The sequence below is a fragment of the Notamacropus eugenii genome, chromosome 7 (assembly GCF_028372415.1).
Source record: "Notamacropus eugenii isolate mMacEug1 chromosome 7, mMacEug1.pri_v2, whole genome shotgun sequence".
Lineage (NCBI taxonomy): Eukaryota > Metazoa > Chordata > Mammalia > Diprotodontia > Macropodidae > Notamacropus > Notamacropus eugenii.
Genome location: NC_092878.1, coordinates 63,085,034 through 63,157,122, shown reverse-complemented (window position 1 = coordinate 63,157,122; position 72,089 = coordinate 63,085,034). Strand labels below are relative to the sequence as shown.

Here is a 72,089-nt window from a genome sequence, read left to right as displayed (position 1 = left end):
GTCAGTTATTCTTGGAGTATCTTTTTCCCAGGATTTAATTACTCCCATTAAAATCTGATTTTCCTAATATATCTATATCTACACACACGCACACACATGTGCGTGTGTGTGTGTATGGAGGGATGGTATATGAGGATGTGAATGTGGTATGCATATTACCACATCTCCTATTACAGTTCAGGTTATAGAAACTCAAACGAAAGAAAAGCCTGAGTATTTCTGAGTAAATAATAATCAATTTTATTAATTAGTTTAGCAAATAATCAATAAATTGATGGTCAGTAGTCTCTTTAGTAATCAAAGACAAAGAGGATGGAGATCATCAAATGTACCTTTGGAAAAGTGGGTGCTCTTGATGGGTAGAGATCAACTCTAACTGGTGAACAATCAGTGACGGGGTGGACGTGTTAATGAGGAGGTGGGTTAAAAGTTTTTAGCTCCTCAGGCTGGAAACATGACTTGATCACGAAACAGCCACCTCCAGCCATCTGGACAAAGGATTCCATCTTTACCCAGAACACTCTGGTTGGTTTTCTCCCTCATAAGTTAGGTTACCTTAAATGCTAATGGAGGGTCTGCAGGGGCATTGACTTACTTCCTAAGGGCAAGAATTCACCTAGATTAGATTCTGTTTGTAAGGTCTTCTAGTAGGGTGAGGTGCTACCTATGACTGCAGAGTATGTACCCAGGGGATTTGGGCAATCTTATCTATCAGCAGTGAGTGTCCTTCTGAGACTGATTGCCTGCAAGGTCTGGTCCCTGAATGAGGAAATAAAGGGAAAAGGCTTAAATTCTAATTTCATAATTGGTTATTAATGTAAGAGAAAATAATAATTTTCTCAATACCCAGGTAAGAATCACTGCCAATCTCACTACCATACATCTATTATACAGTTCCAGATGTTAATTAGCAAAGAAATCTTTCCCCAAAAATTTACTACTAAGAAACCAGAATTTGATACATATTTAGTAGTAAGGACAAAAATAAGTTTAGTTACATGCTGACTCATAAAAGGTTTTTTTGTTTTTATTTCTTAATTTTTTAGCATCAAAGGTATGAATATGAATTTCATGTCAAAGACCAAGATAAAGAAAAAAAAGTATGAATGAAAAGGATGAAAAGTATGAATCCCCAGAGTAACCTATCTAGATCGTTTACCAAAGATTATGGTAGTCTGAAACTGGGTGTTGAGGGATGATTCTTTGAACAATCTCTACCATATCTAATTAATTGAGGTTTACATGAGAAATTGCCAGGACTCATTGTGGTCATCTGAACCAAAGATAGCTCTGGAGTTTATTTTTCCCCTTATCAATTATGTTCTAAGGGAGTGGAGGGGAAACAAGGGAGAGATGCACTTACTGACAAACTCAGAAGAATTTGAAGGTTTGTGTTTTAAATAGAATATGTTTAAAAAAATATCAAATGGTTTACTCTAACTGTATATGAATAAATTTTCTATGCCCAGAGCTAGAAGAAGAGTAGATTAATGCAGCCATTCTCAACCCATAATATACTTATTTAATGGAATGAAATAAGAAATCAATCTCCAAACATCAGAGATGAGACACAGGGTTTTACAGAATAAGAAGCAATAGATGTGTTATGATATGCCTCACTGAAAAGAATATTCCCACCAAAGAAATTACAGATTTGAATATCTGAGTATCAGATTCAGTATTCCCAGTATTCATGGGAGAACACAAACAAGACTTGGATAGCAAGACAAAGCATAGATGCATTTCAATCTTGATCCATAGCTGGAACACCCTCGAGTTGTAAGCAGCGCAAAACGTCCCTGAGAGAAGCGGCATAAAAATGTAACCTTAAACCAGTTTTACAATTTGTAATGTCACCGTAATACAAAAAATAAATGAGACAGGTTCAACTGAAGAGGAAAGAAACTCCTGAGACCCAAGGTCTCATAGGAAAATACTCTAAGAAACTGTCTATATTGTGGACAATGTAAAGCCACTATTGGAGAGGTTATCGCCAGAGGTAAAGAAGGTTAATAAAGATTTAGAAAATTATGAAGGATAAAATTGACTAAAATCAACATGTAAGAACTTGTTACTTAGCTTTCTGTGATAACTCTGTCAATTGGCAGCTCCTTGTATAATAGCTATTGGAGTGGTTGGTGTATGTAGGGGAACATAATTATTCACTCTTCTCCAGATGCCACCAGAGTAATACACAACTGGGATAAGAAAAAGTGATACAGACCATAAGACTAAATGGAGGAGCCTACTTTTTGTTGTTATATGGAAAAAGTTCTCTCAAATTGAAACTGGCCATTCTTTTTAAAATGTTATAGAAGGTCCCAAGTGAAACTGATGGCCGTTATACCTAGAACAGAGCTTGGAATTCAAGTGTGATTTTACTCCCAGTCCTCAGAAAGAACTGAGGAGCAAGATATTTAGAAGCTAGTAAGACAAAAGTAATTTCTTATTTTTGGCCAGACATTCTTATGTGTGACTTGATTAGTATGGAAGAGACAGATACAGATTACTAGAAAGTAAATAGAAGGATATAGGCAGGAGGATGTAAATTCTTTGAGGGCTCACATTGTTCATTTACAGTACCATCCACATAGTAGATATTTGATAATAGCTAGAATTGAAATAGCAATTTAAGGTTTGCAAAGTACTTTACAAATACTATCTTATTTAATCCTCACAACCCTGGGAGGTAACTGCTATTATTATTATTATTATTATTATTATTATTATTATTATTATTATTATTATTATTATTATTATCCTCATTTCATAGATGAGAAAACTGAGACCAAGAGATCTTAAATATCTTGCCCAGAGAGAAACAGCAATAAATGCTTGAGGCTAAAATTGGATTCAGGAATTCTAAACTCCAGACCCAGTGATCTATGCCCTGTGGCACCAAGCTGCCTCTTATCTTAAGACATAGCCCCTTGATTTATGTTGAATGAAATGATGTACATAGGACTTGTGTTATTTCTTTCTTGTTCCCAGCCAGGCCTGCACCTGCAATCTTCTCCCTGCTCAGTCTCACCTCAAGGTTTCCCTTAGCATCTCTGCCAGGCTGTTGACCAGAATGAGCCATGACTTTTTCCTTCCTCTGTCTCACTATTGAACTAGTGATCTGTCCACATCTATCTCTTTCCCTGACATCTTGATCCTGACCTCTCTTTTCTTTTTCTTTCATTCTTGTTTAGGGGCTTTGGAACTAGTACATTACATGTCACACACATACATACATATATATGTGTGTGTGTATTTATATGTATATATATACATATATCCTTAATTTTGTTAACAATTTGTTTGAACATATAAAAAACATTTTAATAGATTTACATGTTCATACTGAGTTGGAAATTTTCCCCAAAGTCCATGTGCTTGCTAGGCCTCATTAAATACTATCCTCCTTGAGTAAAGCTGTACCAGTTTTACTGGGATTCAGCCGTATCTCTATTCTGCTGGCCACTCTCTTCTATAGTATATGGCTCTACTTCAGTGGCTAGTTGTGATAGGGAATTGAATTGGACCCCAGAACCCTTCCTGGGGGCAGTGTTCTTAACACTTAGTACTTGATCAAATTTTGGAAATCTAAAACTAGGGGATACACTATAGAACTTAAAAAATGTAATTTTAAGGGACATAAAAGGTACTGCTGTTTTCTCATAATATTGAATTTATGATTACTTATTATTATGATTACATGATCATCATATATATGCAAATAATTTATAGAGTGGGCATTAAACTTCTAAAATTTGCTATCCTCAGGAGATAAAAAGTTTAAAAATACAAATAGGTTCAAAAAGCATAGACCTCCCACCCTCCCAGAGGGCTATTTTATTAAGAGAATATAAGAATATTTGGGGATATTATCATCTCTAATGTTCTGAAGATAAAATAATGGAAAACAGACTGTGCAAAGTCAGAAGCCTGGGATGGATATGCTTGTCTTGCCTAGTAGGCAGGGCATTTCTTTTGCCTTTATGAAAGGAAAAGTAGGTTAGCATAAGAACTGAAAGACAAGGAAGAGGACATGGAAGTTGTTGCTGAGTGGGATTATTTTGAAACTCAATCAAGAGAAAAGATAAAAGGATTTATGGTATCATCTGAATGTAGATTATTATTCTCTTAGAGAGAACAGATTAATGAAATTCCATTCCATAATAATAAAAAAATCTTTTGAGACACAGTGTTTGAGATTTGTTCAGTGTAGCTCTCACCCATTCATATACATACACACACACAAATACACACACTCCAATCATTTTTCCTACTCATTTCAACTGATGGATGCTGCCTTCACTTTCTACTCTCCCTGTCTCCCAGTCCCAAACACAAATCATCAAAAGAAAATGAGAAAATCCAGGACATCATAATATTGTAAATTATAACATTGTTCTCCAGGTTCTCCCTACTCTTCAGACTTCTCACCCTAGAATTTCCTCTATGTTTGTGGTCTTTTCTACCTGAAGCAACATTTTTCCAAGCTCCTCACCCTGCAACATCATTTGTAGTCCCCTTCTCCCATTTTTGAGGTCCTCTAATCTAGAACCTCCTCTTGGTGTGCTCCTCCCAGCTCTGCTTTTTTTTGAGTTAATAAACTAAATAAAAGGGAGTGAAATAAATAATTCTCAAGTGAGACCTTTTATATATTATGGTAGAAGGAATATTGACCATAGTCCCTTGTCATGTGAACTGTGCTAGGTCTTTTCCATTAAAGGTTCTAAAACTACCTTTGGAACTTAATTGGCAAAGCATCTCCCCTGATGCTTGACCTTTGGACCATGATGAACAACTCAGAGGCAGGGGAACTATGTTGAACTGAATCAAGGTAGCATTCTCTCTGAATGTCCTTGTAGAATATCCTTCCCCTCTTTTGGTGAAGTTAATCTCTCATAGAGGGACTATGAGAATCTCCTTTCTGTCCAATGTCAAACCTAAACAGGGAACTGACCTGCAACACATATAAACTTACCTTGCCTAAAATATCTGATCTTTTCATTTTAAGCAAAATACTATTCTATATAACACCTCTCTATAATCATGAGGAGCTACTCCAGGTACAAAGTATTCTCAGAATGCTCAGCTTGCAAGAAAATGAAAATTTCTTTCAAGAGACTCCCACCTTTTCTGAAACATGTCCAATAGTCAGATATCATCCATCCATCTATATGATCTGCTTCACAGGTACCAAACAGCTCCCTGTGACTTGCCCCTTGGGGCTGATTATCTAAATAACTGTGGTTAAGATTTTTGTCTAATCCCCCAGTGTTCAACAACTGGACCTATTATATAAGACTCCTGGGCATGTGATGTTACAGAGTCTCAGATCCACATTCAGCTAAACTCCACTGGAGATCCATATGCAGTCATCTTCTAAATGACAGGCAATAATTAGCATATTAGATAACTCTGGTAATGAATGAGAAGAATCTTCCCCATGGTGCCCTGTTTCTCTCTGCCTATGTTTTCCCTCTGTTGACTGTGACATTTCCAAAATGGTCAAAAGGCTGACTGTGTGCTTCCTTCCATCTGGCTCCATGCTAAACAAACAAACAACAAAAGACCAGGACAAGAGGTTGTCTGGTTCAGTCCTTGCATTCTCATACTCTTAATGATTCTGGGACTGATTATGAAATGAAACTCTGTAAGCAGCCTTCTGTGATAGTTAAATAAGATTATTTTACTATCTTGCAGCTGCTCTGAAAGTAAAATGAAAAATTTCATTAATTTAACACCAGTTAGCCAAGTTTTTAGATGGCAGTGGCAAGTTGGAATTTTAAGGAGATTACAAAGTTGTTTGTGTGGGCTTTCAGCTTTATACATGACAAATGAAGGAAATTCCCCAGTCGTTAAGTCTGCTATATTCAAACCACATCCATTGTATGCCATTTAAGCATTAGTATAGTTCATTCATCTTTGGACATTCAGAACATTAGGGAGCAATGAGAACTACCCTGTAAACAACTAGAAATACCAGATTGGAGAACAGCTCAAGAGAAATAGGGAAATTCCATGGACCCCGTATTTCCCCTTCCATAGCATTTCTAAGGTACCTTTTCAATCCATCATAATTTTCATTTTTTAAAATTCTGAATCTAATCAATAACTCTAAAAACAAAGAAAGAAATAAAAGGGAAAAAAAGAAAATTTCCATATGCAAATTAGAACAGAAATATGAATTTCAAAGCTGTCCTGCTTATCTGTGCTTTCTTCTGAATTTTCTTCTGTTCTCTTATAAGAAATTTAAAAATATTTTAATGACCCTCTTTTCTTTCTTTTTTTCTTGTTTTCATAAACCTAATGCTAGTTTTCCTTTTTCTTCCAAATTATCTCCACAAGGAAAAAAAAAAGAAAAAATCCTTATAACAAGTAAGTGTAGTCAAGCAAAATGAATTCACACATTTGTCACATTTCTGCATTTCCTTCAATATATGGAGAAAAGAACCAAGCTATCAGACTTTGGGAGACTAGAGTTTTACACTACTACGAGATCACGTGGTTCATTGGTGGATATGAGATGAAGGATGTGGGTTCATATTCTAGTTCTGCCAGTTGCTGCCTGTGTGATCTTGGACAAATCACATACCTTCTCTGGACTTCAGTTTCCTCATGTGTCAAATGAGAGAATGAGACCAAATGATCCCTGAGGTTCTTTCTAGCACTAAATCCTAAATTTCTTAATATTATGTTAACCAAAAAGGAATGCCATCCATGTTTCTATTTTCATTTCCTCTCTAGTACTTTACCTTCAACAATACGAATGAAAAATCAGTGGCCAAAATACTCCACAAACAGGATTATAACTACATCCAGGTATTACTAAGGAAAAGAAATAAACCAAAAACAAATTGTCACCCCACACTGGAAAATAGCTATAAGATTTGGCAACAGCTGGATTTACTGTTTATTACTTTTATACGAATGGAAAATATACCGAATTAATTCAAAGAGAAGTTAAATAAGTTAAATGTATACAGTGCAAACATGTTCATTGTACGTATTGAAATACAGAAGCTACTAACATGAAAAACAAATATTCCTTGGGAAAACTCGTGCTTTTCTCCATCCTCAGTGAATTTGTATTTCTGCTAGAGTAGGACTTTTTATTCTTAGCCCTGTGACAAAAGACAGGTGTATATGAATACATGTGACTGATGGCTGGTCCCATTTTGAATGTCCTTTTCTCTGTGCCAGGCCATGGATATAAGTTGCAATTATTTTTTTCTCTTCAGTGCCAGTGTGAGGTAACCATATGGGAACTGGTGGCAGGAGAAAAATGAGAGATTATATTCTTTTAAAAGACACAAAAAAATGGCTCTTCCCTGCCAATACTCATCTTCAGAGAAGAAAGATCAGCCAGACTTAGGACCCAGATGGACAGAGGATACCTCCTGCCAACTGACTTCCAATGCAGCTAAATGTTTGATTTGTGACCCAAGCAGGCAGGTCAGCTTTATGATTACAGGGACATACCTGTTTCCAATTGATTAGCTGAGATGAAACCAAACCTCCAAAACTCTATGAAAAGCTAGAAAAAATGCACTGGGAAGCAAAATTATTTTTAAGGCAACTTGAAAAGTGGCTGTCCAAATGGATAAAGAATATAATAGATAGGATGCTGGACATAAAGTCGAAAAGACCTGAGTTCAAATTCTACCTTAGACACTTACTAGTTCTTTGACCCTAGTAAATCACTTACGCTCTCTGAGCCTCAATTTCTTTCTCTTTATAGAGAGAATAGAAGAATAATGATAATAATCACTTCATAATTGTAAAGATCAAATGAGATACTCTATTTAGAACACTTTATAAAACTTCAGGCACTATATAAATGTTGGCTATTATTTTTTAAATTTTATTTTAGACTCAATGTTATTTTTAATAATAATAATGATAAAAGAAACCAAAATACATACTATTCTCTTTACCTGGAATGCACTTTGATCTCAGTTATATGTGTTTCATTTTATCTGTCCATCAGTATATAATTCAAACGCCACATCCTCTATGAAACTCACTCTAATCCCACCATCTTTCCCTCCTCTCCATTCCCATAGCTATGTGTAGCTTTCCTATGGGACTTATCACATTCTTCCCATTATAGTTACTTCATATCATAACATCATAGAACTTGAGCTGCAAGGGACATCAGAGGCTATCTGATGATTCAACACTCACACTTGTGTATATCTGTCTTAAGTGCAAGTCACGTCACCATTTCTCTGATGGCATGGTCTTCCTCGGCAACGAAGGACTAACACAACAACATCTTTACTAGACCATAAGATTTTTGAGAACAGCAACCCTTCTCTATACATCTTTGTATTCTCCCTCAGTACCCCCAAACAACGATTTGCACAGTGTAGGTGTTCAATAAACGTTTGTTGAATAAGTAAAAAAAAATAAATTTTACCATAATGGTTATAAAAATGTCTTGGTAAACTCTGGTTCTAGATTTAATTTGATTCCCGTGAGTATGTAGTAGGCTTTTTTCTTCTTTTGAAGTAGGAGACAAGGCAATTGCCCGAAGTCATACAGCTAGTAAGAGTCAAGTGTCTTGAGTCCAGATTTGAACTCACGTCCTCCTGCCTTTAGGGTCAGTGCCCTATTCACTGCACCACCTAACTTCCCCATTTGTAGTACTCTTGATAGGAAACAAGGACAAAACTAGATGCTATGAATTCCCACTCAGCCTCCTGAGAATAATTTTGGAGAGAAACTCAGTTTAGTTGAATAGCCCTTTAAAGTCAAACAAAAGGAAAATCTGGCCCAAGGTATATGAGTTTCATGGCATTTGCATATTTTGTATTTTTCAGAATCTACAGCATCAAAGATTTTCCATTTCTGCAACAAAACCCATAGAAATTCTTTTCATTTCTACTTCATTACGCTTATTAGTTTGAGCAGAATCTCATCATCTGAAGTAAACCTTCATATCTTCTTGTATGAGTATGACACAGAGAAAAAAGACTAGAGAGTTTGGTAAAGTGGTTATTTTCCATCATAACTTAAGCAAGCTGACAACCAAAACAGCCCACTTAAAAATCATTAGGTATGTGGATGCAGCCTTATATACAGATGATTCCTGTCAAGAATGTGCGAGAGAAAAAGACAACAATAAATTCCCAAATTCACTTAGAGAAGAAAGCATTCCTTGGACACATGTCTCTTCAACATAAGTGCCACATGGAAAAATGCCTACCTCCTTGTCAAGAAGATGACTAGCTTAGGGGGAAATTCCATGGCTCTCAAAAATGGAATCCTGGGAGCTGGTGATAGTGCTCACATGCCACAGGTGCAAGGCTTACTTCAGAAGCTGTGTTAACTTGGGACTCTGATACAGAACCTCCAAATTTTTTTGTGTGAAAGGCACTGAATTTTTCTTGAGATCCAGACCATCCCTTATAAGTATACTCCCCAGCCATTTCCAAGGAACATGTGGCCCAGGCTAGCTAACACTTGGCACATACATCTATGCCCAGAAGGATAAATTAACATAAATTCAATCTTGAAGGGGAAAACAAGTCAAGAAAGGTCACTTGAAGCTCAAATATTTGCCACACAGAAGGGATAATTCTATTTCATTTTACATTGTTGATAGTTATGGTTTCACAAGCTAAATTGTATGCATATGCAGAAGGCATTTTTTAAAATTGCCAGCTGGAGAAGACACTTCCTTCTTTCCTAAAGACTGCTTTACCAAGCTAATACATAGCTTCTGGGGCCCACAACAAGTCAACCCCCTCTTAACCTCACAATATATAAGGAAACTGAACAATAACACTTATTCATTCTATTCAAACATTAGCTCTGCTTGCTGCATTGTCAGATTTCTTAATTCTCTTGGAAACTAAAGAATTAGCCATTGAACTACAGTCCCTCGATATATCCTAAATTCACCCAATCCCAAGCCAGTGAGAAGTCTGGCTTGCTGGATGATTTAGGCTTCCAAATTCAACCTAACCCTGCCTCTTATTCTGCCAAGGAATAAATTGGCTTCAGACTCATATTCCAAGGGTACAAGTAGGAAATTAAAGATAATGTTAAAGATTATAAAATGAAAACTGTAATAAAAAAGCAATAGGAATAAAATATTGCCCAAGGGTTCAGTGAGTTTTAATGGCTATGGGATGATGACTCATTTTGATGGAAGCATTTCACAATTGGCAGCAATATTTTAAACCATAAGCCACATGAACATGGCATATTGCCCTTACTCCAAAACAGTCAATATGTTTGAAGTTCTAATATACTCAGAGATCCATGAGAGATCCTTGCACTAAGATTGCCCAAACTCTATAGCCACGTTATGCAATCCATACGATGTTCATGTGAGGGAAATATTACAAAAAAATAAAAAGACACATGAGGAGAAGAAATGGGCTACCCAACATCGAATAGGGAGACCTTGTCAGAATCAAAATTCAAAAGTTTTTGACATCAAGACCTTAAAGTATAAGTTAAAAATGAACCTAACGCTACCAATAAACATGGCATCTAATATATTTGGTCATCTTTCCTCCTCCCTCTTAATTTGCACTTTAAGGGTTCAGAAATTATACAATAAGGGGATACAGGTTAAAGGAACATGAAGAAATATAGGGGAGCGTAGCCACACTGTTGTGGTAAAGTGAGTGGAAAGTAGTGCGCATGAAATCAGGAAGACCTGGACTTGAATACCAGTTTTGATATTTACTAGTTGGATGAATGGGGGCAAGTCACATGATATCTCCGAGTCTCAATTTCCTCATCTATAAAGTAGAAAGAATGAAGCCTGTGGTATCTACCTTAGGAGGGTATTGTGAAGAACAAATGGGACAATGTATGCAAAGCCTTCTGTAATCCCTAAGAAGTGCTCTATAAATGTCAGCTACTATGATTATTAATAACACTATTTTCCAGGCCAAGATAAACCAGTTCATGCATTTTTTGCCTTTGGGTATGAAAGTCTTTATAGGAAATGATCAAGGCTACATTGAAGAAAGCAAAGAAACATATGACTAACACATGACTAGAAAAGCATATGCAAAAATTATTTCTTGCACTCCAATAATCTCAGTAGGTTATTAACATCACTATCAATAAGTAATCAGCCAGGCACATTAGAAACAAATGGTCATAATTAAACATGAGCAATAAAGATCTTCAAGTAAATCAAGCTAGAGATGGCTAAAAATGAAACTCAGGAGGTCACAAGTTCCAGCATCCTGTAATAAACCTAGACAAGCATAAGGTCCACAGTTGTAAGTGTTACCATATGCTTCTAGTCACTCATCCCTCCCTCTCTTGTGGGAGTTAACCCTTTGGAAAACAGATTATGAAAAAAGACCTTCAATCTTATTGGATGCTTTCTTGACAGGGTGAAAAAAATAATTGAATTTGATGATAACGATGGCTTAAAGTTGCTGCCTGTGTGGCTTTGTGTAGGATACCTCCTTGCTCTGGACCTTAGTTTCCTAATTTTCGAAATGTAAGGAGTACAGTACAAGAAAGGGACTTGAATTACATGCCACCTAAGAACTCTTGCAATTATAAATCCCATCATTTCATAGAGTGTCTTAAAAAGCACTTTAAATATATTTTCTCATTTGGTGAAATCATGAAACTCTGGTAACCAACTTAAGTAGAATTAACAAAACAGTGAGTCAATTAGAAAGTGTTTACTCAAACCGAGTATTTATTTTGATGACTCTGAGAACTAACGCAGCGTTCCATTATGAGCAAGAGAGTTAGACATAAGTGCTATAACAATTTAAATATTGTTGATATTACATTATATATTTATGTTGTGCTGCATGCACATACATGGGAGAAGGGTTTAAGCAGTTCATATATTTGGGGAAATTGAGTGCTAAATTTGAAAAGTTGTTGAATGAAGTCCAAAGGAAGGAAAAGCAGAAGTGATTTTATGAGTGGAGAGTTCTCTAAACCACATGGACAGAAAAAGGAAATAGATGAGGTGTTTGGGAAACAAATATATGGCATGGGGCTGTGATATAGAGGTAATGGGAGGCTTTAATTATCCAGACATCTAATGGAGCTCTTTCCACCCTGCCCACACCCCCAAATACAGAGCAGCTAAAAACTTCTAAACTTGCTTAAGTAATAATTTCATCCTTCAAAATGAAGAGCAACCAGATTCTAGAGGGAGGAATTGGCTGCTAGGGTTTAATGATGGAAGGCATGGGGCAAGTGGACATTGTATCATGGAGTGTGTGACAATAGAGAGGAAACTCGAGCATATCCTGACATACTCCTTAGATTTTAAGAGAGCAGAATTCAAAGGGTTCAAAGGAAGAATGTCAGGATGACTGATAGGCAGGATGTGTGTGTGTCAGGGGACATCTACCCTGCAGGGATGGTAGATACTCATTTCCACAAAGGAGAATAACTACAATGAAGAGGAAAATTGGGATTTGTTTGGAGATTATTGGGGATATACAGGTAATTTACCATCCAATTTAGATTAGGAAAAAGAAATGTACAGAGTATGGAAACCAGGCTAGGCAATGAAAGATAAGTATGAACATGTCACAGTTCTGTAAAAATATTATTAGCAAATGTAAAAGCTAAGTGAGCCTAGATTCAGAAGGAAAGTTTAGAACAACAGAAAGGCTTTGTGTGTTTGTTTGAGCTACATTTGGGAAAAATCAGACCTTTGCTTGGTGTATGGGATAACAACTGACAAAGAAAATAAGGCAGAGCTGCTCGAAGTAAAATGATCTTTATACTGGAAGTGACAGAACAAAAATGACTAACAGGGAGTTGATCATTAAGATAATTAAGGAGATAGTATGAGAACTAGGTGCCCTTGATGAATTCAAGTCACCTGGCTCAGATGAACTATATCGTTGGGTCCTGAAAGAATTGGCAAACATGACTACTAGCTCACTTTAAGTGATATTTGAAAGAACGTGGGAGAACTGTCACAGTATTGGAAAAGAGTAAATGTCCAAATTTTCTAAAAAAAAAAAAAAAAAAAGAACAGTCTGAAAACTATAGGACAGGGAAGTTGATTTCAATTCCTTAGAAAATTCTAGAATATATCTTTAAAGAGATGGCCAGCAAACATTTAGCAGGGGAATCACTGACTATAAAGAGCTGGTAGACAAAAACATATATGGTATGCGCATCAGATTTGCAGATGAGATAAAAATGGGAAGGATGGCTAATACAGCAGATGACATAATCAGAATCCAAAAGGATAGTGATAAGCTAGAATATTGACCTAAATCTAACAAGATGAAATTTAATAGTGGTAAATACTTCTTTTTTTGCATTGTCACCCCTCACAAGATTCCTCCAGGGTAAGGGCTGTCTTTTGTCTTTCTTTGTATCCTCAGCACTTAGCACTGTGCCTGGCATGTAGATGCTTAGTAAGTAGATGCTTACTAAGTAGCTATTGACTAAATGTTGTCTTACACTTGCCTATAAAAAATCAACTTCCTAAGTGTAAAATAAGTGAGGCATAGATAAACATTAGTTTGTCTGGAAAAAAGATCCCAGAGTTTCAGGGAAATACAAGTTTAAGATAAGTTAGCCGTGCAATTTTATATCTAAAAAGTCAACAAAGGCAGTGATACTTGAAGCATATGAGCTCTACTCTCAAGGAGCTAACATTTAAAAAAAAATCAAATTATCTATCTATCTATCTATCTATCTATCTATCTATCTATCTATCTATATATATATATATATATAGATAAAGATATAGATAACCCCTGTCCCAAAGCCTACTGTTAAGGGACTCTCTCTTTATTGGTGGAGTTGAAGACTGTGTCCTGTGTGAGGGATAGGGCAGAGTTGATAGACCATCCAAGACAGAGTCTTCTTGGAGTACAGCATGTCTAGTCAGCTTCCAGATTGGATAAAGAGAAGATGGAGGAAGCAACCTCACTTCAGATTGCTGAAGGATAAGATTCTGGGAAGACATGAGAGGAGCTGATATTCTTCATCATGTCCTTCTTCCCAGATTGCTAGTTTAGAGATTTGGGGAGTTTCCCTTTGGGTGAGATCAAGGATGCTGTTTCTTGGTTGAACTGAATTATCCTGTTACCAATGGGAGAGTTCCTTCATTCTGTATTATCTGGGATATATTTTCTTAGGTATAGTTCTTCTGATTTCTATTTTGCTCTGTTTTGGATAAATGACTTCTTTGCTATCCACTCTTCATTGTAGAACTGGTATTAGGTGGGAAAAGAATCAAGCCTAAGATATAGAGCTCAGGATACTCCTTCCCCCTAAAATGCCCCTTTTTTATTGTTCAGTCATTTTTCAGTGGTGTCTGACTCTTCACAATCCCATCTGTGGTATTCTTGGCAAAGATACTAGAGTGGTTTACCATGTCCTTCTCCAGCTTTTTTTAAAGATAAGGAACTAAGGTAAACAAGGTTAAGGGTCACACAACAAGTAAGTGTCTGAAGCCAGATTTGAACTCAAGAAGATGAATCTTCCTGACTTCAGGCCTGGCACGCTATCTACTGTGTCATTTAGCTGCACCCATATCCCCTTAGATTAACAATATTTAAGAGAGCAGATAGATATAATTCTAGTCTACCCCCTTTCCCTTTTTCTGAAAACAGAGTGATGGCCTCTGACCCCAACCTCTTGTTTCCCTTCCTGGCTAAAATGAAAGCCTCCCTTGAATAAAGATGAAGGGAGAAGAGATTTGAGATGTCATTTCCACCTCTCTTCAAGTCACTCACAAGGAGAGCATCCTTCCCAACAAAAGTGACTTTTCACCATCCATGTGGGGCCAACTTCCATTCCTATCACTAAATATATTGACATATGCAAAATGAAGATAAATCGTATAAATACAAGGGAGTTTAGAGGCAAAAGACCTAGAAGTTGTTGAGGCAAAGGCACAGAAAGACAGAACAATGTTCTTTCTTGGGAGGAAAAGAGAGGTCAGTTTGGCTAAATCACAGAATAGGCGTGGGGGCATTGGTATTATCCAACAATGCTGGGAAAATATGTTGGGATGAGGTTGTTTAGGGGTTTCATTCGAAACAGAAGAGTGTATATTTTTGCCCTAGAAGCCAGAGAGAGCCACTAGAGTTTATTGAGGAGGAGAATGACGTGGTCAGATACGTGGTTTCAAAAAAGCAATTGAGCCACTCTGTAGAGAATGAACAAAAAGGAAGAGATGTATACATTTGTGTAGCTCCATGTGTACAAGAAGTGATATTCATGTGTAGACATGCTTTACGTAGCGCTTTTACACATGCTAATGTACTTTTACTTTACTTTTCCTGAAGCCTGAATGGGGAGTGTGGTTTTAACAGTTAGGATCAATACTACACCCAACATTTAAAAAAATAAATAAACCCATACAATAAATAAAAAGGCAAAAAGCCGATCAATAACCAACAGAGTGGCTTAAGAGCCACTCCAGCAAAAGTGTTTGAAAAGGTTCTTCACACTCCACGGTCTGCTCTAACCACAGCTGTTCATTATTGATCTGTTGCAAGCAAAGAACATCTATTATTACCACCCCAGTGTCAGCCTGGCAATTTCTCAAACAAGTAGCCTGACCTGAATTGCCGGCCAGAAAAGTACCACAAGAGGGCAGTTTGCAGGAGGTCTGAGGACTTGGATAACCTTGTTTCTTCCTAACCAACAAAAACAAGGTGACACAAACTTGATCTGCATTGTGGGTCTAATAAGCCGCAAGCCAATCCACATGGTTGAAATTCTTAAGAGGACAGAGACCGCAAGTAAGACCATGATAAAGCACTCTGAATCATGAGGCAAACATTGCCAAAGGGGACTAAAAAGGTGACAGCATTGTAGAGTACTGATTAAAGCTACCACCATTTAAAATATGATGTTAAAGTACTCTGGGTGTGCAGAGCATAGCAGAGGCCTAAAAGCACAGAGAGGGAGAAAATATAATTTTTCCATATAATATAATTATATTATTATAATAATATAATAAGCAAAGGACATGGCATGGCGATACAAACCTTGAATCAGGTTTCCCGCTTTCCTGACAACATAGTGGTTTCCCATAATTTTGTCACAGGAGGACAAGGGAGAGAGTTCTTTTAATAGGCTTAAAATGAAAAAGGAAAAGGGGGGAGGGTCAAGGTTTTTCAAAGAAGAGATCTGATTGAGGAAAACTCTAAATACAAGATCTAACGGATATTGAGTCATTGGACAACTGTAGGAAAATGGATGTGTGCAAATAGGTTAATTACTAGTATAAATTCCAGCCCTACTAGTGACATATTAGAAATGTTCTAGGTAGATGAAGGCAAATGATTTGAGCAGGTTCACACTTAGTAAGTGGCAGATGTGGGATATGAAGAGGAAGAGAATGGAAATAAGCATTTATATAGGGCCAACTAAGACCCTGAAATAAGAATTTATATAATGCCAACCAGGTCCTGGGCTAAACATTTTTACAAATATTATCTCATTGAGCCTCATAACAACCCTGAGAGGTAGGTGCTGTTATTATTTTACAGTTTTACATTTTATAGTTTACAGTTGAGAAAACTGGGGTTATATGACTTGCCTGGAGTCACACAGTTAGGAAGCATCTGAGGCAGGATTTGAACTCAGATGTTCCTGACACCAATGCCAGTGCTCTATCCACTGTATTATCAATTGCCTCTGCATATGTAAATATTTCATATCTGTCTTTTTATTTAAGTGGTATTTTTCCATCCAGTCTTTTTAGCAGTATCTTTGAAAGCACAGTGATCACTCACTGAGACTATGTAAGTAAAACACTAGATAGGAACTTAGCATTCCTAGGTATAAGAATTCATAAAACATTTTCCTGTGTCCTACCTTGCCTCAAATACCCAGCTAATGCGTCATTCATTTTGTGTATCTTTCTTTACTTTGTCCAGAAACTGAGTCATTTTCCTCTCTTAAAATTACTCATAGTTACAGTGAATTATATTGTTATATCAATTCAAAAAAATTCTAAAATGAAAAGAAATCTTTTTTCAAACTTGACAAGAAGAGATTCCTGGATATATTCTGGTAAGTTACAGCACCTGACCATCTCAGGAACCTTCAAGACAAACACAATTCAGTTCAGCAGTAAGAAAAAGAAGACCGAAAACAGTATTGCAATTATTTCATCCAACACTATAAGAAAGAATTGCTACTTTTTAAGATTATGATCATTTGATAAAATAATCCAGAAGGAACAAGGTTATTTCCTCCTCCCACAGATTATTTGATTTTTTTAAAAATACTAAAGTAAGAAAGTATTTATGGAAATTCAGAAATGTTTCTCTTGGATCTTATTCACCATTATTGAGGATAAAGTCGTTGCCCTGAAGTCGTCAGTGTTGGAGAAATTGCTCTAGTTCACTGTTTAGAAGGCTTCCAGGTTGAAAATTTTACAGGACATACCTATGCAACTCCTTTCTAAGCCTCAAAAAGTTTCTATCATACCCATATTGAGGAAAAACCATTAACTCCCATTGGATCATTACTATCATTCTAGTTAACAGAGAAAACTATTATCAACAATTGATTATTCTGCAACATCCCTAACATTTCTTTTCCTTTTTCCCTATCTTCCTCTTCTTTTTCTTCATGCACTCATTTTCCCTCTCTTTCTAATGCTCTTGGTGATACTGAAGCTACAAGAGTTTGGCAAATCCTAATTCAGGCTAAGCTACCAAAGGTCTATTGAGAATGAACATGTAAATGTCACAGCAGGCAGAAGATTCAATATCCTGTTACATATTCTGCACATTTGTATGTGTGGCACCAGCAAATTACAGCTCTTAATGAGTCAAATAGCTATAGAAAATAATGTTCTGTGAGCTGTGCCCATAAGGAAATGGAATTGATTTTCTAGTGAGGCTTAAAAACTGGATGAAAGGCAATTCCAAAAGAGGAGTTAAAAATACGTTTTTAGCAATAGCAACATTAGTGGAATAAGTAGAAAACCTGCCAAGACAAACACTGAAGGAGAACACTTATCAGGATATAGAAGTTCCAATGTATCTGATGAAAAAGCAACTCCCTTACTTTCCAGTCATGACTTACATGTCTAAATTCTATGTATGTATTACACCATACCATTAAAGCACATCTGTTTGAGATTCTACTCTTAGGTTGTCTGTTTAAAAATACAAAAACAAAAACAAAAAACACCCCATACCACTCTTCCTCCAAAGTTAGGTCAACAAGCAAGCAAGTTCTAACACTAATGACAACAGGCTGTGGGAGCTCCAGGAAAATCAACATGGTGGTGCTTAATCATTTCCATAAAGGAAGCAAACCTCAATGTCCTTGAACCTGGATATCATAAGGAAATTTATGTGTAATAAGAAGTAAATACCATTCACACAATCCAGATTTCTCCCTAATATCAGCTTCATTTTTTCATTCTCTGTTGGTAAGTTCGTCGAGGTCAGGTCATGCTGTAGCTAGCCATAAGGCTCATGGTTACTAACACAACCTGCTCTTAGAAGCAGTGGGAATAAATCCAAGGAAACGGAAAATAACTAAAGAACATTCTTAGGCAAGCAATGAACACCTGGCAGTAGGAAAAGTTATGATTGTCACAGAGAGGCATTTTTAGATGAATAAAAGTTCACTTACCTTTTTAAGATCAGTTTTTACAGAACTCTGTCCTTGCCATGGCTGGAATAACTTACCTTTCTGTTTCTTCTATATTCCATACATACATATGCATGTGCATATATATATATATATATATACATACATGTACACATACATATTTATGTATATACACCAATACTTAACTATTAAGAAAAGCACACCTGTGTGAAAATATATGCTTCTAGTCTTTGGGAAAATACATTTAGCTGTAAGTCTAACAAAAGCACAGAGAAGTGTAAAGGAGAAAAGGGTAAGCAGAGTGTTCCCCTCAAACTCCAGGGGTCTTCTTAAACCTCCTGGATCAAAGTTCAAAGCAACCTTCAACTCACGTAAGAGAAAATGAAGACTTCTGATACCTGTAAGCCCTAGTAAAATGGTTACCAGAATCAGTAGGGGATCTTATAAATGTGGTAGACAGCAAATCCTTTGCATTATGGCTATAGAATAGAAAGTTTCTATTGTGACTAACACATTTCAAGGTCTTTTTCTCTGTACTTTCCACTTCATGAATTATTTCTCCCTAGTATAGCAGAAGAGAGTGAGAGGAAGAACAGAAAGGCAGCAGAGAAAAATTGGGCAAAGAAGATAAATATAGAAGAACTGAAAATATCACGTGATAAAATAATGGAGTAAGAAGACACCAGGGAGAGATAAACAGGTATATAATTAATGCCTGGGTGTTTTCTGAATAAAGCACTGGATTACTTTGGATGCTCCACTTTGTTATTATAGCACATGCATTTATAAATAAACCTAAGAAGTGATATAATTTGTTGGATATAAAGAGAATCCATGGACTTTGAAATCAGCTGGTAACTAATGCCTAGCAGGTACAGTTCAGTCTTTTTTCCCAAATCCTCCATAGTAGATGTTCAGAAATGTTAAGTATTTTTCCTTAACAAGAGTGGTGCAGGCAAGGAAGATGACCTATGGACCTTAACTGTATTCATGGGACTATACTATACATATACATATATATATATATATATATATATATATATATATATACATATATATATATATATATATATATATATATATACACACACACATATATATGTGTGTACATGTATTCCAAAAAAGTATGAAGTATTCCAAAAGTCTTATCAGATTTAAGTTTTAATACCTTTCTTTTTTCTTCCTTTCTTTTCTTTTTTCTATTATCTGTCAATCTATAACTTACATAGATGATAGATATCAGCATAGATAAAAATATGTGATGTAACGCTATATCTTCATATATCTTTCTATCTACTTTATTGTTTTTGTTTATAACCATTTCTACCATAATGATGCCTCTCTTGGTTAACTGATGTTGGTTTAAGGTTCTAAATTTAACAACAGAAGAAAAATAATTTAAATAGGAATCTCCGGTATAAAATAAGATTACTGAGTCCAACCTTGGTACAAACTATGTAGATAATGAGCATTTTCACTTCTTATACACATGTAGCTACAAATTTATATATGGAAATAATATACTCTTCTCTGTCTGCACAAAACAATAGGACATCATTTGGTGAAGCCACAGGATTTCTGGATCCCTTGTCCTTCTAGAAAATGGGGACATTCCTTAGTTATCCTCCTTACGGAGTCAGTGAAACATTCTAAAAAGAAATTCTCTAGATAGTTCAGTTTCATGGAAAGCCAAACACCATTTCAAAAATGTCCTGTAAGATACAAGATTCTGCCTTTTGAAGGCAAAAATAGTTATTCTATGATAATAAAAATCCCATTAAAAAACAACATTGATGCAAACAAGAAAGAAAGTAGGGAGGAAAAAATACAATTTAATTACACTAATTTCTTTAACAGAAAAACCTACCCAAGCATTTTCAGTAGAGTGACCTCTTTATTTTCCAAGTTGTATCAAATGAAGAATTTAAAGAAAAACTATTGCTTTAACTGAAGAGAATGTAATCACCTCCATGATAGTTTTTTCCCTTAAGCCTTCTCCTACAGTCTTACCCCTCCCCAAACCCTTAAGCAAGAAAGATTTTACTCACGGTCATTGCATTGATTCCCAGAGTAGGAAGTCATGGAACAGTCACAGGTGAAGCCTTCCCATTGCTGCATGCAGACACCTTGGTTGGCACATGAATCTTCTTGGCAGGTGGTGCTTGGTCCTGGTAATGGAGATCAGAAAAGGAGAGGGAGAGAAAGACAAGGGAGAAAAAGAAGGAAGATAAGGAACTATACTGTTCCAAGAACAAGAGTATGCAAATTCACTATTTTCATGCCAAAAGACAACCCAATCAATGTACAGCACAACCACCCAAAATTTCCATTCTTGGTCATGCAACAAGAATTCAGGGTCAACAAGAGACAACAAAGACACACGCAGCTACAAAATGTTAACTGTGACACACAAAATGAAAAAGAGGTAACTGGTACATTGTCACTGAGGCAGGCTTCGCAAAAAAGCTTCATCTCTACCATTCAACTAGACAGGCAGATAATCTTATACTGTCTCATGCTCTTTCTAGGCCTTTCAGATAAGGATTTCTATTTTAATAATACAGAGGTAGAAGAAGTACACTTCATAAGTCCTTTTGCATCTTGAGGGTGGGAAGTTCGTGAAAACTGAAGTATAAAATTCAGAGGATGATGCCATTTTCTCCATTAAGCCCTCCCTGATTCTTATGTACTTCCCTCTACTCCTCAGGTGAAACCCTTCTTTTTCTCCTCAAGTTTTCCTAGATCACTTTGTCTGGAAGTGTTCCCCGACCCACTTACAACCTTGTATATGGCATTCATCTTTACATAAGTTGTACCTCACCAAAGAATTGTAAATGACTAGAAGGCAACTTGATAAGTAGTGTAGAGACCAGAGCACTGGACCTGGTGTTAAGAAGATCCAAGTTCCTTCTCCACTTATTTGCCTTGTAACCCTGGGCAAATCATTTTAACCTCATTTTAACTCAGTTTCCTCATCTGTAAAATGGGGATAGTAACAGTATTTACCTACCAGGGTTTTTGTGAGGATGAAATATTTTTAAAGTGCTTTGGAAATCTTAAAATGTTATATAATTACTAGCTATTTTAATGTATTAACTTTTCTTTTCATCATCATATCCCCAGAAGAATCTTACATATGTGAAGCTAATAAATGTATATTAAATTGACTTGAATAATGACTTCTTGGAGCCTGGTAGAGAAAAATATGGGAGAAACCCATATTTTCTCCTATGTTAAAACAACCTGTATTTAGGCCAAATTTTAGATTCCTTTTAACCATTGTGACTTTTCTCATCCCCATTCCTCTCCAGTCTGATGTGGAAAAAAATAATGTCCTTTGAGGGGATACTTTTGTAAAAAAAAAAAAAAAAAAAGGAAGGAAGGAAGGAAGAAAGGAAGGAAGGAAGGAAGAAGGAAGGAAGGAAGGAAGGAAGGAAGGAAGGAAGGAAGGAAGGAAGGAAGGAAGGAAGGAAGAAAGGAAGGAAGGAAGAAAGAAAGAAAGAAAAAGAAAAACCTCCTTAAGACTCAGGTGGATGAAGAAAGGAAAACCCCTCAGGCCAAATTTAATTTCCTAAAGAGGCTTGGGGGGATGGTAGAGGTGTTTTCTCATTCCACTAATTAAAGTCTATAGGAAATCTTCATTCATTTAGGATTATTTGATTAGGGTTAAGAAATTTGTCCATTGGCTGGTGTAAATACTAGTCTGCGTTGCTAAAAGTATTCGTATGGCAGAAACAAATTTCAAAATTTCTGCACTTACATAAACACTGAGCTCTAAGTATGTGGGGTCACGATACCTTTCCAAAGAAAGCATCATACCCATAAACATTACTATCTTCTGTATTACTTCACTTTTTTTTTTTTTTTTTTTGCCAAATGGGGAGATCAGTGTTGCAGACTATCCCTCTTCAGTCAAAGCTATTAAGACAGGAAGTGAGAAAGCTCCAGACAGTTGAAAACAATGGGAGAATAGATCAGCCTCTGGACTGCTCTGGTTCTCATTGGCAATTACATGCATCCTTGTAGGGATGAGAAAAGGAAAATGGTTATGTCCCAATGAGTCCTAAACTTGAATATTGTGTGATATAAATTTTGTTAACAATGACAAATCAGGACAGCTTCTTTCAAAGGATAAAATCTTCTGAGAAGTACCCAGGGCTCCCTGGCCAAACAGCTCTCTTCAAACAATGGATTGGTAATTTGATTGCATAAAAGAAGCACAAGCACATGGCCTACTTTTCCTTGATACCTGAAGGAAAACAAAATAATTTTTCATGTTTTGGTTGATGCTAAATTACAGATCCTTTTCTCCCTCTCCTCTTTACTCTGCCTACTTACATCTTAACCAAAGTAGCATTAGCAAACACATAGGGCCCTTTTTAATACCAAGTGCTTTACAATATGTGATTTCCTCCAGTCCACACAACAGCTCTTCAAAAGTAGGGGCTCCAGGCATTATTATTTCCATTTTATAGATGGGAATCCTGAGGCTCAAATGGTTAAGTATAGTGACTTGCTTATGCAGCAGTGCATCCTTTCAGGTCCATCTTTAGTGCCATCTTTTCCAGGATAACTATAGATAATATCTCTCTCTTCCCAATTGTCCATTGAACTTATTTTCAGCAGCATAAATTATTGGTACCTAAATATATGCGAATAAACAATTTATAAAATATATTACGTACTGAATTCTTTCTTCTTCTCTATCTAGTTGTTTTGTATGCACATATCTTATCTCTCACCATAAGTTGTAAGAATCTTGATGACAAGTACCATGTTATATATCCTCATCTATGGCTATATCTATAATAACTTTACAGCGCTTAGTGCCGTACTACAAACATCGTAAAATATTTTAAATTGAATTGAATGGGAACCAACCCTGAATTTTCTGAAGATGTTATTTCTAAAGTCTAGGGTTGGAGATCAGGGTGAGAGAGGAGAAAGGGGTCAAGGGGGAGTAAGGGGCCTGCAGATAAATGAATAGTTTAACTCTGTCAAGGGTACATAAATCGAACGATAGGCTATTAAAAACCCTACAATGTGCCTCTAATACAACAAATGAGGGTCTGGTTACATGAGTCTCAAAGCTTTCAAAGGCTGCATGCTGTTATAAGCAGAAGGCAATTATTTAGAGGAAGAAAGAGCAACCACTCTATACATGGTTTAAACAAAGGGTCAATTCCCAGTCAGAGATAGCATGGCATGTTCGCCTTGAATTCAGGAAGTCTTGGGTTCAAAGCCTGCCCCTGTTGCTTACAAGGTCAATCACAGTGCAGGTTGCTCATGTATTAACATTATTTCCAGAATAAAACAGCTCCCAAATTCATCTATTTCTACCTCACTTTCTTATTCTAACACCAAAACTTCTTTTCTGAATGTTCAGAGGTATGATGCTGCACGTCATCTTTATCAGTCCTCATTTCACCAGATTTCTTCAACTGATTCGGCAATGATTTGATTCATATAAATACATGATCAATTGACAATACTTGTTAGCTGTTTACGTAGATGTGTGAGCATAAAGAGACCAAAAAGCATGCCAGAGAATAATGATGTTTTAATATCTTTGCAATAGTCCCAGGGGAAAAATAGGTATCAGGGATGTACCTACCTATATCTTACAACATACAATAAGTATGTAGAAGTCAGTGAAGGCATAGGGATGAATCTTTATTAAGGGATGATGTCATAAGTAAAACAGGACATCTGGGTTCTGATCCCAGCTCTGTCACTGACTAGTTTTTTTATCTTGGGCAAATACCTTAACTTCTCAGGCTTTAGCTTCTTCATCTATAAAAGAAAGGTCCTGCCTAGAATCAAGGGTTCTTAACCTGGGGTCCCTCAACTTGTTTTTTTAAATATTTTGATAATTGTTCAATATAATCACTTTTTTCATAATTTTAGGTATTTATGAACATTATTCTGAGAAAAGGTCCATAGGCTTCACCAGACGGCCAAAGGATTTCACTACACACAAAAAAGTTAAATCTTGACCTGAATGATGATCCATAAGCTTGTATATAATATACATTTAAATACAATAAGAACATATATCCTGAACTAGATACAATGTTAAAGTAAATACTTCCACTATATCCATGATTTCACTGTTATGGATATTCTTCCTTCTGGTGCAGGTCACTCCTCCACATCTTCTTACATTGTACCTATATCTTCTTATAATCTTCTATAGAGACGCTATCCAGCATGTTGGTGGCCATTCTCCAATTCTTTTAATATTTTATGGACCCACAAATAATCGCACTTGCCATCCATTTTCCTTCCCTCTCGTTACTGATTGCCTCATCTCTTTTTCCAAGCATTATGGATAATGTCTATTATACTACTTCTCAGATATATTGCTGTTGGTATGATGCTGTAGCCTCTTTAAACTCCTATGTGTCTCCTCACCACTGCTCTTTTGATTATCTGTGATGGTGATTATTCTCTGTCTCTGTCTGTCTCTGTCTCTCTGTCTTCCTCCTCCTCCTCCTCCCTCCCTCCTTCCCTTCTTGCCTTCTCTTTACTAATACAACTCGTGGCCAATTCTGTAATTTATAATCCTCCAGAGTTGCCTAGGGGCACTGAGAGCTTCAGTGAATGGCTGGGGATTACATGACCATTATGTGGAAGAGGCAGGGCCTGAACCCAGATCTTGACTTTGAGGTCAGACTTCTACCTCCTGTGCCTTGCTTCCTTTCATATAGCTCAGGCTCTGTCTTTATTCATATCTATATAATAATAATAATGGTTAACAATTTCTATAGCACCTATTGTGTGCTAGGCATTTTACAGATATTATCTCATTTGATGCTTAAAACAATTCTGTGAAGTCGGTGTTATCTCATTTTACAGTTGAGGCAACTGAGGCAAACAGAAGTTAATTGACTTGCCCATGGCCACAGTTAGGAAGCATCTGAGGCTAAATTTGAACTCAGGTCTACCTGACTAGCACTGCACCACCTAGCTGACAGAAAGAATGACACTGCTCTCTATCTCCATCTGTGTCTCATAATGATGGGGCTAATTAAACAGTCTGCTTACCTAACTGCATTTTACAGTCTGGGCAGTATGTATCTTCCATTTGATATGTTTTGGAAGGCTAGGCATGACCATGATCATGACCATGATTCTCATTGAAGAAATCATATAATTTAGTGGAATTTGACGTAACCAGCACATTGTCAAAAGGAGTATGTGAAAAACTTTATTGTGTACAGTTTGGACTTGGAAAGGCATATCCACTCTGACACATAGAGCCACCTTCAAGTGAGCATGTGTCTTTGTGTTTAATGACTCATTTGATATTGTATTTAGCAGATTGTTCAACAAATTTATCTCTGATTATATCCATCAAAAACTCTTGTATGATTTCAGTATAGATGTAGAACAACACATTGGTTTTAGGAGAAGTTTTAAGGCTCTATTTTATCCTGCTGAGTTACTTTAGTTTTGTAAATTAACAAATACAATTAGATATTATATTCTTCATACCTCTCAGTCAGTATTCTGCTATAGTAAATTACATATTAAAACCCGTCTGCAGCTTACTCTTATTTTCATTAAGGATACCCCAACTTGATAGCTACACTATTTTCACAAAGATTATATAGACACTAGAAGGAAGTCATATAGACAATATTTCTGGTGTCTCCTCAGTGTTTTTCTTTTTAATTTGTTATTTTTTTGAAATCTCCACTCACCTGAGATATATTGAAAATTGATCCTCAAATGCCTTTGAAATCGAATCAATTCCAAGTTAAAAGGCAACATTTATTAAATGTGTAGGATGTACACTTCACTAACTTCCCACATGCATATCTTTTGTACATATTTTTCAGGGCCACTGCATGAGAAAGAAAATGTCTTAACTCAAACTGTATATCTATTTATATTGTTGGGGAATAATTTTCACTTTAGATGCTCTGTGTATATATTTGAGTCTGATTACTCCAATTTGGAAGTTTCCCAGAGACTCATAAATTCAGAGCTGCAATTATACTCACAAATCTGTGGAAAAGAACACATTGTCTTCAGAAATTCCAAGTATTTTACATCATTGTTAGCATTTTTTAGGTCTCAGTGGCTTTTAATCTTAATTTATATTACACCTTGTTCCCTATGGTTCTGATACATTAAGGAATATGGTTTATATAACACAAGTAAATGAGAGTAGTTGGCGATAATTTGTTTAATTTCTTTCAAAGACTTTTGGCCAAGTACTAAGATTTTTAAATTGACCTTTGTAATTCACTTCATCTCAACTTATTTCTCTATAAATAAACAGATAGAATTGGATGATTCCTAAAGTCTAGAAATAATCTTAAAATGATACAAATTTCCTTGAATAATAAGTATATGTGATAACCAAGTTGTAACATCCAAATGTCATGGTTCAGATATTGTTAAGATGAAGCAAGATAGCCGTAGAAAATTTAGTACATTCTATTTCACATATATTTGTTGTTCTTCTTACAATTTAATCTATAAATGTTCTCAGCATGATCTGGCTTATGTAGTTTCATGCCAAGTTCTCAGTGGGCTAATTTTCATTTTAACTGATTTTTATTGCTTTGTGAGACTATATTGTTAATAATCTTCCACCATTCTGTGATCATTCTGCATAATGTTTTGCCAATGAATTTGTGCTCTAAACTGTCACTCCTTTGGATTCCTCTCTCTCTCTCCCCCCCCTCCCTCCTTCCTTTTTTCTCTCTCTCTCTCCCCCTCTCTCTCTCTCCCTCCCCCTCCCCCTCTCCCTCTCCCTCTCCTTCTCCTTCTCCTTCTCCCTCTCCCTCTCTTTCTCTCACAAGGAGATCCAGTCTTCCTGGCCAACACAGTACCTGGGTTCGTTTAGCCTCCTAGCTGTGGCAGCTGTTTTGCACACGTTAAACTTTGCAAAGACATGATGAAAATATGAATTATAGTCTTGACTTTTGTCCATTTTCAGTCAGGGTAAAAAGCTAATTTATTCCATTATAACATGATTTCAACAAGTTATAATTAGATTTCTATAACTGTGGTTATAGAAATAGAAACTATGGTTTTGTGGATGATGTTGCTGTTGTTTGTTAAGTTGTTTTCCAGCTGTGCCTGACTCTCCATGACTTCACCTAGGGCTTTCATGGCAGAGATATTGGAGTGGTTTGCAATTTCCTTCTCCAGCCCATTCCACAAATGAGAAACTGAGGCAAAGAGAGTTAAGTGACTTTCCCAGGGTCACACAGCTAGTAAATATCTGGGGACACATTTGAATTCACAAAGTTGAGTCTTCCTGATTCCAGAACCAGTACTCTTACCATGGTGCCACCTGGTCATTTTGCTTTCATCTTAATCTCCTTTAAAATCTAATTTGGTTATGATTTTAACCTTTGCACTAACCAGTCAATAGCCTTATTACACTGACGTAGAAAATTTAACTTTTAATGTTTTGTTTTGTTTTTTTTCTACTTACCGCATCTATCACTGAATCACAAAATTTAAATGTTGGAAGGGACCTCTGAGATCATATAATCCAGCCATTTTTCATTCTAGCAACTTTCATTCTTATCTCAGATAGTTTTCATTATGTGCATTCATGAAGATTCTGAACAGATTTTGATTCTTGTATTTCTTGATTTAGAACTTAATTTCCCAATATAATTTTCTCTGCTTCTCTATGCCCACCTTTCTATTGAAGACATCAAGTGTAAGCATATGTGCACATGTACACATTTGCATGTATATATGTGTATATGTATGTACATAATACACATAGGCTTAGTTTTGAGGACTTTGTCAAGTACTCCCTAAAATTTCTTTACTCTTTCATCCTTTCCAGTAGGTACTGGTGCATAAATTACAATTATGCTCGTGCTAGTATCTTTACTTATGGTGTTGACAACTACAACAAGGTAATACAGATAGATGATCCCTAAAATGATGTTGCTCATTGCCTTTTGATATACAATAGTACAGTTTCAATTTCTTTGTTTTCCTCTTTGGGGAGAACTTGGCAGCAATACTGCTACGTCTTTATATTCTCCTATTTATAGAAGGAATGTTGCTTATTCTCTTCCGTAGAGCATCTGCCCATTGATTCTTAGACAAAAAGGTCATATGGCCCTCTTCTGATTTATTGTTATGATATGAAGATGACCCCTAGCTCTCACTGTACCGGTGCAAAACAAGCCCTCATAATCAGTTAATCAGTCAACAAGTTTTCATCAAGTGTTCACGACATGAACTATGCTGGGTTGACACTGACAAATTCCACCAAAATCGACACAAGTCTGGTAGCAGCTTTACTCTGCTGAGTAAGAACCAAACTAATACAAAAAACTCATCACATAAGAAGTTTGGTCACTAACCAATGTTTTTTTGGTCATGTGAAAGCATGAAAATGATAAAAAATAAAAAAAAAACCATTTTGCCATTCTTTCCTCTGTACCTCCTTCTGTTTCTCTAGCAATGAGGATGGAGTGGCAAGATGGAGAAGGGTGGGACACAAATTAAGAATTCAATGGTACTTAGAAGATTAACAAATATAGTGAAAACAACCCACAAGCTCTGAGGTAGAAATGGAGAAATGAACCTAAGTCAGGTGATATTTTAGGTTGCATAAACTTTTTGTAGGAATTTTCTTAACCTTTGATTTTTCTTGAACAGAAGAACAAAACGGTGTTATCTTTGGCTTAGGATACTCCCCATGAGTAAACTCCCTCTGCCAATGCAGACTGGCAACTACTCTGCAGTTTCTAGTTTTAGAGAGTTTCCTGGGCACATGGAGAGGTTATGTGACTTGTCCAAGGTATATGAGATGGCCCCTGAACCTAGGTCTTTCTAACTCTGAAGCCAGTTCTCTACCAGCTACATCATGACTTCTTACCTTTGAAATTGTATTTTTAATTGTCTATATTCTTTAAAATATGATTTCCCTTAATGTATTTCTACAGGAGCAGATTCACTTCTAATTTGTAAATGACATTTTTTTAAGTTCTCATATGACCATACAAACATTTTTAATTCAGAAGAGCCAATGGGAAAATGATTATAGACATAGTCCCATTCCCTGATATTCTAGAGGAAAAAAATAAATCCTAGGAAAAGAAACTGGAACTTCTAAGACATCAGCATGAAGAGTCACTCTTTTAGATCTTATTTAAGATCACTGAATTTACTTTTTGGCCACTTCTCTACCTCTCTGAAGTGCAAAAGTGACCACAGCCTGACATAAAAATTACATTTAGATAGTCTTTCACTTTGTCCTGGTTTAACTTGGATATATTACTTAAATGTTTCTTGGTTTTACTGAATCCCTAAACTACTCTAAAAATAAATAATTAAGGATAGAGAGACAGGGTGGCATAGGAAACAGAGAGGTAACTCTGAAATAAGGAAGACTTGAGTTCACATGCACTGTCTGACACATCCTGGCTTTCTGACCCTGGGCAAGTTTCTTAACCTCTAACTATTCTAGGCAGTTCTCAAAGATTTTAAGTGGCAGAGTGGGGGTCTCCTCATCCTAGAGTTTCCGAAAACAATGAAATCAGAGGTCTAGTTCCTACTATCCTTATTTAAGGGTATCCTAACTCAAAAAAAAAAAGTAAAAATATTATTTTAAAAAATAACAAAGGCTTGTTCCTTTCCAGAACATTTATAGGGGCATGAAGGAGGGGGTTAAAATTGATAGAAATAAATTGGGTAGGATATATATATGAGGTAAAATGTAAAGGTCCTAGTTCACTTGTGGACATGGCAGCCTTGTCCAAATGCACATTAATAATAGGTACAGCCTACCTGAACAACCAAGATGAGTATAACTGCACAGGTAGCACTCTTACATTTAATTTAGGAAGCATGTGCAGTACAGCACAAGAACGAGAACAGATTTTATTATGTTTACACATGTTCTTTTGTCCTTCCTAATATCAGGATATTAGGATCTGTCAGAAAAGTGCCTATACTCCTACCACTGAGAATGGACTGAAACTCCCTGGGGTAGTAAATCCTTTCTGAGTAGTCATTCCTCATCCCCTCTGCCAAAAAGCAGTCCTTTTTTTCTGCATTTGGACAAACTGCAAAGTACAGTTAATTAACAGAAATGCCTTATTCAGATTTAGAGAAGTTAACTTATGCTCTGAAATTTCCCCATTTTTAGGTGGTTGCTGCTCACTAAGGGGCAACATTCTCCGACTGACCTCCCCTTGATCATTTGAACAGTAAGTCGTCTTAGGACATGAGCAGACAATGATGACCTTGATGAAGAGCAGGAAGTCTAAGCAGCTTATTCCCAATAACACATGCTCCATTTGAGCAGAAATGTTTTCATCTCTCATACTCAGGCCAAAAAGGAAGAGAGAGACATCTATGACTGAAATTCATGTTATGAATGATTCCATGTTATCATTATATGAGTAGCTGAGAGATCAGATCTTAAATAGTGCGCAATGAAGTCAAGTTTGGCCTCCCATCCCTCTGGAGGTCAGGTAGCTCTGAATATCTACAGGGAAAAAGAACCTGCTTCACAGCCAGGAGACTGTCAGTCCTGACCTGCCTTCTTGATTAGGCACCTCTTTGATTATAAAGAGGGCTAAAGGTAGACAATAAACCTGGATGGCCTGGATGACCAGAGAGGAAAATCAACTCAAGGTCAGTCAGTACAATAGTCTGTGTAATGGTATTACCTGAAATTTCTATTAGTGGTTTACTGTTTGCAAACCACTTTACATACCTTAATAATAGCTAGCATTTACAGGGTGCTCTAAGATTTTCAAAGCTTTTCATGGACGTTATCTCAATTTGATACAACTCTGTGAAGTAGCTTCTATTATCCATTTTATGGATATTGGAAACTGAGGCTGAGAAGTTAAATGACTTGATGACTGTTACATATCTCTAAGCATCAGAGGAAGGATCTGAACTGAAGTTTTCCATATCTAGCATTCATTTTCACTGTAGGATCTAGCTGTCATTTGAACCTCATAATAACCCTTTGAAGAATAAGTAATTAAAAGTTTATTATATCCCATTTTAATAAGAGCTAGCATGTACATAGGGCTTTAACATCTGCAGAATGCTTTGCAAATATTATCTCATTTAAACTTCACAACAACCCCATGATGGAGGTCGTGTTGTTATTTTCATTTTATACATAAGGAAACTGAGGCATAGATAAGGTGATCTGCCCAAGATCACTCAAAGCTACATTTGAATTCAGATCACCGTAGCTTCAGATCTAGCATTCTATACCACCAGACACTTCTGCATAAGAAGAATTCTTTAGAGTTAAGTGATTTGCTGAGCATCCCACAACTAGTATCAGTGGAAAGATTCTAAATTAAGTCTCTCCAAACTCAAAATCCAGCAAGCCTTCAAACCTGAAAGAAAAAGAAACAGTGGCTTTTACTCTTGTACTGGGAAAGGAGAGACAGCAAGTGCTGGAAAGGCTGGTCAATGAAGGCAGGGCCTCATCTTCTGACTCCCATTACTGTTTCTATCCCATTGGACAGCATCATTTCATGTAATTTTTAATAATCTGGACATGATAAATCTTATGACTACTACAAAATTCCTATAACCTTGGTGGGAGAACATATTTTTTCATGGCTTGTCCCATTAAATTACTCTGCAGCTGTAAACTGTTACCATACATCCTTGAGGTCCATGAAAGTTTATTGAGTCAGCTCCCTTTCACTGATACAGAGAAACATGACATTGATAGTGAGACTTTGTTATGAATTTTAGAGTCTTTGAGGTGGGAAAGGGCTGACAAAACTAGTCTGGCATACTGGGAATTCAGTTTCAGAGATTACTTTCATTTTTGATGATGTCCACAGGATTCTTGGGGTAGATAATATCGCCAAGCCAAGAAAGCCTTAAATGTCCCCATTTGTAAGGTGGCACTAATTAGTATTCACCACTTTCCTTCATAGGACATTATTAAGAATTAGATCTTTCTAAAATGGTTTGATATTTTTCCAAGGTGGCAGTCTGAATACAAGTGGTTGCTTGCTTTGTCTTGTCATCACATTTTGACCATTCAAGAAAATAACCCAGCTGTCACACTAAGAAGGCACATTCTTTAAATGCCTTTAAATTTGAAATAAAGAGCTCTTATTTTGTGCTCTACAATTTTCTCCCTATAAGAGTAGAAGTTTAGAGCTGAAAAGGACCCTGGAGATCACAAAATCTAATTTGCTTTTCTCACAGATGAGGAAACTGAGGCCAGAGGATCAAGTAATTTATCTAAGGACATGAGAGTAGTAAGTGGCATGGCAAAAACTGAACCCAGATCCTCTAACTTCAAAGCTAGCCCTCGATGCTACATCATTGTGCTTTTCACTCTTGGTTAGAGCCCAAACCTTTCTGACTATAAATTTTGAAATAACTTTTGGAGAAGTTGTAAGTGCATACACTTAAACCTGTGCCTTTATGTATAAATGCAACATTAATTAAAAAGAAAAGGAGAATCCTTTGGTATCAGAACAATCTGTTCCATTTGCACTGCTAAAAGGTAAGAATTAAGGATTTGAAGTTTGAAAGTTAAAAACAGTTCTTTTTAATACTACTATTTCAGATATTTAAGATAGTCTGTGGCTGCTGAGACTTCCCGGTGCATTCAGCAAGGAAAACATTTCCCATTTGTTGTTCTCCATCCACACATTCCACATTTGTTGGAGAAATCTATATTTGCAAATATAAGCAAAGATCTCCTTGTAGCCTGCAGAAATTCCATTCATTTACATTTTTAAGTTGCTTGTTGACTAATTTACCTTCCCAGGCACTTCCCTGATTTGTCTCAAATCTTCTCAGTTTAGGAGGGAAAGTTACTTAAAGCCTTATGAGTAAACTGGGGCTAACCACTGGACAACTAGGTGGTGCAGTGGATAGAGCACCAATGCAGGAGTCAAGAAGACCTGTGTTCAAATCTCAACTCAGACACTTGACACTCACTAGCTGTGTGACCTTGGGCAAGTCACTTAACCCCAATTGCCTCATCCTGGGTCATCTCCAGTCATCCTGATGAATATCTGGTCACTGGATTCAGATGACTGTGGAGGAGAGGTGAGGCTAGTGACCTGCACAGCCCTCCCTCACTCAAAAAGAACAAAGTCAAGTGCAAGTCATGTCATTATTTCTATGATGGCATAGTCTTCTTCGGCAATGAAGAACGAACACACAACTTTAAATTGCTCTTTACATCTGCCTCTCACTGAAACTTAGTTCCTTCTTGATGATACAGCTTCCCTGGCCTCCTTTTCCAGACATAACTGCACTTTAACTCATTCCTGTAATTCACTGGTTAAAGCAGGGGAGTTGGAATACTCCTTGTTCTCCATTGCCAGTTCCAGGTTCTGCCACTACAACCATCACCTACACTCCTTTGTAGATCATTCAATCCATATCAATCGCAGAATCAAAATCCTGGGAGCTGTTGATTAGCAACTTCCAGGACCCCCCTCTTCTTTTGTGAAAGAGTTCAGTGTCTGTTCAAAGTTTGTTTTTTTTTTCCTCTTCAATTCTCTCCCTCTTACTGGAAGACTTCAACATACATATTGAGATGACTTCAAATAGCCTAACTTTCTAGTTCCTTAACTTTCTCATATCCCATGACTTGTTCCACCCTACCTCAGCCACATATAGGGATGGTAATATCTTTGGATCTTTCCATCACCCACAAATGTGACACTTCTGTGTTCATGAACTCTGAAGTTCATTAAGTGAATTCTCCCTCTCCCTTGCAACCTCAAACCCTGTTCTTTATCCACATTGTGAATATCCTGACCTCTAAGTCCTGGATCTTTCAGTTCTTTTCCAAGACATCATCTCTGCTCTAACTACACTCTCCTGATCCTTTGGTAAACCAGTTCAACTCTACACTGTTTTATTCTCTTGAATACTATGCCCTCATTAATATATTGTGGCTCTTGCCCTGTTAAACCTTTACCTTGGATCACTCCCACCATTTGCTGCCTTTGCTCTTATACACGTGCTATTAAATGAACCTGTATAAAATCATGAAACCAAGCTGAATGGGTCTGCTACAAATATATATTATATAACCTCAACTGGAGTCTCACTGCTTCAAGGAAATCCTTTTTAACTCCCCATATAGCATACCCCATCTCCTGACTCTAGGCCATCTCCACTGGGTATTCCTTTATGCCTGGAATACTCATCTGCTCCTGGTCTCCATGGATTCCTTCAAGTCCAAGCTAAAATCTCATCTTTTACAGGAAATTTTTTCCCAACCCCACAATTCTAGTGTCTTACCTCTGTTGATTATTTTCAACTTATCTTGTATGTAAGCTTGTTTGTACATAATAATTTCCTTGTTGTCTCCCTCCTCCCATTAGACTATGAACTCCCAGAGAAAAGGGACCATTTTCACTTTTCTTCATCTTTCCAGCACTTGACACAAATTCTGGCACATAGTAGGTACTTAACATATTTACTGACGGAATGACATTATGGAATCAATTTTTAAAATGTCTGTTTTTTCTGACTCCTTTGATCAAACTTCCCCTCTCCTCCTATCATGCACTGGGAAGAAGAAAATATATATATGGGAGAGGAGAGGAGGAAAAATTAAAGTGGGATTTAAGAAACCTGCTGCCTCTACCCCTACTGAATTGGATGGCGAATGATCAAGAAACATAATTTTAATCCTGTGAGGCAAAATAGGCAGCCTACATGTACTATCACAGAATTACAGTTCAAGGAGTCAATCCCTTCTGTGTTAATATAAATTAGAGAGGTAAAAGAAAGGCAACAGGTATCCATCTACTGATACTTAACCCCTTCTTTCTTCATATGCTCAGTGATTGGCTCTTAAGAGTTAATATTACTGAGGAAGCATTAAATTGAGTTTTCATTCTCCTTTTGCCCAGAACACACATAATTGTGAGTCAGGATGGCAGAGGCCCCAAATACACAGAAATTGTCCCAGATGCCAAGATGAATCATCAGTAGAGGCAATTAAACAGAATCACCACTTTTTAGAGTTGGAAAAGACTGTAAAGGACATCAGGACATATACGTGAACAAAAATCACTTCTAGAACCTATTTAAAAACTGGACAACTGACATCAACCTTAAGGCCTCCAGTGATGGAGAAACCCACTGTCTCCCAAGGCAACCAGTTTCATTTTGGAAGAGCTCTAATTGTTAGGAAGTTTTTGTTTATTTAAACCTAAATTTGCTTCTTTTCAACTCTTCCATTCCCCCAGTTCTACCTGTAAGTCCAGTCTCTTTCCTAATTGACTCTTCAAGTATAGGAAAACAATTGTGTACCTCCCTCCTCCCAAGTCTTCTCTTTTTCAGGATAAACAAGCCCACAGGCTCAACCTTCTCAAAATATCTTGCCTTAGATGAAAATCTGATACATGTTATCTAGAGTACAATGAAAATAAAAAGTTACTTAAAAATTCCCAGTCTGTAGGACAGCTCATTGACTCTCTGGTCTTCTTTCTTTTCACTGAATCTATTGATACAAGCTGAGAAATATGTGTCTGAATCTATATTCAAATACATTGCTAATGAGAGAGAAACACAGACTTCTTTAGATCCTTAAAACTGGATTTGCAACTAACCAGGAGGCTAGACCTTTTGACCTGACTATCTATATTTTTGCAACTCATCTAAGAGGGAAACAAAAACAAAAAAAAAAAAATGGCATTGTTTCTCTCAGTTTTAGAGAAGCAGCAGCAAGGATTATAATAGGTATCTCAATTCAAATCTAGCCTATCTTATTGCCTCCAATAATGCCAAACATTTAAGGAAACAGCTTTCATCATTTACATGGCATCAAGCCAGAGGTTGAGGCATAGCCCAACTGACAAATATGGCTACAGTTTATAGAGTTTAAGAAAACATATTGGGAAGAAGTGTGGGGAAAACACCAAATTTCTCACAGTCCGGATAACAATATAGGATTAAAGGGGGGATAGGACAAGTGGAGGAGGAACAAAAATTATGCATGTAATTTAGGTACCCCTGGGTACCTAAATTCAACCCATCAGTTGGTTTTCTGGAAATAAGCAACATCTAGATTCCAGGTGTCCCCAATGTTTCATCAAGGCTTTTTAAAATTTCACTGTAGGACATTTCTGAAAATTAATCCAAACACATTGCAAAGGAAAACTAGGAACTGGAAATTGTAAAAGAACAGAGAAACAAATTTAAGTGAATATATCTTGATTCAATACCCAGAATAAAAGAGAAAATATTATTCATATCTTGGACCTTATGGCCCTCCAGTGGAATTCACTGACCTAGCTCTAGAATGAATCCCATGAAATATAACCTCATTTTAAAGATCCTCTTTTTCTTGTGTTTAGACTCCTGGGGAAACTCTCTCTATTGCTCTCTGTCTCTCTCTGTCTCTCTGTGTCTCTGTGTCTCTGTCTTTCTCTCTCTCCCCTCTCTTCTCTGTGTCTCTGTGTCTATCTTTCTGCCTCTGTGTATCTTTCTCTCTCTGAGTATCTCTCTCTGTCTCAGTGTGTCTCTCACACACATTTACTTGTCACTGATTATGTGAAGGGTTCAGTGCTGGATATATAAATACAAGCAAAAAAAATAATCTCTGACTTAAGGAACATAACTTCCTTCCAGAAATATAACTGCCAATTCTGATCCAGGTCAGAACCCACAAACTGTGCTGAGGACAAAAGGCACACAAAAAAAATTGCAAGTCTTTTCTTTAACAGATAAATTTAGTTGGGGGGGGGTGAATTTGGGGTGGATGAATAAATTAATGAGCATTTAATAAACAGTGCTTGCTATGCACCAAGCACTGGACTAACTATCTGGGAAACTGGAGGTAATTCCTGCTGTCAAGGAGCTAACACACTAGTTGGTGGAAATAATACAAAAGAAGGTCCAAAAGAATGGCAAGGCTCAGAAGTCTTCAACCTGAGGCAGAGCAGTGGATGGCAAGGAAAGCAAGGCCTCATGCCCTGGCACACAAGAGCCCACGACTGAGAGAGACCCTGTGATCCATCCAGTGAGTGCAAGATAAAGAGCCCAGGACAGAATTGCTTGGAAGACAATATGCTTGGGGAGGGAATAGGATGAGGATGGGCTCAGAAGGAACTCTTTTGGTTGGGTGGACAACATAGATACCTGATAGCTTCCTCTTCTAACGAACTGTCCTCACCAACTTGGGGCTGACCAAAGTTACTCCAGTCCGCTGAAGCAATACAGATACTATCAGTGCTTTGTAAGGCTCAGTGTCCCGGGATAAAACCCCAGTTTCCTGGCTATTTAGGGCATTGTTCTTTTCATACGGAAAGCATGAGACCTTTTGACATGTTAAAATTCACAGGAAAAAGAGGGGAAATTACTTGTGAGTGGACCTGTAGGAGTTGCTTTTCTTGCTAAGTCAATAGAATTGAAGATGTGAGATGAGAAATATATCTCTTTCCTAATTAGATCACCAATGGACAACCCTCTACTACACTTCAGTTGACTGCAGTAGAGATCTCTCACTTACTTGAGCAACTGTCATGATTGGATAAACACTCCGTGCTTCAACTAGCTCATAATAAAGCTGACAAAATTATCTTGCTTAACACTTTTAACTGTCATGTTTCAAAAATCAAAGTCCAAATTGGTATTAAATAAATACAATGAGATTATCTTTTGCCTTCCTCCAGAAAAATCTCTATCTCTAGAAGAATATTCTACCCCTCAAGATAAAGCAGCAATTCAGAAAAAAACAAGGACAGTCATTCTTGAGTGCATTATTTTATTCAGCTATTGAGGATGACCTTCCCTTATCTTTCAAGATGAGAGACACATGACACTATGATAAATTAGAATGATTTGTGTGCATGTGTATGTAAAAGAGGGAGATAAAGGAAGAGTAGGAGAGAGAAACAGGAGGAAGTAAAGAGAAAGAGAAAGACAGGGAAAGAAAGAAGAAAAGAGAAATACATGGAAAGGAAGAGAAAGGGAAAAAGGAGAGAGGCAGAGAAAATATCCAAATATGCATGCTTCATTTGATAATCAGTTGCTATAACTGTGTCACAGGTGTGGATAAAGACATTGATGTATGACTAATGATCCTTTCCACAGTGTCAGGAATACAAGAACTAAAGGAATTTGAGTCTCCAATTCTTTTCCCTGAACCAGGAAAAGAGAAAGATAACAAAGAAAGAATATAGTCAGTTCTTGCTGTAACCACAGTCAGCTGAGTAGCTTGTAAATGTGAAACAGGGTTCATCTAAATGTGACAGCAAATTAAAAGACTCACCGATGACTGCAATTCTTTAATGGAGGACCATATTAAAAAAGATAATATGCTGAAAAAAAGTTCAACTGAAGGGATGATGTTTTGATAAATTTATATTTCATGCTAAGAAAAATAAATCCCACCATGGCCACCTCTCTGCATGAATCCTGTATCTTACTTTTCTAAGTATGAAAGAGAACAAGGAATTTGGGGGCATCTAAGTTGATTTCCCACTACAAATGATGTATTTATTTTGCTGCATATAGTAAACACCATCATAAGCTACACTGAGAAGCTGAGGATTCTATTCTATTTACTTTGTACATATTGATGTTTATATGTGAACATGTTTAGTTTCCTTTGGTAGAAAATAAGTTCCTTAGGCTAGGCATTGATAGCCATAGAGATAAATTGCAACAGTTAAATAGTAAAAAGGAAAAAAACTTCAACAAAGGCATGAATGTTCTAGGTCAGAGACCGAAGTACCAATGTGTAAGTAACCATTTCTGGAAGGTGTCATTTTGAATGGTATGGTGAAGCAGTTTCTGCCACGGATGTTTTCTGACATCTAACATGCAGACATGATATTCAGGATAAATTTAATAATTTTCTTTCCCAATAACACCATTACTTTACACCTCAAAACAGGGAATAAAAATGCTCAATTAAAATAGCAATACCTTTAATGAGGGATAGAAATCACTAAATACATCTTTATAACATTCATATCCTCTGAGTACTTTTTTAAAAAAATCTCTCAAATGAATTAAGAGAAAATTCTATTCTCTTTGAAAAGTCCATATATTCAAAGGTTCTGCCTGAATAAATGACCTCTGTGAGGCCATGGATAATAAATTAAAAGCCCAAAGCACCTTCTTTTCCAGTAAGGGTTGGTTTTCTTCTATAGTGTGGCAGTCAGATATTCAATAGCTGCTATTTGAAGAACCGTTAAACATTTCAAGAAGTTGACCCATTTACTTGTAGATAGTGACTATAATGGATGCTGTCAAACCTCTTTGGTCACCAAAATACCACCTCTCTCCATTCCCCTGATGCCACTTTTGAAGGCTTTTTTTTTTTTTTTTAATCTTCTGCTCCTTGCCTTCCTTTCTGGAAAGCAAACTACTTACACACCTCCACCCACCCACAGTTCCTGTTGACCAAGAGGTGTGACTGCATGGAAGCCTACGAAGAAAAGATACTAAGGAATTATACAGGGTATCTTTCAGTCCAAAGTGGTAATGGGAACAAGAACCTTCTCTACCTTGCAGGTCAGCTTTGGTCAACGCAACTTTGTTAGCAAAAGAACAGAAAAAAAAGCGAAAACAATAACCAGAGGTTAGTAAGAGGCAGATTAAACCAGGGTAACATTACAGAAAAAGAAAAGCAACCTGCATAACAAACACAGCTAGATCATACAATTAATAAGCACACAGATGGAGTGAAGGCAGCATGGACCAATGAACTCAAAGACAATAAAGACGGATGGAGGGTTTGGTAAGAGCCAAGATGGTGCCCAAGGTAGCCAAGCGAGAGCAATGCAAAACCAAACCCAGCAAAGCAGAAGCAATAAGCAACAACTTCACATTCACAAAATCAACTCCAAAACAGAAAATCAAGAGCAAATGGTTTTCAAGGAATCTGGCTAAGCAAAGAGAAAAGAAAAGAAGAATTTCATGGAAGGCAGGGTGTGAGATGTGTAGGGGACTCAAAGGGCACAAAAATTCTGAACATTAAAAAGTTTAACATGAAGCATTCATTTAAGGAACCCTCCTTGGTCCCTTCCACAAGTGATACCAGAAAAGGATGAACTCAAATCACAAGCTTATTTGACCATTGACACAAAGGGATTTGGGAACACTAAACAGATCTAGGTTTTTTCTTCAGGGTTGTTTTAAATACGAATAAGACTGCTTCTGCAAAACTTCAAGCCCATTTCCACAAACCATTACTTCTTTATTCTGTTTCATTTAAGCTTGAGAATTAGCATGTCAACTTCCCCTACCCCTCTCCGCTGACCACCTGTCTGTCAATGCTTATATATTATTATTTTAAGAGTTTCTACCTACTACTGTGGGAAAACATTTATGAATTACTCAGTTCTTGATCTTTCTAGCAGAACTACAAGGGAACCTTTAATCCCTCAGGAGAACAGTCATTAGAGATGTAAAGTAAGAATCCAACCTCAGTGATTAGGTGGAGGCCTTGCTCGGACAAGACACGTTGTCGATGCCATATATCCACCCCAATTAAAGAGAGCCACATACCAAAGAAAACTTGATTTTTTAAAAAAATATCATGCTTTACACTTAGGTTCTCTTATTTTCTTTAGTGAATCAGAGCTAGTGAGGGAAAAACAGTTCTTTGTATTATGAATGGAAGAATCAACAATTCCATTAATACCATAGGATCATAAATCAGTTTCCCAAGAGCTAGAAGGGGCCCCAAAGGCCATCTGATCCAACAGCTTCATTCTACAAATGAGGAAACTGAGGCCTCTTGTGTCACAAAAGTGACAGGAGGCATTACCAATGGCTGTGATAAGAATATGTAACTTATTTTAGCCCATTTGCTCTATAGGTGTGAGAGTAAAATACATTCACTTTCAATTAAATATTACGAGGAGATACAGGGTTTATCTAGAAGCAACAAAACCTCCCCATTCCTTCTCTTGTTCTATAAATGGGCACTATTAGAAGAAATGTGAACCATTTCCTATGGTTCCAATCAAATTAACATCTAAAAACCTTTATGAGGTTATTTGGCAAGTTATATAATTTGAAAAACCCAAGATGACAATAATCTCTCTTTTTAGATTCCCATGTTTGTGTGTGTGTGTGTGTGCATCATGCATGTGCTCATGCTCATGTACTGTAAGGGTCAAAGGGTGGCTTTCCTTCCTCCTTATAGTCTTAATAGTTCTATTTCACAAATCCATGGAAACACCTGGGGACTCTTACTGGGGTTAGTTAAAAATGGCACATCGTTGCAAAGACATCGATTCATGACTTAATTCACGTTTCAGGCATTCTGTTCCTGGCCACTTAAGCTAATTACCCTACTCATTTATGTATAATAAACAAGGACCCTTCCCTTAGAGCTCATCTTCCACTTCAACCCACCTAGTGAGGAGGTTATAATGCTTGACATGTAGCCATCATAATTATCTCCATGGCAATAGAGTGCAGTGTTATTAGACTCACAGGGCTTGTCATGGAGTTGATCCATCAAGTCATCATGTATGGCTTTAGACAACTGCCCATACTCAAAAGGAAGGTCAGAACCAACAATAATTAATTTCACACCAAACTGCATGGTAGGATTCAGAAAGAGTCCTTACTAGTGATATAGATACATTGCGTATTAAAAAAATACTCTATATGGCACCCAATTACCTGTAAGATAACAACTTTTAAAAAATGCCTCCATAAAAGCTTTCATTTAGAATTCACATGTAATTTAGAATCACTCTTTCGAATAGGAAACTAAGGTTTTATTTCTTTGTATTCAGCTTATATGTTTTAATATTCTAATTATTTTCAAACTATTGAATTTGCATGGCTCCTAATCAGAAATAGCAATGATGATGATATATATTTTATAGTGACGTGTACTTTATTGATCATTTTAACCCCATTATCTTCTTTGATTCAATTATCTGCTTGATACAAGCATCATTCTTGCTTGTTATCATTGGAAATCCCATTTTGTTTATATGAATCTATACTTTAGGCCTGACACTGAATTCCAAATGCTGTCTCTCTCATGGTTATAGGCAGAGTTCACAACAAAGTTATTCTGTTTGAGTTGAAAACAGTGGAAAAACAGGCACAAAGAACATTTCTCAGAATAAAGAATGAAATTTAAAGGACAAAGGAATCTGAAGCAATTTCAAAATGTACTGGGTATAGTCCTTTCCATCTTGTCCATACCATCTCTCTGCCATATGCAGTTAAAAGAATTTATCAGCAAAATATAGAAAAAAAGAAAAAACAGAATGGTATGAAAGGATGCTCTAACTTTTTACTTAAAGAATAGAGGAAACTGACTCTTAGGAGACAGGAAATGGCTTCTACAACCACAGACCAGATTGGGTGGACAGGAAACCTTTTAGAGTGTGCTTGATGGACATGATTGAGCATCCAGTGAACATAAAAGGGGGATGGGAATGGAATTGAGTACTAAGGAGGAAATGGAATACCACATTTCAACAAGGTAAATTAATGAGGTCCACAAGAAAATATTGTAAGCACAAATAAGACAACACGAGGCTGAACCATTCTAAATGAAAAAATTCTGACATATTGATAATTGATGGACACTCACTCACTTTGTCTTGCAGCCTAGGTGAAAAAACTCGTTTACTATCAGAGATCCAGAGTATAACAAAATCTGTTAGAGTACTGTTTCTAAATCTGTTCTGATGAAACCCAGGGAATCTATAAAATGTTCCAACGGATCTCAAAAGAAAAAATTGTAGTGGAATATAAGAACACACAGAAAGATACTCCTTTCCTGTTTCTATTAGATTCGTTAAATTTATGAGTTCAATCAATGCAGGAAAAAAACCAAACCACCAGAGACTGACCAGCATTAATCATAGGTCAACAAAACGGTGTCTTTATTGGTCTAGAATTAGTCATTGAACATTTCTAGTAATGTATGACATGAAATTATTGGGTTGTCTATTTGAAAAAAGTGTGGGTCTTCCTGATGTGGTTTTGCCATTCCAAAAGACTTAAGAACCAGTTATTACTCTAGGAATTAAAAGTGTTCAACACTACCCTCTGCTGGTGAAAAACAGACTTACTGACAATTGGACAGCCCCCAGAGAAACAGAAGGAAAAGTTCTTTCTGTGCTGTCCCCGTAGGTATACCTGAAGCTTCCTTGCAATGTGAGCTGGTAAGTCACTGGTTTGTAGCATTTGGATTGCTCTAACCCGCCCCCTTCCCAATTTGTACTGAATAATTCATGGTCATTGTAAAGTTTCTGTCCTTTCTTAAGTCATCCTGGAATTGAAGGTAAAAGTAATGGATATGGTGATATTGATGCCTGGGGAAGTCCCTTGTAGGCAAGTATGCAGTGCTACACAAAACATCTGCTCATTGCAGCTCTAGGAGACTTTTGGCATATAAACCCAACTATTGGCATGAATGTATTGATAATGACGAGACTTGAGATGTTAAAAAAAATGAAAAGAGAGGATGAGGGGAAGGGACAGAAGAAGGAGGCATTGGCAGACGCAGCAGGGAGGCTAATGCTTGGGACCAGAGTGAAACTAAAAGATAGGGTACCTTCACATCCACGCTCGATCTGGCCACTCCTATGAAGAGCATCATTGATCAGATCTGGCAGGCGTCCATTCAAGTCCACAGATGCTAGGCAGCCTTGGAAGCCATCCCGTGAGGCCACAAGCTTAGGGAGGTTGCTATACATGCCTTGGGCAAGGCCAGCCATATAGAGGTCACCTGAAAAAAAAGTTGGTATGGGGAAGAAGAGGGAGATGAATCCAGGTGTCTAATCTTTGAACTCTGAAATAATTATAGGAGATTTAATATAGTTGAGGGGGGGAAGTGTTTCAAGTAAATATGTACTTATTATACATGCTTATGCCTGTTAAAATCCCTAAATTCCAAATCACAGAATTTCTTTTTTTGAAAAGTAACTACTCTAACACTTTACACTGATAAGTACTGAAGGATTTATAGAACATATATACTCACATAGCTCCAAATTTGCAAGCAACTTTTGAGCTATGGCCAAATAGAGAAAAGAAAGAATTGAACTTTGGAGTGATAATTCAGCATAGCTGCATTGCTCTCAACTTGATAAATTTACCTCACTTCTGTACAGCTTTTTTTGGAAAATAGGTAAAATTAACAACAACAACACAAGCTAGGAAAGTCAAGATTTCTTAAAGAATTTACCTTTCAGATCCAGATTTTTGGCGCCATTGATAACCTGAGTGACCACCTTGGTGTCCACCTTGAGACTGTGAGTATTACTGTTGTCCCGGGTAATGACAACATTATGCCATTGGTTATCGTTCAGTGGTCGGTCACTATTACCCTTGATGACATTGGGACCATTTCCAAGGTCAAATACATAGTGTATATAGCTGTAAAGGGCATAAAAATCACTTGATTAAATGCTGGTGGTCAGGGAAGTTTTGTATATGCAGATATATTTACACAAATATGTTTATGCTTATCACAGTAAAAATGACAAAAATAATAATTGCATATAAAATAGATTTCACATGTATACAATCACATCCATAGCCACAGGTTACATCTTAACTTTGTTTAATGGAATCACTAATATGCTCTATAGGGTAGAAAGCGATATTTCCCATCCCCAGAAGAAGGTCTTTAAATAGATTGTTCTGCAAATCAATGATTTAATCTTATGTGATTCATATTAACACAGCACTTGCTTTTAGTCTTCCACGTCTAAAATACTTGAAAGTCACGAGGAGTGCTATAGTTCAAGGTATTAGGTGGTACAGTGAATAAAGTGCTAGACTTGGAGTCAGGAAGATCTGAGTTACAATAAATATATATGATATGTATAATATAAGTAGATAATAAAATGTAATATATTAATAATGTCATTATATAACAGATACTTTATTTATAATATAATATAAATACTTACTAGTTGAGAGTACCTAGGCAATCACTTAAATCTTTGTCTATTACATTTTCCTTGTCAAATGGGGATAAAAATAGCACCTAGCCCTGTGGGTATTTGTGGGGATTAAATAGCATAAGTCAAAGTGCTTTGTAAACCTTAGAGTTATATGAATGCTAGTTTATTATTATTATTATTATTTTACAAGTCTAACAATTGAAGCACAGATTTATTTCATGATCTGCCATATCAATGAACTCATCACTAAGCAGACAGTCTATCGATGATTGATCTCTCTTTATTAGCCAGGCTGAACCTTACAAAGTAGTCTTGTTGCCAGGACTGTACTTGAAGTCTTAACCAGCATGAAAATAAAAACCTGAAAGAGCTTTTGCTCTACTGGTATAGTCCTCTAGACCATAGAGTCACCTCCCCATCATGTTGGACATCAAAGCTGGATTTTATGGGGGCACTGATTTAAGATTCCAAATCCTTGCTTTTCGCTGCTTCCAAGTGCCCTTGTCCAGACTCTCAATGATTCTTAAGAACTACCAAGGCTGGCAGTCCCCAATTTACTGATAGTTATATTCCAGAAGTGCATTGTTTTGAACTGAGAGTGCATTTTATCCACAGAAAGAACATTATATACATGACAGGCTTGCAAGCTAACTATAAAAGATACCAAGCAATATTCCCCATCACCATGTATTCTACAATATATTTAGCATGGCAAAAGTGTCATAGAACCCAACCACAATGTGCAACTATATTTCTGGGGCCAACATATTTTGGGTCTCAGCATGAGATACCTCTACCCAACCTTGAAGTGGAGTGGATGATTCCCTCTTCCCTACTCTATTAATATGACAAACAGGTGAAATGGAACCTCACTATACCAACTCCAAATCATTGATTCTCTCAAATAGGATTATAACAGGACAGGATTAGGGATGGAGAAATTGAGGGGGAAAAGGTCCCAAGTTCTTGGGCAATGAGCACTAGGGATGAGACCATATGCAAACTCTAAATACTCCTAGAACATTTTTCAGCACTGGGTTTACTCTATTGTGTTTTTCTTGTTTTTTTCCCCATGTCCCAAGGATTGGCCCACCTACTTCTCTAGCCACTTTCAAGTGCTAAGAGGTTTCTGTCCATGTCTAAGATAGTTATTCAGGAGTGATTGTTCGTATGTTAAAAAAAAATTAAGAGGCGGAGCCAAGATGGCGGAGTAGAAAGACGCACATACACATAGCTCCGAACCCACAACCCACAGAACGGCTAGAGGGGACCAACCCACGGTGAATTCTGCACCCAGAGGCCACAGAATATTGGAGTGAGGGAGATTTCTGTTCCGGAGAGACCTGCAAACCTCTCGCGGGGGGCCCTTCGCGCTGTGGACTGGGCGCCGGGATTGGGAGCTGAATGCAGCCCTGCAGCGGCCGCGACACCATGAGGAAAAGATCCTAACGGGCTACGGGGACGAGATATCCTGCAGCCACGAGGGTCCCTCCACCCACAGAGGGACCTGCAAACCTCTCACAAAAGGTCCGTCGAGCTGCAGACGCGGAGCCCAGCCCAGACCTGCGCCGGCCACGGCTCCAAGAGGTACAGATCCGAGCAGGCTTTAACGACGGGATCTCCAGCAGCGGCACAAGCCCCTCCACCCACAGGTGATGAGGGTCGGTGAGGGAGTCTCCTTGGTGGGTCGAGAGGGGAGTGGGGTGCCCCCATGGCTCGGGCCCCCCCGGGAGATAGAAGCTGAGAGGCGGCTGCAGACAGGGGCTCCCCAAGCGGGCGGGAGCCTGGATCCATTGTGGAAGGTCTGTGCATAAACCCCCTGAGGGAACTGGGCCTGAGAGGCGGCCCTGCCCCGACCTCAGCACCTGATCTTAATCTAACACTGAATAGCAGCCCTGCCCCTGCCAAAAGCCCTAAGGCGGGAAGCAGCATTTGAATCTCAGTCCCCAAAGGCTGGCTGGGAGGACCAGGAGGCGAGGTGGGTGTGAGGAGAATATTCAGAGGTCAAGCCACTGGCTGGGGAGAATGCCCAGAAAAGGGAAAAGAAATAAAACTATTGAAGGGTACTTTCTCGGAGAAAAGACACCTCCTCCCTTCCTTTCTGATGAGGAAGAACAATGCTTACCATCAGGCAAAGACACAGAAATCAAGGATTCTGTGTCCCAGCCCACCCAATGGGCTCTGGCCATGGAAGAACTCAAAAAGAATTTTGAAAGTCAAGTTGGAGAGGTGGAGGAAAAACTGGGAAGAGAAATGAGAGGGATGAAAGAGAAGCATGAAAGGCAAATCAGCTCCCTGCTAAAGGAGAACCAAAAAATTGTTGAAGAAATTAACACCTTGAAAACTAGCCTAACTCAATTGGCGAAAGAGATTCAAAAGGCCAATGAGGAGAAGAATGCTTTCAAAAGCAGAATTAGCCAAATGGAAAAGGAGATTCAAAAGCTCACTGAAGAAAATAGATCTTTCAAAACTGGAATGGTACAGATGGACGCTAAGGGCTTTATGAGAAAGACAGATATCTCAGAACATACCGCGCAGATTCGAAAAATGGAAGATAATGTGAAATATCTCATTGGAAAAGCAACTGACCTGGAAAATAGAATCAGGAGAGACAATGTAAAAATTCTGGGACTACCTGAAAACCATGATCAAGAGAAGAGCCTAGACATCATCTTCCATGAAATTATCAAGGAAAACTGCCCTGAGATTCTAGAACCAGAGGGCAAAATAAATATTCAAGGAATCCGCAGAACACCGCATGAAAGAGATCCAAAAAGAGAAACTCCTAGGAACATTGTGGCCAAATTCCAGAACTCCCAGGTGAAAGAGAAAATATTGCAAGCAGCTAGAAAGAAACAATTCAAGTATTGTGGAAATACAATCAGGATAACACAAGATCTAGCACCCTCTACATTAAGGGATCGAAGGGAATGGAATAGGATATTCCAGAAGTCAAAGGAACTAGGACTAAAACCAAGAATCACCTACCCAGCAAAACTGAGTATAATACTTCAGGAGAAAAAATGGTCTTTCAATGAAATAGAGGATTTTCAAATTTTCTTGATGAAAAGACCAGAGCTGAAAAGAAAATTTGACTTTCTAACACAAGAATGAAGAGAACCATGAAAAGGTGAACAGCAAAGAGAAGTCATAAGGGACTTACTAAAGTTGAACTGTTTACATTCCTACATGGAAAGACAATATTTGTAACTCTTGAAACATTTCAGTATTTGGGTACTGGGTGGGAGTACACACACACACACACACACACACACACATGCACACACGCACACATACATAGAGACAGAGTGCACAGAGTGAATTGAAGAGGATGGGACCATATCTTAAAAAAAAATGAAATCAAGCAGTGAGAGAGAAATATTGGGAGGAGAAAGGGAGAAGTTGAATGGGGCAAATTATCTCTCATAAAAGAGGCAAGCAAAAGACTTATTAGTGGAGGGATAAAGAGGAGAGGCAAGAGAAAAACATGAGGTCTACTCTCATCACATTCCACTAAAGGAAAGAATAAAATGCACACTCATTTTGATAGGAAAACCTATCTCACAATACAGGAGAGTGGGGGACAGGGGTACAAGCAGGGTGGGGGGGAGGATGGAGGGGAGGGCATGGGGAGGAGAATGCAATTCGAGGTCGACACTCATGGGGAGGGATAGGATCAAAAGAGAATAGAAGTAATGGGGGTCAGGATAGGATGGAGGGAAATATAATTAGTCCTATACAACACAACTAGTATGGAAATCATTTGCAAAACTACACAGATTTGGCCTATATTGAATTGCTTGCCTTCCAAAGGGAAGGGGTGGGGAGGGAGGGAGCTAAAGAAGTTGGAACTCAAAGTGTTAGGATCAAATGTAATGCTCTTACCACTGGGAAATAAGAAATACAGGTTAAGGGGTCAAGAAAGCTATCTGGCCCTACAGGACAAAAGAGATGACGGAGACAAGGGCAGGGAGGAAGGATAGAGGAGAGAGCAGATTGGTCACAGGGGCAACTAGAATGCTTGGGTTTGGGGGGGGGAGGGGATAAAAGGGGAGAAAATTTGTAACCCAAAATTTTGTGAAAATAAATGTTAAAAGTTAAATAAAAAAAAATAAAAAAAAATTAAGATGTATTTGGTTTCACTTCTTGCCTCATTTATCTGTGCATTCAACATTCTTGAAAAGATGAATGCAAAAGTATACTTTTTAGGCTTTTACAAGGGGGGAGGCAAGAGGGAATGAGTGGATCTTACTCTCATCGGATTTGGCTTAAGGAGGGAATAACATGCACCCTCAATTGGGTATCTTGCCCTACAGGAAAGTAGGGGGAAGGGGAACAGAGAGGAAGGATGATAGAAGAGAGGGCAGATTGGGGGAAGGGATAGTCAGAAGCAAACACTTTTGAAAAGAGACAGGGTCAAAGGAGACAACAGAATAAATGGGGGAGGGGATAGGATGGAGGGAAATATAGTCATTCACAACATGCTATTATGGAAATATTTTGCATAGCTACACATCTATAACCTATATTGAGAATTTGGAACTCAAAGTTTTAAAAACAAATGTTAAAAATTGTTTTTACATGCAACTGGGAAATAAGACATATAGGCAATGGGGTATAGATAGATTTCTATATCTTGCCCTACAAAAAAATGAGGGGGAGGAGGATAGGAAGGGGGAATGATAGAGGGAAGCACAGGCTGGGAGGAGTGATCAGAATGTATGTCATCTTGGGGTTGGGGTGGGGAGAGAAGGGGAGAAAATATGGAACTCAAAATCTTGTGGAAATGAATGTTAAAGACTAAAATTAATTATTATTTTTAAAAAGTACACTTTTTAATGTGGTTTCTAGGGAAGTATTGAGTTACAAAATGAGGTATTACTTGTATTAAGTCAATGGTAAACTTAGAAAATATATATATATGGATATGGATACAGATTTTCCCCCTTTTCCTATGCCCAAATAACACCCTAGTCATCCTAGAAAACTGATATAATGGAAGTTCCATGAGGGCAAATAATGTTTTATTGCAGCATCTGGCACATAGTTGGCACTTAAAAGATTCATTGACTGATAAAAAGAGGGTGATGAAATTAATTAGCTAAGTGGATATTTTTAATATCCATTTTGATTCAATACTTTCTACTTAAAGTATGAAACATATGATGACCAACCACTTACCCTTTGACTAGTTCAACTGCAATAAAATCATTGCCATCCCCACTGTTGAAAAGGATGAAGCCATCAGCTGAGGTGGTCTTAAACTGGAAGAAGAGGTGCATGGAGGTGTAGGCCTGGAGAGTGGCCAGGCTCAGGTAGCTGCTCTTGGTCTTGAAGGTGACAGGGTCAGCGATGATATTTCTCAAGCCAAAACGGGCCTTTAGCTCACAGTAGTCAATATCACCATTCTTGCACAAGTCAATGTAAAGGAGTCCATTAAACATGAGGCTCTGCAGGTGGCCAATGAAACTTGAGGGGATCACTGAGATGTAGCGCTTCTCTGTCATGATGCCCGTTTCAATATTGTGGAACTCTAAGCGTGTATGGTCACCTACCATTGTACCTGCATGAATAATAATGAGGTGTGAAAAAAAGAAGAAATAAGAAACCAATTAGCAAGAGGACAAATAAAGATTTACTAGGTTCGACTTGTTTCTATATATAACATGAAGAGAAATAATCAAATTACCTGAAAAAAGATAAAACACCAAGTCAACTAACCAATAATATAACTCACTTAAGCTAGATGACACAGTGGATAGAGCACCAGACCTGAAGTCAGAAAGACTTATCTTCCTGAATTCTAATCTGGCACTTCATAGTTATGTGACCTTGCGCAAGTCACTTCACCCTTTTGCTTTAGTTTCCTCATCTGGAAAATGAGCTGGAGAAGGAAATGTCAAACCATTCTTTGCCAAGAAAACCCCAAAGGGGATAATAAAAAGTCAAACGCAACTAGGAAAAAAAGAAAAATTGAACAACAATGAGAAGAAGTGATCTCATTCTTAGTGATCTCACTTCCTAGTTCTCTCATTCTTGAAATATGTTGACAAGCAGATGTTTCAAATACCTAACAGTAGAAAAGGAAATTTTAGGTAAGGGCTAACTTGAAAATCAAATGATTATTAACGTGTCCTGCCTCTGTAAAACAATGTTAGGTTTTTTGGTATAAATTACATAAAAAGCAGACTTTGGTCATCTTCAACTTAGCAAAGTTTCAAGGATATGTCATACATCTAGTATTCTATACTCTTTAGTCCTTAAAAGGAGGAATAAATTTTATCTGGAAACAGAAATCCAATGCAGGTACTGTGAGGTTCTTCTTCTATGGCAGAATGCACATAGTAGCATGTAGGATTGTAACAAAAAAAGTTAAGATAGAATATTTGAGAATGAGACTTAGCTCTGACAAATTTTTAATAAGTAATTCTCTAATCTAATATATCATGTTTTAATAGCATGGAAACCGGTGCTAGGAATTCATTAAAATAATTTTTCACAGAACTTGGCATTTACTTAAACCTTTTTTTCCTTTTGGCTCCTGAATTCAGATTATTAGTCATAAGTATTTTGTAAATTTTTAAGTGATACATATGTGTGAGTTATCATCATTGAGCAAAAAAACAAAACAGAACACAAAAAAACCCATAAAACCTGGTTCTTATTTGCAAGTTTTTGAGTGGTGTTTTGGATGCACAATGGTAAATAATATTTATAACTTAAAGGATATATCCCACAGAGTAATAAAGCAATTACATTGTTGAACTTCCTTAAAGATATAAATCATTAAAAACTGCATAAATGGATTTCTAAGGACAAAGCAATCAAATATACCTTCTTGATATTCAGGTGTTTCTTGTTTCAGAATTGCAATGGAACAGTGGAAAGACTCTTGATTTCAGTCTAAAGCTTTGGATTTAAGTCGTCTGACCTTTGACACTAAATGTGTGATTCTATTTAACCTCTCCTAGAGTAGTCCATAAAATGAGAGTAGTAATACTCATGCATCTGGCTTCGTGGATTTACCAGTTGAAGCAAGCACTTATAAATATCAAAGCACTATGGGATTGCCAATGATGATGGTGGTGGTGGTGGTGATGATGATGATATGACAGGCCTCAGGAAATAAAAGAGAAAGAGCTAGTGTTGAAGCCCAGAAGATCCATATTGAAGTCTTACCTTTGACACATACTCTGCATGTGATGCTGGTCAAGTCATAAAACTGCTCTGTGCTAGAGGTATAAGCTAAGGCTATACATTGCTGGGGAGTTGCATTGGAATATGGAGTTTGGTCATCTGGGAATTCATTAGACGAATGAAATGGCAGGTCTTGTTCCTCATCTATTATTATTATATTTTAGATATAATCTAGAGTCTTTGGTTAATGTTTCTAGACCCTTTGCAGGAATGAGATCACTTGGTGATCAGAGAAGAGTGGATGAAGAGGAAAAGGACAAGGAATAAAGCTGAAAAATAAAAAATAATTGTGAAAAAGAGGATATGAAAAATATGGGGACTATGAAGTAGTCTGGAGATTGAATTTTGAGGAATGGAAATTTGAGAGGACTTAAGAATAAAGAGAAAGACTCAAGAGAAAAGTTTTGAGCTAAAAAAAAATAGTGAAGAACTTGAGCTGAAGGACAAGGAAGGAGATGGTAAAGCAAGTGAAAAGAATTTAGGTGCACCTGTCAAATTGCTAATGAGCTTATAAGAAAAATGAAAACTCCAAAGTTGAAGATCCGCATAAGCATTAGATGTGATAATTACAACAGATGAGAGAGAGAAGCCATAACGACTCAAAGCTTATTTGTTTCTGCCTCTCTGCTAAGGAAAATGATATTTCAATCAGAAAGGAATGAAAAAAAATGGCAGATGGTGACTTGAAATCCACAATAAGTGGCATGACAGTAAAAGAGCATCAAGTTGCTCTTGATAACTTGGGGTGACTAAACCCAGATGAAGTACATGCCTGGAAAGTGAAAGACATAACAGATGTGATTGTGAAGCCACCATCCACAATTTTTGCAAGAGTCTAGAGAATGAGATTATTGTTACAAGTTCAATGTAATATAAATGTCCCAATTTTCTGAAAAATGAAATGAGTAAAATCATAGACTGGTGAGATTGACTGATTTCTGAGAAATTTTAGAATGTTTTATTAAAGGGATTGTCAGGGAACATTTAGAAAAGAAATCAGTGATCACAAAGAACTGACTTGGATATGTCTGACTAATTTCATTTCCTCTTATGACCAATTTACTGGAAGATTAGGGGAATGCCATAGATATAGTTTATAGAGATTTTAATAAAATATTTGACAGTTTCTCATGTTCTTATAGACAAGATAGAGAGATATGGCTTAGATTATTCAGGAGCACAGTTTGACAAATTCAGAACTATCTAAATCACTGGGACCCAAAGTGCAGTCATTAATGGGGAGATATCAGCTCTGAAAGAGTTCTCCAGTAAAGGGCCCCAGTAATCTGTGCTTGGCCCTGGACTTCTTAAAAATTCTGTCAGTGACTTGGAGGAAGATGCAAAATGAGTAATAAATTTGCAACTGACATTACATAGTCAAAATCTGGAAGAATGTTGACAAACTAGCACATTGGGCTAAATCTGAAAGTAAGTTTAATAGGGATAAAAGTAAAGTCTTAAGTTTAAGTTAAAAATCAACTTCAGGGTAGATATGGCAAGAGAACAGCATGTCTGAAAAGATCAAGTGGTGTGATGTTAGCTGACTATGAATTCAACATGTCTACAGTATCACATGAAAGTCAAGAAACCCTAATGTAATCTTGGGTTTTGTTAAGAGGGAAACCTCCAGGACAAAGAAGGTAGCCATACCTTTGTGCTCAGCCCTTGTGTATCATTATTTTGTTACATCTGGAATATTGTGTTCATTCCTATTTGTACCTCATTTTAGGAATAGCATTGACGAAGGGGAGAGTGTCCAGAGGAGGCTGACCAAGATGGAAAAAGACCTCAAGATCATGTCATATAAGGATTGGTTGATGGAACTGGGGAAGTATAATCTGAATAAGAAGAGGCATGACAGTCATCTTAAAGCATACAAAGGGTTCTCAATTTGGAGGACGACTTAAACTTTGATATTTTGCTTGACGGTATAGGAGAAAACTGGTAGAAACAAATGGGAATTTGGAATTGTAACTTCACATGTAAGCATGGTGTGATACATAATAGTTGAATGATCTTACCCAAAAGATTTAATGGATTGATGTCATCCTGGAGAGGGAATGTCTCTGGTGGAGGGAACCAGAGCTCTGTCCTAATCCAATTCAACATTGTCTTTAATGACTTGAATAAAGGCAAAGATGACATCCTTTCAAATTTTCAGATATTAAGCAATAAGGTACAGCAAATAAGATGACAGCATTTGGATTTTAAAATTTTTCTAAATCCAGGAAAAAATGAGTTGAAATTAAAATGAAATTTAGTAAACCTCAAATGTAATTGTCCAGGCATGCATTTGGGTACAAAAATAAACTGCACAAGCATAACTTGCTGGGGCTGGGACAGAGGAGACGGGCCTGGAAAGCAATTAATATGCCAGTATCCTCAGGGTTCTCATGAATTACAAGCTCATCATGACTCAACATCATGACGTGGAAGCGAAAAGAGTTAATGTAATCTCTCTTTGTGTTACTAGAATATATGGTCCAAAATTAGGGAGACTATAGTAAAAGTACATTTAAATGACTTTGTTTAGTCCTGAATGCCACATTTATTAAGGAGTATGACAAATTAAAACATGTCCAGAGAATAGAAAAAGAGCAGGGAGGTAGAAATCAAACTTGAATAAACTAGGGTTATTTAGCTTGGAGAATAGAAAACTTATAAAGGGCATGATAGTTTTCAAATATTTATATAAAACAGAAAATAAACTGATTCTACTTATACCCAGAGGGAAAAACTAGGACCAAGAGCAAAGAGTTATAACAAATAATAATAATGATGATTAATATTAACAGCATTTATGTAGCGATTAATGTTTACAAAATATTTTACAAATCATACCTTATTTGATTCTCACAAGAACTCTGGGAGGTAGGTACCATTATTACCTCCATTTTACGGATGAGGCACCTGTGGCAGTGGGTAAGTGACTCGTCCAAAGTCACATTCCCAGTAAGTGTCTGAGGCCAGATTCCAACTTGGGCTCTCTGATTCCAGATCTGGTTCTCACTCAGCTGAGCCACCTAGCTTCATCATAATATGAAGTAAAAACTTTCTAACAAATACAACTCTAAGTGGAATGGATTTTCTTCAGAGTTGATGGGCTCCTGTCACTCAGTCTTTAGGCAGAGGTTGAATGACAGCTTTTTGAGAACATTATAGAAAAGATTAATGATTTATGCAGTGCTTGCACAAGGTGAACTCTAAGGTCCCCTCCAACTCTGAGCTTGCATGGTGCTCTGATCTATGGGACGTTGGAAGACTTAAGGCTGGGGGTTGGGGAAAGGTAGTTCTATAGAAAAACACCTTTCAGAAGATTTGCAAATTTGAAAGAGAAGGAAACAGATCTCACACACGAGTCATGGTTAATAATATATGTCAGCTTACTAGTATTTGCCATGCTTTATCCCACTGCCCTTTGGGCTACAGTATTTGTGATTTTAAATCTTCTGAGATCATAGTATTCTATGATTTACAGCCATATAACATCACTGGGAAAATTCCGGGGTTAAAAAGATAGAGAAAGAAGAAACCAGAAAACATGGAGATAGGAAGAGGAGATATAGTTCATGTGGACTGAAATATTTAAATAGACAATAAATGAATTAATTTTAAAATTTGCGTCTACTCTGTGATGGGGATACAAATCTAAACACAAAAGTGAACTCATCCTTGCCTTCAAGGAATTGCTGTTTAATAGCAAAACTTGGTGGAATTAAGAAAGTCCCAATGTCCTGATGGTGAGTAGTTAACATTGACGATTCCGTTCAAGAAACCAATGATATCCTCAGTTTGGTCACCAGTCTAAGGGTTATAGGCAGATGAAAGGGGCATATTAGTATTATTATTTTATATAAAATTAGATATTATATTATTATAGTTAATAATAATTCTATTTAGAATGGGATAACATTTTCCTAAAATGAGAGGGATTTGCTCAAGGACTATTTGGTTCAGGAGGTCATATACATGGAAAATACTACTTGAGAACATCTTTGCACTGTTGCAGTGTCCAGAGAGGTCCTGAAATACAAATACACACACACACACACACACACACACACACACACACACACACGTGCTACTTTCATTAGGTTGTCTAAATATTGTTAAAATGATGATATTGCAGGCTTCATAATAAAGTCCATCAAGCAGGTCACACAGGTTTCTGAAGGGAACTGTATGGTTCCAAGAATTGTGCTTTATCTTGGTACTGTCTGTTGGTACTGTAATCTTTTTGTGAGTTATAGTATGTCAGAGGCAGCTGTTGCCATAGTGGGTAGAGCACTATATCTGAAAGCCCCAGAGTCAGGAAGATCTGAGTTAAAATCTTAGCTGGGACACTTATTAGTCGTAGACAAGTAACAAACCTTTTGTCTGCCTGTTTGCTCAATTTTAAAATGGGGATGATAATAGCACCTAACCTACAGAACCTAACGGATCACATGAGATAATATTTGTAAAAAATGCTTAATACAGTAACTGGCACATAGTAGATACTATGCAAATACTTATTCTCCCTTCTCTCCATCCTCATGGCTCCTTTTGGCAATCTGATGGAGGCTATGGACTCCTCAGAACAATGTTTTTAAAACACTGCATGCACAAAATTTTTAAAAATAGCATAATGAAATAAATCAATTATATTGAAATAAAGATGTAATTTTTTAAACCATCCAAATTTACAAAATACCCAAAATCTATCCACAGACCTTTCTGATGTCTGTGAACCTTGGATTAGGACTCTGTGATCCAAAGTATACTGAATGTAAGGTCTTAAAAAATGAGATGGAGTGATTTACCAGAGTGTTAGGAAAAGACGCAAGGCTAAGGCTCAGGAAAACTTAAGTAGAAGACCTTTAATCTGAGATAGAGAATCTTTTGAATTGTAGTCCAGTAGCATAGAATTTGGAGCACAATTATGGGTTTTGTACTGTGGGATCATGGGAAAATCACTTCAACTTCTTGAACCCTGGTTTCTTCATCTGAAAACATGAGTAATTTTTGTATTGCCTGTCTTGTAGCATTATTATGCATTTTTTGTAGACAATAAGCACTATATCTGGGAATCTTATGACTGAAGAATGAATGTAAGACAGTCTGAAGTAGTAGATAGAGCACTGGGTTTGGAGGCAGGAAAATCAGAGCTCACCTCACACCTGTGACATATTAGCTGAGTGACCTTAAGTAAGTCATTTCACTTATTGGTGACACAAACTTTTTAAGAATATAAGATGTATTGGTGGAGGGGATTTTCGCATTATGAATACTCTACACTAATAAAATCATATGTCCACACTTTCCCCGGTCTCAGAGATAGAAAGAAATAGAGAGATAATATGTATGTACATATTAAGATACTCCAGAACTTTTGTCTACTTCTACATATCTCTCTCTCTCTCTCTCTCTCTCTCTCTCTCTCTCTCTCTCTCTCTCTCTCTCTCTCTCTATATATATATATATATATATATATATATATATATGTGTGTGTGTGTGTGTGTGTGTGTGTGTGTGTGTGTGTGTGTATACATACACATATGTACATATATGTCCCTTTTTCATGACATTCTGGAAATTCTTTATATCTTATTTTTAAGGCATTCCATAGAGATATTTACTTTCTAAAAATGTGAGTGTATCTCAAATGCAGACTTAATGACAAGGAGTTTGTTCTCATAGACCCCTTGAGGATTGTTCAGCTGGATTAAGATGTTAAGAGAACTAAGAAAAAGGGAAAGACAAATCTGGAGCCACGCTAAGAAAGTTTTATCCATATTAAATTTGATAAATTACAATACAGGATAAATAAATGTTATGGTTCTGGCCATTCAGTGATGGGAATAGATGTAAAATTGGTGTGTTCTTTTCTTGAACATCTCCTTAGTCTTCAGTGATCCGAGAAAAGGTAATGCTTGAATAATTCCATCAAGTTAAAGCTTAAGGAGGTGAATTATTGGTAGTATACAGAAGCCAAGAACACATGGAAGGTCTTTGTAGCTGACTGCAATTGTGCCCACAACATCCATGAACCTATGTGGTTATCTTTAAATTTTCACAGATAGCTAGAATAGGAATTCAGTCTCATGCTGAACTGCAATAGTCCCCTTCCCAGTTTGGGTCTGGTTCAGTAAACAGGTGATATTATCATTTAAGCTAGGTGGCTGTATTGAGAAACTATCTGAGTATTCATGAAGCAAGCAATGGGAGGCGTTGGTCAAAGATGTCAAAAGGATGGGAAACCCTATCTCAAATTAGTCTTGGAAATTCTCAAAGGCTTAGTATTTCTGACCTGCAAATTCAAAGACAAAAAAAAAGAGTCTCTGTCCTCAGGAAGCTTATATTGAGGTAAACAACATGTAACCACATAAGTAAACATATAAAGGAAATATATTGCTAACATTAACACAAATTTGGCAGGAGGCAGCCGTAGCAACTGGGGAAATTAGGAAACTTCTTATGTAGGAGGTTAGATGGTCAGGATAATGGTGTTGCCACAAGGTCATAGGGGGAGGGTGCCATGAATCTTGTCGATCAATACATCTAGAAGGTCCCAAGGGAGTTCAAAATTGCTTCCTTTGCCTTCCAGGCCCCGTTGACACCATAGGGTCAATAGGCAATGTCAATAAAATTAGTGGAAATGAAAAATTAACTCCCATTAATTTCAGGTTAGGTTTAGATCATCCCTCTTCCATCATCAGATCCTAAAGCACCACCAGGCAAAGTATTCAGTGGGAGATAGATGTGGCTAGAAGGGACTGGAGCTGATGTCAGGAAAGGACAATGAAGATGTAATTGTATATCCACCCTTGTCTGAAGAGTACAGAGATTTGCTTTCAGAATTATCTATTTCTTTAAATTACTTATTATTCTCATTATAGGAGCTGTGGAACAGAGGATGGCTAGACTACAATTATGATACAGTAAGAAAGGAAACAGCAAAGGTGAGAAGTCCTTCTACAAGTATGATAACAATTTAGCCAGTCACTGAGGCAGCTGTTTCCTATATCTCTCTGGTGCCAATAATTGAAAATAAGCCTATACAAGACAGAATCAAAGGCCTAACTGATAATGCTGGTGATTTGGCACTGGCCAGTCTTGCTTGGTTTCAGAAAAGCATTGAAGTAGAATATTTGGCCTGTGATATGGGGGCACAGAACCAGGAGCTCATGCATTAAAAGTAGTATATGGTTATTCTTAACCAGTGAACTGATGCAATGTCCTTAGGTTTCCTTCCATGTGATACAGTAGGTGGGTCTTCTATTTTCTAATCGAGGTGAACAGAAATCCCTTACTTCAGGTCCATGGCCACTGAGAACAAGTTAGGAGTAGAATCTGGTCTTCTTAGGTCCCAGCTGGAATGGGCCTGTGGTGACATGTTACTTCCATAGCTGCTGTCAATATGAAATCTTTCCCCTCCTCACTATTAAGGGTAGTGATAAACAAGGGAGGCAGTGCCTGACCAATATCAAGTGGGGAAAAGTGTTTTTTTTGGCTCCTATAAACACTGTCAATCCTAATGCATTGTACTAGCAATAGTCTATCCTGTTGTTCTATGCAAAATTTCTGGGAAGTAACTGGAAATCCCTTGAAATCAGGGACCTTTCATTACTAGTAGAAATTAGTAAATGAAGCAATGAGCCATTTCTTAATAACCTGGGAAGAGTATGTGTTGGGATGGAATGGGGGGGGGGGAATGAGAAAAGAAGAGGGAGGCAAATGTAAATTTCCTAATTATTACTCATGTTAATTAATTTTAAAAAATCCTTATCTTTGTTAAAAAAGAAACTTAGACCATCTCTCATAAGCAAAATCATTTATTATTTTTAATTTCCTAGATCTTCTTAATGTTCACACTTGGATTCATGCCTCAATCACTAAGTAGGGGGTAAGACCTGAATGGGTTAAAGATGAAACAGCTTCATTAACTTCAAACACCAAATTACTGCATGGCTTCAGCATTGTATGGTTTAGCAATGGTTTTTAATTATTAGGGATAACCAAATGCCTAATTTGTAATTACCTTTATTGCAGTGTTTCTATAAAGACTAGTGAGGGAAGGACTGTGCATTACTGTGGACGCTGGAAATCTTCAGCTGCTTATTTAAAAGTATGGTTTTCAGCATACAGACTTCCTACACAAAAACAAGAGTATTTTGGGGGGAAAGCATTAGGATGAGACTGCCATCTAATGGCTGTTTTTAAAAATAGATTCACTGAACTAACAATAGAATGAGCTGATCTGGACTGTTAAAACCATTTTTTTCCTTGTAGTTTTTCAAAAATGACTTCACAGTTACCTGAATGACAAGTTCATGTCCGCGTATGCACTGTGAATTTACAGTTACATTACCTTACTCCCCCCTTTCTCTCCAAAGACTATGTCTTCATCAACAAATTCAAGAAAAAAAAGGATTCTTTACCTCTTATTACAGTATTATTTCTATGTAACTACGGGCATATGTATGAGATTAAGCTTACATTCAGTAGGTGGAATGGAATCTTTTAGGTGGTGATTCTGAGAATAAGTATGGTGACTCAGTGTGGGGGGCAGATGAGCCCAAGATTTGGTTTTAGTTTGGGGTGGGAGAAGGAAAAAGCAAGTACAACAAAAGCGAAATGGTAAACTGAGATTGACAGTTGAGTGGAAATTTTGAATGGAAAAAGACTGGGTTATCTAAATGCCCACTCTGTCTGTCACTGTGTTCATTCAAACCCATTGGGAGGTGGGTGTATCTAGAAGGGCCTGGAACTGATATTAGGAAAGTTCAAGGAAGGTTTAATTCCGCCTCTGTCCTTGCCTGAAGAGTACAGAGATTTGCTTTCAGAATTATCTATTTCTTTAAATTACTCATAATTCCTGATTTTTAATATAAAATTATGACTGGTCATAACGTCTGATGTATGCATATTTGTAATTATAAACAGTAGACCCACAGTGGAAGGAACCAATGAAGGGGCTTGTGGCACATGAACTGTTTAGAGGCTTAAGCCTAAAACACTAGATAGGGTTCTGCCACTCACACAGAGACTCTGAGCTATAATCATGTGAGAATTTTATGGGTTTGATGGTCTGTTAAAAGTGTCTGAAAAAGCAAAAGATACATATGACTTAGGGCCACTTTTCCTAGGCTATGCAACAGTTATGAATAAAAAAACTTAGGTTGTGTCAGCAGCCTTGGTAAAAGCAAAATGCTTTCCTCACACACAAGTAGCCTCAGGCTGGGTTAATTCCCTCACTATTTCTTTGCTTCAGAAACTGATTTGTCCCTGGTGAGGAACATGCCTTGTAAAGAAGGGCAATGCCTTTGGGGCTGGCTAACAGATGATTTGGAGAAAATCCCAGATTCCAGAAGTAGGATTCATGAGGAACATTCCTTGCTTTCTTTTTCAAACCTATAAGCCCTGTCATATAGTTACACTTGATGTTACATATGTTTATATCTGAAGTGGTCTATTTTTTTGGCCCCAAATACAACCGTTTTTGCCCAAGAACTCCCCTCCCCAAAAGAATGGAAGCTTTTTGAAGGTAGAGACTGTTTCATTACTGTCTTTGTATCTGCAGGGACAGACCATCAAGACTGGACCTATGATTTCACTGGCATTGGAATTAAAGAAAAACCAACCTACTTATTAAATTAAATTTAAATTTAAAATTAAATTAAAACTTAAAAAAACCCTACCAATGCAGTCACCATCTCTGAAACTTTTTAGAGTTTTAGAGAATTACCTGGAGCACAGCAAGGTGATTTGCCCAGAGTTTCATGGCAATATGTATCAGTGGTATGTATTCCTTGCTCTGAGATTCTATTTACCACTCCCATACTGAGTCTCCTGATTGTTAATTTAATTGAATGCCATGCACAATAAGGAAAATCCATCTCATATACAACCTCTCCTCATCTGCTACAGCTTCCCACAAACCTAGGCACATTCTCTGAAACTGACTCCTCTCTCTGTGCTTCCAGACTCTAAATGTACAGAAGTACATATTTGCATGTACAAATAAAGATTTTCTCAATCTTATCACTGTAACAGACCTCAGAAAACAATAAGTTAATCAAGAAGAGGCATTTAAGTAACTATTTTGTGCTGATCCCTCTGCTAGAGCTAGGAGATACAAAAATACAAATGAAAGTCCGTACTAAGAGACAATGAATGCCTACATAGGTACACACAAGCTACAAGATAATTTTGAAGGAAAGTCATTAGCAGCTGGCAAATCAGGAAAGAGTTCACATAGAAGGTGGTACTAGAACTTCTCCTTGAAGGAAACAAAAGATTCTAAGAGACAGAAGTGAGGAGGTAATGCTGTGAGATACAGCCAGATCTAAGGTCCTGGAGATGGAATATATGTATGAGAAAAAGTAAAAAGGCCATTTCAATTAGGCTATAGTGTGCTTGAAGGGTAGTAATCTATAAAAAGGCTGCAAAGTAGGCTGAAGAAAGACTGTGAAGGGCTTTAAATGCCAAGCAGAACAGTTAATATTTGATCCCAGTAGTAATAGCGAGCCAGCAGAGTTTATCCAGTACAGAAATAAGAAGAATCATTTGGACAGCTTTGTGAGGGAAAGACTAAGAGAGGATAAACCATATGTGTGTGTGTGTGTGTATGTAAATTAATTAGGAGGCTATTCCTGACCATATACGTACACACACACACACACACACACATATATACACATATATATCGTATACACACACATATACATGTATATGTGTATATATATATTTATATTGTGTGTATGTGTGTGTGCATATACATATATATATATACATATATGTGTGCATATATATATATAATAGTCCAGGAGAAAGATGAGAGGGTATGAACTAGGGTGATAGCTATGTGAGTGGAAAGAAGGGGACAGACACAAAACATGTTGTAGAGGTATTTGGCAACTGACTGAAAATGTAGGATGAGTAAGAGTGAGGAGTTCAGGAGTATGCCAAAATTGCAACTCTGGGTGAGTGGAAAGATGGTAGCACCTTTAAGAAAAACAAGCAAATTTGGAACTGGAGTCATTGGAAGAGGGGAAGGAGATAGTTCTGTTTTGGATGTGTTGTGTCTGAAATCCCCATGAGACATCCAGTTTAAGTAGACTATCAATGATGTAAGACTAGAGACTAAGAATGGACATCATTTGGTTCTGTCACCTTATTTTACATATGAGGAAGCAGAGGCTTAGATAGCTTGAAGTAACATACCCAAAGTCACACAATGAGTTAGTGGCAGAGCTAGAACAGTCCATGGTTCTGAAGTTTAGTTTACTATTTTTGTTCCCACTCCATTACATTTTATTTCTGTTCTATGTTTCCCTGATAAAGTTCTCTTTATCCTTGATTTGCTTTGTTTTGCTTTTTTTTTCACTTATCATCTAGAACTGCCCTCTCTGAAGCCTATGCCTGTGGATCCAGGATAGTGGACTATGTGGAACATAATTCAATGTCACTGCTAGATATCATTGGTGAGAAATGGGAATTATTATAAATATCAATTGGAAGAATTCAAGATATCATTCAAAATGGCTCTCCTATCTAACACAATTATGCCCATTCTTCAAACCTCAGTTCAAATAATTCTTTTTCACTTTGGGCAAGTAATTTTATCTTCCATGGCCTCGATTTCTTTATTTATAAAATGAGATGGCTTTTTGAGGTCCCATCAGCTCTAAATCTGTGATCATGAAGATACAGAAGTCCCTGGTTTCTTGGACTGTGCTGGGAGTGTAGTAAGGACATACTTACTCACTGAGAATACTGGAAGTAGTTGTCTTCACGGTCCTGGAAGAGACTGGGTCTATGGTGGGTGGTAGACTTCTGGAAACAAGGAACTAATCTCCACTGTGGTTATGAAGACTCAACTCCCAGGGTTCCCAGTGAGTATTTGGAGCCTTACCCTACCCACAGGGTAACTAGGGACCCGATTAAAAGAAAATCAGTCTGAGCCTGTCCAAGTATTGCAGTGCATATCTGTCACCCTTCCCCCCTCCCAATTCTACTGACATTCATAAACAGTCTGACATTTTTCACTAATTGCTTCATTGTGTTAATTGTATTGCCCTCACAATAATGGACATTCATTGAGACAAAAAAAAATGTACATTATATTTCTTTCACTTCTCTCATAGCACCTGTTAGTGCAAGGTGTAAAGTAGGTTCCCATTAGATACTTAATGACCAACTGGAGTTTTGGAATAAGTTCATACTATGTTCAAGGAAGTCAGCTAGTAGTTGTAGCTACAGAGACAAAATGAAAGAGTCTTTTCCCCCAAGGATCTCACATGCCTTCATGGAGATTATATGTCACTGGGTCCATCAAAGTTAATTAAGTCAGGGAAAAAAATCACTGAAAGACAAAAAGAAATTTAAGGGTAGAAAGAGTGAACAATTACACAAAAATTGGACTCACCCTCAGCCACATCATCATCCACAGTAAGCTTAAGGCTTTTTCCTCTCCTCACCACTCGTACAGTGTGCCATTCATTGTCGTTGAGTTTCTGTCCAGCATAAAGGGTCTCGGGTCCTTTGCCTAAGGATAGTGGTAATTGCCAAAGTTAGTACCAGTTTCATAAATAAGTGTTCGTCAAAATAGGATAATCAAAGCCACTCTGGTGTATAAGACCAATCAGCACTTGGGAAACTAACTTCATTCCAGAAATATGAAAGCTGATCCTGATTATGCCCACCCAATTTTTACCTCTCAGGAAACCAAAGTAGCAAAGAGGTCTTTGCTTATGGACGCCCATCAGTCTTAATGTAATGACTGAGTATCTTAGTGGCAGGGCAGTTAAATTAAATGCAAACAAAACAGTTAAGAGACCTCCCAGGGAATAAGATTTAGCTTTAACTAGGCTTCTCAAATTATAAAGGAGGGCTATCCAATCCCCTCAGGGAGCAAGAAATTTATCCAAAGTAGCTATGGATCATTCCCATCCTTAAAGTATTACACACCAGCTTGGCTTTGCCTGGAGCGGGTAAGGGCGAATTTATCTTTTGTACAAAAATAAAACTTCAGCTTAAACTTGTTTATTCTGACTTTTTCTTTAACAGAGAGTTCCCATAAAATTTCCCAAACAGGGGCTTGTTGGTACCCCACTTAATGCCATATAGAAAAGTTGATTTATAATTTGTTTTTAACTACCCTAATCTACAATGCTCCTGAAGGGACTGTGAGTGGCCTCAAATGTATCCCATTCTTCTCTATCTTCCACAAATATTTCAAAATCTACACATTTAAAACCACTTCAATTTCAACAATGTAAACTGAAGTTAAGAAACATCAGGTGCTTCCTCTATTCAAATAGACTGTGAGGGGGACACAGAGACAAAAATGGCACATTCCCTATTCTCAAAGTGCTTATATTCTACTTGGGATATAAAACGTATACTCAGATTAATAAATATAAAATAATTTTAGGGAGGGGAGAACACTAACAAATGTAGGGAATCAGGAAAGGTCTCCCAAAGGAGGTGGCACCGGAGACTATAAATAATAGTTATTTCACATCAAGAAAAGGAAGATCATGTCAATAAATTTTGTATCTCCAGACAACTGTATAACTTTCAAATTCCAGAATTACTTACTCATTAGTACTAGCTTTGGGATAGGAAATTGTGGTCTTTAGTAATCAAAATTGGTAAAAGATGTTTGTTGCTAACACTTAGGGTTATTCAGATTTGAGTGGCAATGAAAACATTTCAGGAAAGAAGAGTATAAAGGATAAAGACCTGCTCCTTCAGGGATCATTTGGAATAAGAAACATGATTGCCACTTTAGAACCAAAGAACCAGTGCAAAGTATAAGCAACCAAAGATTCAGAATAATGTTAAGATGGGTTTGGTTTTTTTTGATAGTACTTAGAAGAGCTGTACCTCAAAGAAAGGTATTGAAGAAATCCTTTCTTTTGGATGGTGATTTCATTGGATGTGGATTTCATTGTCCCTAGATAATCACTTGGAAAAGATTTTAGAAAATTCTGAGATATAATAAGACCCTATAGATTTCAAGCCTCTGAAACTTCTCAGATAAACACTCATCAAAAGTCAATTCATAACTAAGTGTTAAGTGTAATTCTCCATGTTTTCAACCATCACTGAAATGGGTCAAGAAACCATAGACTCTCAGAATTGTAAGGCATGTCAGAGGTCATCGTGTCATCAGTTTAAAACCTGAATAAGAGTTCTGCCCCCGTGAGTACACCCAACAAGTTGTTATCCAACATCCGCTTGAATTTTTGTCTGTCTTTGTGAAAAACTTATGTAGACTTATATGTCACTAAGCCACCTTCTCTGTAAGGCTAGAGTGTTGAATAAAAAGATGAAATGCCGATAGTCAGCATTGAAAGTAAAGATAAGTACTCAGGTTTCCATTTGCACAATTTTATTTCGGTATAACCCCTATTTGTGAATAGAACAGCAGTTGAGGTTGAGGAAAACTTTTCCTTTGAAAACTAAGCAAATTTTTTAAAATGGAAAAAAAATTACCAAATTACAGCTCAAATTGGGCAGCTAGGTGGCTCAGTGAGTACAGTGCCAGCCCTCATGTTAGGTAAACTCATCTTTGTGAGTTCAAACCTGGTCTCAGATACATACTAGCTGTGTAACCCTGGGCAAGTCACTCAACCCTGTTGGCCTTCGTCTCCTCATCTGGAAAAATGAATTGGAGGAGGAAATGGCAAATCACCCCAGTATTTTTGCCAAAAACAAAAAAATCCAAATGGGGTCACAAAAAGTCAGAAATTTCTGAAAAATCATTCAATAGCATAGCTCACATTGCAGGTCTTTTAAAACAGCTTTCCCCTCTCCTTAAAAAATGAATTTTCTGAATGAAAATAATCCCTCCAAAATCCTTACAAAATAGTCTTCTATGCTACGTAAGATGTCAAACCCCAAATCATATCCCCTGGGAATTAGGTGAAATTATTTAGGGATAGAAACCCAATCTATGATTTCACTGGTAACTGTTGAAAAAACTTATTTTACCACTCCACAACTTATATTCTTAGCTGACTGTAGTAGTGGTGTCAAACTCATTCCACGGCCACTTGCTCCTGAGTGCAGGCCAGAAACAAATTAAAATATACTTCAGAAATGTTTAACCAATATGAAGAAAAATATGACATAGGTAATATAAATTTGTGGTTTTCTAAGACATTATGTGACCTGCAGGGATTTGTTTCTATTTTAGTTTGACACTGACTGTGCTAAAGAACTGAAAATGTATGTAACTTACCCAGGGTCATAGAGCTGTTATGGCCCCTTTAACTGTTATTCTTTCCCTCCCAGCCTGATTTACCTATTTTTTTTTCTTTTGCTCATTAAAGGGACCATTCTCTAATTACTTCTTAGCGAAGCTTATTCACTGAATGACCTTACCTCACTCTGAGTACCTGAATAGGCCAAGGTCTCCCTCCCATTGCATCCTGGACCTTCTCTAGTTGTCCTGATGAATATCTGGTTACTGGATCCAGATAGCTCTGGAGAAGTGAGGCTGGTGAACTGCACAGCCCTCCCTCACTCAAAACAAAGTCAAGTGCAAGTCATGTCATCATTTCTCTGATGTCATGGTCTTCTTCCAGAACGAAGGATGTACACAGACAGAGCTATTATAGATCAGAGGTGGAAGACCTTAGACCTAAACCTTCCTGAGGCTTCAAGGCTATCTCTCTACCCACTATGTCACATTGATTCTACTTAAAGCAGAGCAAATGGAACCCAAATGAAGGGCATGTATAGCAATATAAAGTAGCTAATAATTCTCAGAAAACATTTGAATAATCAGTACACTAGAAAACCCTTGATGTTTATTATAAATATCCCTTTGTGTGTATTTGTATGTATACATATGTGTATATGTATTGATCTATTTAATTTAGAGATTTTACAAGTGGATGTTCCCTGCATTTATAATTGATTTGTTCCTGCTGGTAATTCTTTTCTCATGTTGATGGTGCTGTCAGATATCACAGCAACCTTTGCAGCCACTAAGTGGTCTGTCACTAGGAGACTGGGGCCACCCTCAGGTGGATATTATGCTGCTGAGCAGATGGTCTTTGAAGTTACAAGTCAGCCTTAGCCTTCTTGTGTGGGAATGTGTAAATATGTGGGGGGGGGGGGGAGGCGGTGAGCTATGTTCATTTCTTTCAGTAAATGTCTCAATAATGAAAAAGCACAGAGAACTATGGATAACATAGGCTAGACCAGGAAAAGAAGACTGAAAAAAATTTATTTGAACATTTTCTGTAAGATGACATCTTTTGGGGGGGGGGGACAGGGGTGGGGATTGTTTTTGTACAGTATTTAATCTTTATAAGTAGAGACAAGGTAAGAAATAAAATAACCAGAAAAAAAAACTGGGACACAGAGTTATGATATTGTTACATCAGGGTGATATTATTCACTTAGATATTTAAATAAATTATACTGAATTACTGGATAGTGGACAGGCTTGCTATTTGTAATGCTACTGATGTTTTGTGAATATTTCTATCTTCATAGGAATGCAAAAATGTACGCTTCGTTCAGATGGACACAGGGATCAGGTTGAATGCCAAATAGCCTGGGCAAATGTCTAATATTTGTTTTGGTGAGACTAAAACACCAATTGGTGTGTGTGTGTGTGTGTGTGTGTGTGTGTGTGTGTGTGTGTGTGTGTGTGTGTGTGTGTGTGCGGTCCAAAAATATTAGTGCAGTTTCAAACTTTATTAAAGCTTCATTAGCTTTAAAATGCACTAAAACTTTGAAGACATGAGAGAGAGAGGAGAAAGAGAGAGGGAGAGATGGATAGACAGAGACATAGTTATAGTTATATATCTCCCTCAAATATATTTGAAGCTCTGTTGATCATTTTTTTATATTGACTCAGTCTGTCCTCATGGTTTTTTTTGAAAAAAAGTTTTCTGAAAAATATGATTTTTTCACATCATCTCCAGAGATCTTAAGAGAAGGATTTATATTATATGTTATTAATGAACTATGAAGCCATCCATCTTCATAGGATCATCATGGGATCATAGATTTTGAGCTGAAAAGAATCATATGGATTGTAGAGTCTAATCCTCTTATTTTATAGATGACGAACCTAAGGTCAAGAGAGCTTAAGTGACTTTCTTAGTGACTCATAAGTATCTAAGGCAGTCATCTTGATTGGAAGTCTAACACCCTATCCAAAGCCTTTTCAAGCATTATCTATCACAGGAAAAGAAGAAAATATGTTTCCTGATGATTTTTTAAAAAAATAATCTAGATGTCTCCAGAAGCAGTGGGTAACGAACATTTGCTCTTTAGGTCAACTAGCTCCAATGGAAAAAATTTTAAAGGGCATTCTTATAAAAAAGAATATGACAATGAATAATGTCTCAATTCCTTCGGGTCTGAGACTCATCAAGATAAAGGAAGAGTTGATCACTTTTAGAATGAAGGAACAATCAAAAAGTTTAAAGAAAATTGCCAGTAATTGACGAATCAGGTCCAGGACCAAGAAAAATTGATGTGTAATCGATATTTCGTCTGCTTCCGAGAGACAATGAGAAATGCTGAATATAGTAAAATAAACCTTATGTTTTAGCATTAATACATCTGAATACATATGTAGAAACTTCTGAGGAGTCTCAAATATAATCCCAGTGAAAAAGTATCAGCAAAGAGTTTTTTAAAAGGTTCCTCGTATGTGATATTTGTTACCTAGGCCTCTAGAAGTTGAAAAAGAATGAATAATTTTAGGTGGAGACTCGAAAGATCTCCATGCCAATATTTTTATATTTATTTCTCTGTGTTAATGTATAACTTTATTAATTTATTTTTGGACGGGATCTGTGATATTGATTGAAAGACCAATGAGGAAATGCTTCCAATAAATGAAGATGGGCCACTGCTCTGTTAATTTATGCTCTTAGAGTTTTCTGGGATACCATCAGGCTGTAAGTTTCCCAGGGTTTTACAGTTAATACGTGTAAGAGGCAAGATGACTCCAATCTAGGTCTTCCTGGCACTCTCTCTCTCTACTAAACTATAATACTTCTCATATATGCCTATTCATGTCTGTGTGTACAGTTTAATGGGGGACTGGCTGAGAGCCTCATTCTTAGAGCAAGCCCAGCAAGCCTGTGTGCTGCCAAACCATTTGGAGAAGCTTGGTGAACCTGCTTATGGAAGTGCATGATGAAATGTAAAGGAAGGGTCCTACTCTCTAATTCAGAGCAGGTGCAGGTATTTTATGATTGTTTCCAGCTGCTAAACTGGAAATGAATCCTACAAAAAACTGTAAATGGCCAAAGTGCAGTCTCTCTTTCCTGGTAGTGAATGAAGCAGTATTTGAGGCAAGTTTCTGGGTGGAATGAAGAGCCATATATTTGTAGAAAGAAGATGAAAGGAAAAAGCAACATGCAATTAGATGACTGCTGTGTGGAGATTTCAAGCTCCTTCTATCTGTTAAAATTTTAATAATAAATATTGATAAAAGAATTGTTTCCCCTAAAGTTGCCTTCACCTTCCCAGCTTGATCCAAATTCTGAATTTAATTTACACATCTCAATTCTTGTTCATCTGGTAGTAATTCTCTTTTGATGAGCAAAAGAAAAAAAAAAACAGAGCTGAGAAAGATGACACTATAGCCCCAAAGACTCTGGAATCCCCTAGCAAGAGTCATGACATAGGATGCTAGTAGAACAGACCTCCTGTGGTCCTTGGGGTACTTTTTGAACAGAACATCCTCTTCTCTTCTTGCAGAGCAAATGACTTCACTTTAGCAAATCCCCTTTGCTGTTTTGCTTATAGTATAAAGAACATTTAGAAAAATTCTCCAGGGAAGGGCTAGGGATTGAGAAGCACAGTTTTGTGGGGATGAATGGAAATAACTAGATTTTTCCTGATCATTACATTGTTATACTTTGACCAGTAAATTTTCCTTAGAGGCCAGTGCTAAGAATTATGTCAAGACAAGAATCCAATCAAATACAAGGCGTTTTTGGTAATCTTCCATCGGTTTCAAGTTTTGACAAAAACATAATCTAATCATGCAGTTTAAAATTTTCTACTTCAAAATTTAGTGAGAATGGTTTTATTTCCTCCCTCCCCATTTCCCAGTTTTCATTTTTAATCTTTCAAGCATTTTTCTTGGATAAGGCCACTCACGTTAAAGGAATGTATTATCCCTTCCAGGAGCATTGTAACCAACAAAACCATAGACAACCCAAGAAATACAGAAGTATGTCAATTTGTTTCCATGAACAAGCTAAACCTAATAAACAAGATGGTTTTGCTCATATACAGGAAATAGAAAATCCCTTCCATTTACTGCCAACCTGTTCTCTGAAGGGGAAATGGGTGATCTTTAGTAAGTCCTTTCTTGGATCCTGGTACCATACTCCTTTCTCTAAGACTTACCTGAAGCCCCTTCCATTACTGGTGTAAGAAAGGGAAGGTGATGATAACAGGCTCTTTAGTAAAAGTGTTTCTAATGAA

At 37.2% G+C, this 72,089-nt stretch overlaps 1 protein-coding gene across 1 annotated transcript; it reads right to left on the bottom strand.

Moving 5' to 3' along the window:
• Positions 1 to 19,747: 19,747 nt before the first annotated feature.
• LOC140513941 (neurexin-3-like) lies at positions 19,748 to 66,381 on the bottom strand. Its single transcript, XM_072623895.1, has 5 exons — positions 65,038 to 66,381; positions 50,613 to 50,994; positions 44,708 to 44,898; positions 44,075 to 44,248; positions 19,748 to 20,729 (listed from the first exon to the last, which is right to left on the bottom strand). The coding sequence occupies exons 2-5, from the start codon at positions 50,987 to 50,989 to the stop codon at positions 20,602 to 20,604; spliced, it is 870 nt and encodes a 289-aa protein (XP_072479996.1). The 5' UTR covers positions 50,990 to 50,994; positions 65,038 to 66,381; the 3' UTR covers positions 19,748 to 20,601.
• Between the last annotated feature and the right edge of the window lie 5,708 nt (positions 66,382 to 72,089).

Excerpts from the sequence above, each read along its gene's own strand:
- LOC140513941 (XM_072623895.1), bottom strand. The coding sequence starts at position 50,989 with ATGGTAGGTGACCATACACGCTTAGAGTTCCACAATATTGAAACGGGC. Across the intron at positions 44,899-50,612 it reads GCAGTTGAACTAGTCAAAGG|CTATATACACTATGTATTTG; the intron begins GTAAGTGGTTGG and ends TGCCCTTTACAG. Across the intron at positions 44,249-44,707 it reads CAAAAATCTGGATCTGAAAG|GTGACCTCTATATGGCTGGC; the intron begins GTAAATTCTTTA and ends CTTTTTTTTCAG.